General features: G+C 48.0%; 1 protein-coding gene across 1 annotated transcript; it reads right to left on the bottom strand.

Annotated features, from left to right (window-relative positions):
- Positions 1-36053: 36053 nt before the first annotated feature.
- On the bottom strand, positions 36054-71222 carry EHD3 (EH domain containing 3). The gene is made up of 6 exons (XM_010360097.2): positions 70371-71222; positions 59287-59463; positions 53859-53956; positions 42442-42854; positions 41628-41792; positions 36054-39329 (listed from the first exon to the last, which is right to left on the bottom strand). Exons 1-6 carry the CDS (start codon positions 70595-70597, stop codon positions 38802-38804), a joined length of 1608 nt encoding a protein of 535 aa, XP_010358399.1. The 5' UTR covers positions 70598-71222; the 3' UTR covers positions 36054-38801.
- Positions 71223-71540: the final 318 nt, after the last annotated feature.

Raw genomic sequence — 71540 nt, 5'->3', positions numbered from 1 at the left:
ACTTCTTGATTTCTGGCCCTTGGCACAAAAAACCCAAAGTGCCCTGGTGGCAGCTGCAACTTAGAATTCAATGGGACTCTCTGTGATCTCTGGGAGGATGTCCCCTTTAGAGAATTAGGACTTCTAAACACACAGAGCTCAGTGCTTCAGAAATGGAAGCAAGAGCTCCCCAAGAAGGTCACTGAGAGTGATGGTAAGTGGAGCTTTCTAGACACACATATTCTACCCACGGGGGATGCAGCCCCTTCAAAGGGGAACCTGCGATGCACAGATGAGATTCTGCACACATAATTCAAGACTGGCGCGGCAATGGTTTAACCAATGTCATTTCATGTGTATCACAACACTTTTGGGACAGGTTCCTCTGGGAGCACAATAGACTCTCCGAAGTAGGATTCTGAAGTCATCTTGTATTCTGAAAACGCGCAGGTGTGCTCCCTGCTCAGGTGACACTGAGCTGCAAGCTTCTCCATGGTTCACACCTTTTTCTACATACTTCTATGGCTTCCTATTGTACAGACTCACTCCCTCTCTCTCTTTCACACACACACAGGCACACACACATGCACATGCTCACGCATACACACTAGCAATGGAGTAGAATTTGACCCCAGCCTGCTACCTAGGGTTGAGACTTCCGTTTGAGTCCCAGCCCCTCTCCAGGGGTTGCTCTACCCTGAGCAAACCCAGGCCATTCCTTAGGGTGTTGAGAAAGCAAGGAAGGGGCTGGCCATTACAGTCTTGAGAAGGCCATTGGAGAAGAAAACACAACTCTCCCACGTGGTGGCAATAAGATTTTCAGCTTTCTATTTTATGAGATGTCTCAGCTACAAGGAAAAGCACAACAGGCCTTACTTGAGTCTCATTCAGAGTAGAATTAACAGGCCTCCTATGTAATTTTCTTCCAGGGCCTTACAGGCTCCAGCGATGCCTCTGCTTCTCTGCTTCCAGCTTTTTTTTTTTTTTTTTTTTTTTTTTTTTTTTTTTTTTTTTTTTTTTTTTTGCCAAAGCCCCATGGAGCAGAGGCCTCCCAGGCCCCAGAGGGAGATGACCTCAGCCTCGGCTTTCTCTTCTGAGAGGCTGCTCCTTCTGTCTCTGAGCTGTGGCCCTCTGCACTGGGCTCTGGTGGGGAAGGTGCACTTTTAAGGCTCCGGGTATTTTTACTCACTGTGTGTTTATGGGACCTGGAACAGGGCACGGGGCTCTGTGGTGAATGTTTTTCTTTTCCTGCATCATCTGCTGGGCAGGAGTTCCAGGTTGTATATATTTATGGGAGACCCTAGTGGATTTGGAGAGGACAGTGACACACTGAACTTCCCTGGGGGCCCAGAGGCTTTTCCTTTCTGCTCCTCCCAGACTGTTGCCCTGTACCCAGGACACCTTCTGGGGGGATCACTGAGCTGTGCAAAGAAGAGAGGACGCAGCGGCAGAGCCTCTCAAGCACTGGCTTCTAACCTGGGGGGGTCAGCCCACTCCTGCAAGTATGCCCAAAATGTCTCTTGTGGCACATCTATGCCTTCTTCAACCTGGGAAACTGCTAAGCCCGGGGCTACAGAAGGAGAGAACTGAGAGACAGAGGCGCCACCACAGCCCCTGCCACGTGGGATCACCCAGCAAATACCTATCCAGTAAACGATACTCCTGGCTGATGTGGATGGCCTGTGGCTGACTCTGCGTGTGTGTTTTTCTTTTCCTTCCAGCCCCACCTACAGCCCGGTGGCCCCCAAAGAAATGTCAGTGAGCAGCTGTGTGGGCCTTAGAAGCTGGCCTGCACGTGACTGACCTCCTCCTGCCCCGGGCCTGCGGGATGTTTTTGCAGGGTGCTTACCAGTCTGGGCACAGCCGAGAGCTGTGCCAGTAATCCTGCTGTTGGCAGACAGGTGTGAAAAGAACAGAAAGCAGACATGACTGTCTGCTGATTTAATTTTTGCTCTCAGAGCAGCCAGGATTGGATCTGGAAAGCTCCTAATGGCAGGCCTGTCCCTGGAACAAGAGCAGACGCTGCTGTGAGCTTTTCAAAGGAGGCTGACAGGCTGAGGCTGACAGGAACCAACCATTTGGGGCAGAATCCACTGGATTTGGCTTCCTTTTCTTTCCTTCCACAGGGGTTGGGGGTAGAACTCAGAAGAGCTCCACTGCTGGCCCTGAGGAGCCTGAAGCGATAATCAGAGTAGGACACAGCCGGGCATCCCTTCAGGGTCAGCTGAGCTGTGCATCGCAGTGGCCAAAAAGTGTGTGTCCTTTTTATTTATTCATGCAACCAACATTTATTATTAATTCACTCCACGAACATTTAGTAAGCACTTATTGTTTGCCTATTGTTTCTCCCCTGGGGACACAGGAAGAATTGGTCAAACGCCCACAGAACTTCACAGAACTTTTGTTCTCTGTTACCCTTCAGCAGGGCCTTGTGCCTGCCCCTGAGTTTATGGAGCAGAAGAAGACTTTATGGCCACTGTGTCTCCTTAAGCATTGTGTAGAATTTGAACCCAGGCCCAAGGTGGCTCCAGAGATGGCCCTGGAAGACCCCAGTGAAGAGGTATGGTCCTGCAAGCATCTTCTCGGCAATCTTGGCTGCCCCAGGTGGGATTTTCTGATGTCCTGTGTTTAGCCAGGGAAAGACAGACCATGCATCTTTAAGGACTGTCCATGACTTCAGACCCTCTCAGCGGCATGGGAGGAAAAGCATGGGATCATTTCCCAGAGAGTTTGGTGGTGAGGATGAGCTAACAAGAGTAACAACCTCTCTATGTGGATGTGAGCTGTTGTGTCTGCAGCCCAAGTCCAAGTTCTTTGCAGAGGCTCACCTGGCCCACCATGCTCCAGCTACACAGCTCTCCCACCTCCACCTTCCACCCAGCCAATGCACGCAGTCCCACCCAACATCCTTCAGGGCCATGGTGCTGCTTCTCTTTCCTCACAGAGGGCTCCTAAAGCCGTTCGTCTAGTTTGGCTGAGGCTAGACTAGACCAGACTGAAAAGACGACGCATTTTACAGCAAAAGGATTCAGACTGGGCGCTTGAATCCTGAAGGATCAGAGTTTCCATTCCTTTCCTCTTTGGTTATCTCAGTTTACTATACTGTTTTCCTTCATGACGTGCCTTTATTGAAAGCTAATATTGAAGGCTCACTCCATCAGGCACTGTGTTTATGTGAATTGTCTTATTTAATCTTCAAATCGTCTTGTGAAGAAGCATCAGGCAATCACATTTTACAGAAGAGGGGAATGAAGCCTGGCAAGGAAGGAAGTTTGCCTAGCATCCCCAGCTGATTTGACCCCTCATGGTCAGTGCTACTGCTCTTAGCCAAAGGCTTGGCTTCCCCACGTCCAAGGGTGGGATCCACCTAGTCCTATAGCTCAGAGGTCCCATCAGAGTCATTGGGGAATCACTAGCCTCTCCGGTCCACCATGTTATATGCCCCCAGAGGGGACCATGGAGATGAAAGAGGAAGTGAGGCTATAGAAGCCCATAGAATCTTGCTCTAGTGCTCACCTCCTGTGTGATCTTGAGCAACTTATTAACCTTCTTAAGCCTCAGTTCCTTATCTGTGAAATACAGGTAAAATGAGAGCCTTCGTTAGAGAGCTGTTAGTGAATTATATGAGGTAACTCACACTAGGCATTTATGAGAATGTCCGACACAAAATAAACACTCAGTAACTATTGTCTATTACAGGCCTACAGTCCACTACCTATAATGCTGAAGTCACAAAAAGCTCTGAAAATTGTGCAGTTGGAAGTAAAACCTGTCCTGAAGTGTCGTACAACTATATCTAGGTTTTATTTATCCCACTTAGTATAAATATGCATATGCTTCACTGCGGGAATACTAATAAGGTGCCACTCTGGACCCTACTCGGGTTGTTACATGATATACTGTATGTGTACCATATGACCTTTCTGAAATCTGAAGAACTCTGAATGCCAAAACACACCTGATTCCAAGAGTGAATGCCCAATAAGAGACTGTGAACCTGTGTTGCTTTTGAGAGTAGAGCCAGTAAGTCCCCTGATGGAGTTACAGTAGCAGTGACTGTCAACTTTGGAACTGCGAGAGCCAGAACCCTGGAAGGAATAGAATTAACTCCCTTCTCCCCTATAAGAAACTGCAGGCTGCTGCTTAAGGGCAGAAAGAACGAGAGGTAATAGAGTCAGCTGGAAAAATGTATCTCCTTGTTCACTTGCTCATGTGATCACTGAAGGGTTTCTGTAGGGGGACTGGACCTGGATGAAAAAATCTTTAAGGACCGTCTCAATTTCAAGATCTCAGGAGAGGTGGTGATCCTCTTACTTCTTGCTTGATTGGCATGTTGCTAGGCTGGGCCAGGGAAAAGGGAGCAGAGCAGTTGTCCTCCCTCAAGGAATATGGACTTTCATTAAGGATACAAGATATGCATGCTTGAAACAAGTAGTGATATGTTAGAAGATTAGATCAGATTAATTAAAATATATTAGAAGATTATGAAATTAATATTCGAGTGAGTAACCAAGCTGGTATGCACCATAGGAGTTCAGAAAAGGGAAACCAAATGTCAGGGAGCTAGTCTAAGGCCAGCTAATTCTTAGAGAGAAGAACCCAAGGAATGGATGAGGAAGGAGAAGAGAGAGGAAATTGAAGATGGAGTGGAGGGAGAAATAGGGACTTTGTGGTCTAAACTCCACATATACTATGAGGTATGGGCAATTTGGATAACCCTTCTGAGCCTCAGTGTTCCCATTTCAAACATAGAGACAGTTATAGCTCTCTCTAGCTATGATCATTGTAAATATTTTTTAAAATGTAAAGTGTTACCAGAACATTCATTCTCTTTTGGTAGCCGTAGACCCTGCAATTTGACTCTCAGAAACAGTTTTTGTTGATTCCATGATGCCTGTTGACCTTGAACTGGGCAGTTTACAGCCAAGCTCAAAGGTATATGTTTGACAAAGGCATAGAAATCAGGAGGAAAAACAATTAATTATTCAACTAGCCAGAACCCCAAACAAATAACCCTCTTCACCCACGGCAACACTTGACAACTCTTTCCATTCAGCCACTTTCATTATTCTAATTAAGCTGACCCTCCATCCACCTGCAAAGAGAGGAAGCCAGCCTGCCTGTGGGACCTTTACCCCCAAGTCAGAGATGTTTGTTCTTAGGAGATCTCATTTTATCTTCTTCTTAGGACCTCTTGGCCTGCTATAGCACACAGAACCACCCCATGGATGACTTCCTGATGGATGATGATTGTCCTGATATCTTGGCTCCGATGGCATTGTGCAGCCTCAACAGGTCACACAGATACTAAAACCATATAAATCCTACATGTCAATGAGGGGAGAGGTGAAGGGGAAATTGTAAAACAAAAGGGAGCAGAGGTTATCACTGGTAGAAATACAGAGTGAGAGAAGGCTGCATGCTATTTAATGCAAAGGAAAAGTGGAAGAAATAGTCACCGCAGCAGAGTTAACACCAGAGCTCACTCTCTAAGCAGAGTGCTCAGGAAAATCGTCTGAATTCTGATGGGAAACATCCTTACCTCAATATAAAACACCTAATAGAACTGAGACAAATAAGGTTCCTGACAAATAGAAGTTACTAGTAGTAGGAGCAGGGGTTTGGTAACATCGTCATCATCATCGTCATCCCCCATCACAGAGGACAAGCGTTCATGAACATCACCTCTTCTCTGAAGGCTGGGGTCAGGAAAAGCCTATCTGCTCCAGTGACAGTGACAGAGGAGCCTGGCCACAGCAGAGGCCAAGGCTGGCAGTTTCCATGTAGAAATTGAAAGAATTTGAACATCAAAACTGAGCCTTCATCTATAGTCATTGGGGTGACATTGGGCATTGTTGAGAGAACAAACATCGTGATTAAAAATGACACAAAGGGAGCCCTGTAGTGATAGGCGATTGTGAGTGTTTAAATGAGGAAGGGAAGGGGTCAAGAAGACTAATCCAGAAAAAAAATGAACGGCTACGTCCTGATGACAACTTTGTTTTGTTTTGTTCAAATTGCTTTTATTACTTATCAAATGTCAGTTTCTTATGAAATTTGAGATGACATTCACAATTCAGTGGCCTTTAATACATTCATAATGTTGTTCGACCACCACCTCTATCTAGTTCAAAACGTTGTCATCAGTCAGTAAAACCTCTATTCACTAAGCAGTCCCCTCCCCACCATCCCATCTCCCTCCAGCCCCCGAGACACCACCAATTTGTCCTCTGTCTGTATGGACTTATCTATTCTGGATATTGCATACAAAAGGAATCATATGACATGTGACCTTTTGTATCTGGCTTCTTTCACTTAGCATGGTGTTTTTGAGGTCCATCCACATTGTAGCAGGCATCTGTACTTCATTACTTTTTATGGCTGAATAATATTCCATTGTGTGGATGTATCACTTTTTGTTTATCTCTTGATGGATATTTGAACTGTTTTCACATTTTGGCTATTGCCCATAGTCAGTATGAACAAGTCTGTACATCATGGAGGAATTTCTTATGGTTCTCTGAGTGGGATGGTTATTTTTGCTATGGTTACACCCTGCAAAAGCAATTACCTTCCTAAACAGATAGATGCTTCTTCCAGGGGAAAGAATTCCTGGAGGCTGCCAGTATCCAGCTGAAGGTCCTGATGACCTCTTAAAGATGACTTTAAGTGGCTTTAAATGTCTTCATTCATCCTTTGCTTGGATGCCAGGGCCAACCAAACTTTCTGACATAACACTTAAAAAGTTAGAGTCTCAATTTTTGTTCCTGGTGACCCATAGACATCCATAGGCAAGAAGATAAAGATTGGATTACCTTCCTCCTGGGAAAGTAGCTCCAATTCAGCTCAAGTGACCTGTGAGAGGCAGTGTGGTCTGGTGGCAAACATCCGTGGTTGGAGTCAGAAGATAGACGGATGTTTAAGAGATGGCTCTGCCACTCCCAGGCTGTGTAGCAGCTGAGTAGCTCTGAACCCCAGCTTCCTCATTTTTCAAGAGGTGCTGTGATTGCTGCTTGCCTTTCTCATTGAGTTGTTAAAAGGCTGAAGGAGTTGTCATATGTGGGTGTGAATCTTAAACAGTCAAGGATCACACATTTGTGCTATGACTATTACTCCCCTGTTAGAAGACATGCAGGGTGACACTTGTGACTCACTATCAGTAGACTGCGTTAGTCACAGTGCATTACTTGAAAGTATTTAAAAAATGAAGACCCATCAGAAGGCTACTGTGTCACCCATAGAATTGAAGGAGAAATGAATAATCAGGCCCCAAAGGGCAGGAACCAGACAAGGTCTGGGCCTTCGGGGAGCAGGGGCTGACCGTTGGGGTGAATGAGGGGTGGCCATTTTTCTCTTTGCTTTGCTGCAATCGATGTTCAAAATCCCAGGAAAGGGTCTGATTGATGAACCGCTTGACTAGGGGAGGGCAAAAGTCCTTGACTGACAATTCCACCAGGCTGCACCATAGGGAAAGAAATGATTCTCCAATTAAAAATCAGGGAGCTATTAACAGGAGAAAGGGGGGAAAGATTCTGGGAGGCCCCCAAACTGTCCACCAAAAATGTACTCTTCTAGCTGCTCATGCAGAAGCAAGCACAGACTGGGACTCCCGAGCCAATGGCTCTGGGGCTACCCTAGAGCTGAGCACAACTTGGAATAACCAGGGATTTGGGGTGCAATTTGGAGACTGCTACCTGCATGTCTGTACAAGGTGCTTCCCTTAAACACTATGCACAATGTGTGCAGTCCAAGAGCTCAGGCTTGAGAAATCTGAACCAAACTGCATCTGGCTACTAAAAATATCCAGGCTCCAGGGAGGCAGCAGAGAGAGCTTTTCCAAAGCCAGCTGAGACCTTCAATGTATGTAGGAAATTATTAATCATGCCCTGTGATTCTTCTTGGTATGAGCTGGCTTTACGCTTTAAAAATAAATAAATATGAACTGAGGCCCATCCAACCCCTCCTTTCTTTAACTATCCATCTCGGAAATAGTTGGTAACCCCCGCTGCCCATGCCCCCTGGGTGTAGGCTGCCCTGCTCCCTGGAAAACAGGAATTTCTTATCAGATCAACAGGAAATTCTATTTTTACTTGATGTTAGAATTAAAAATATCACAGGGAGAGAGATTCTCTTGTATCCAAGCCTTGCACTAAATTTATCCCCCAACTGAGGAGTTCTCCTTCCAAATGGTTGCTCCCAGGGTTCTCTCCCTCCGAGACTGGCCCCAGATGGCAGGAGAGACAAAGAGCTTTGACATCCCAACTTGCTTTTTTTTTCTAAACCCAGGTCACAGTGTTGCTGTGGAGACCACTTAGGGTACTTGTAGAATGCTCCATGGCAAGTCATAGTTGAGCCTAGATGGTGGCTCCAGAGGCATTCACTAAGAAACAGACAGCTCAGGTTAGCAGCACTATAACACTTCACTAAAGGCCCTGGCTAAAAGTGGTGCTTAAGTTGAGTGACTCCATTTCAAAAGCAAGCAAGAGGAGTGAAGCAAAGTTTACTGAGGCCCGACTGTGTGCTAAGTACTTACTAGCATGGGCCAGGCCATTCAGTCTTTCCAGCAGCCCCCAAATAGAAGTAACAGCAGCAGCTGCTGCATCTTTCCAGTTTACAGAGGAGAAAGCACAGGCTGAGGAAGGTATCTGGGATTAGAATTAGAACTGGGTCAACTTGATTCCAGAGCTAATGCTCTTTTCTCTTTACCATCAGTATTTTTTTTTCAACATCTTGAGGCAGATTAGGAGCAAAGCTAATGAATCCAGCAGCCACTAGTGTAGGCACTACCAGCTGGATGACTGGCAGCCTCCAGGAATCCTTTCTCCTGTAAGATGCATCTATCCAGAAGGGCAGCTGCTTTCAGAGGGCTGTAACCATAGCACGAATAACTACCCTATTTAGAGAGCTATAAGAAATTCCTCAATGCCCAGTTTGCTTAACTTGCAAGTTGTATGACTCTTTCTTGTAACCCTGCTAATATACCCTTAGCTTCTTTTCTGAGATGTGCCTAAACCACTGAAATAGGAGAGTTATCTGATCTCCCTTGCAGGATGTGTGACAGGGGTGTGGCTCATCTGTCACCACCTCTGCTCAAACTCCTTATGGGTAGGGGAGCACACAGATGGACAGGTGCAGGAGCCAGGGTGCTAGGCTCTGGCCCCATGGCAGTGTCCAGGGATGGGAGCCTGTGACTCCCAGAGCCCAAGTGGGCATGTGTTACAGTGTGCTCTTTCAGCCTTCCCATCTGTGGATAGCTTAAGTGTTGACCAGCTCACTGGACCCTCCGTTTTTTCGCAAGGGCGGAGGGCCAGTGTGACAGCTTTCTGTATCCCAAGCTCTTGTCCAGCATCCCAGAATAATCAGGTTACACATGGACTTGAGGGATAGTGAATGCAGGGGCTTTATTGGGTGGTGGAGGTGGATGTCAGCAGGATGGATGGGGAGCTGAAAAGGGGATGGAGTGGGAAGATGATCTTCCCCTGGAGTTTAGCCATCCAGCAGCTGATTCTCCGACCATCCTTAGCGGAACTCCTCCTGACGTTCCTTCTCTTCTGTCCTTCTCTACTGCTCTTCTGCTGTTCTGTTCATCTGCTTGTTGGCTCATCTGCTTCTGGAGCCTGGGGTCTGGGGTTTATATGGGTACAGGATAGGGGCCTCTGCAGGCCAAAAGGCAACTTTTTGGGTGCAAAAACAGGAATGCCTATTTCCATTTAGGGCCATGGATATCCAGGCTTGAGGCTGGGGACTTTGACGTTCTTCTACCCAGTATTTCCCTGTCTCCTGTCCATATCACCAGCACCTTATTTACTTACTGAGTGTTTTGTATTGTTTGTTTTGTTTTAATGGTGCAACTAAAAGAGTATTGCAGGATATCTGGGCTTTAACCCTGGCTCTGAAGCTGAGACTTTATGAAATTAACTTCTCATCTCAGGGCCTCAGTTTTCTCATCTGTACTAATGACAAGCTGAGTTCTCATATGGCAAAAAGTAGGGCTAGAGATCTCTCTGGGTTCCCTTTTATAAGGGCATTAATCTCATTCATGAGGACTCTGCCCTCATGACCTAATTACCTCCCAAAGGCCCTACCTCCAAATACTATCATATTGGGGATTAGAATTTCAACATAAGATTTTTTTGGAGACACATTTAGTGCATAGCAGCACCTGTTATAAATGTCACAGATCCCTGACTTCTCTGCCACCCATGAAAGGAAGAGGGTGCCCACCTTCTGAGTCTCTTCCTGCTGTGGGGTTGATCATCCCTTTAAGGAAGCCAGGTATTTGGCTAATAGCTGAGAGGCAGCTTCAACCTTTGGCACCATGTCCAGGAGTGAGAGACGGCCTGTCACATTTTAAAACTTTGATGTATTTCTTAACTTCTGAAGAATTGGTCTATTCATGTGGAAGCAGTATAAAGAAAGGAGATCAAAAGACAAAAAGGAATTGAAACATGGCATAGACAGAAACCCAGTGACTCAGGTCGAAAGGCTGACAGCTCTCAGAATATTCAAGAATTGGGGCCAGATAAAAACCAAAAAGCAAACATACTCTCAAACAAGCTGACATCTCTCATTGTAGGGGTACTGTATTGCCAAAGGCAAGGTACTTGTGGAGCCAGTTAAGGACTCTGAATACTAATTGCCTGGATAACAGCTAAAGACAGGGCCTGAATAGATGAGTCAAGTGTGAACTCAGACGCCTAAGGGCAACAGAAGGAGGAACTTTGGAGGTATGAAAGTTGGTTCAAGCGTGGGTCAATGTACTCAATCTGGCCTTTACCTCCCCTGTAGAAGGCAGTATTAGTTATTCCCATGAGAAAGATGGGATATTGAAACTTCCTTTGCAAAAATTATAATAGAAAATTACGGCAGTAGGGGAGATCTGATCTAGCCAATCCTCTTCTTGCCTTTAGCCTTCCAGCTGCCAGCTGCCAAACTAGCTTTGGGAGACATTTAGGTTGTAGTTTAAATGATAATAGCCCTTCCACAAACCTCAACTGCCTTAGTAAAGCTAATGAGAGACCACTAGGCTAAGATGAAGAGAGGAGCCTGAATTTTGCTAAGGTATAGACATAAACAATTGCCAGCCATTATTTAACAGGTTATAAGATATGCCACTTTACAAATTACTCCTACAGATGACATCTCTATTGTGGAACCTAAGATTGGCCTTTCAAGATATGTTTTCAGGTGTTTTGCATGTCTTACATGCATTGCTCCACCTGGACCCACTGATCAATGGCTCCTGAGGCACCATGTAGAAGTGAATCAGCACACAAAAGGACCATTTTCCACACCCCTATGATTGCACCTCAACTGATCAGCAGCAAACACCATTCCCTAACCACCCCCAGCCCTTCCCCCAAACTGTCTTTGAAAAACCCCTAACCTAGGAGCCTTCAATGAGATTGATTTGAATAATAACTCCATCTCCTACATAACATGGCTGGCCTTGCATCAATTAAGCTCTTTCTCTACTGCAATACCATGGTCTATTTTGTGTAGCAGGAAGGAAGAACTCATTAGGTGGTTATGGTATGCCTATGAGACTGCTAGTTGATCATCACCACACCATAAGTGCCTGGTCAGCGCAAGGCATCGTAATGAGTACTGGGGGGGAAGATCATGCGCAGAAATGGGTACATAGCAAAACAGCCTAGAAGAGATTTTTGTTCCACATTCTCATTTTATAGAAGTGAGGAAACTGAGACCTGAGAGCAGGAATGACTTACTCAGGATCACATAGCTAAGCAGTGGTGGGCAGGGCCAGGATCCAGGGCTCTTGTGGTTAGGTTCTTGTCTCAACAATCTTACAAAATGGTGAAACCGCCTTTGCAAAATTATAACTAAGGAAATCATGACAGTGAAAGAAATCAGAACTAACTGACTCTATCTTACTTCTAATCTTTAAGCTGTCCTTGTTCATTCCTGGATGTAGGCTGAACAAACTTTGGGGAGGAATTCAGTTATTGGTTTGACTCTGAAATAGAATTGATAACAGCCCTTTCCCAAAAAGACCCCTTTCTTGTCTGGGGTCCACTCTGCCTTTGCTGGACTAACAAATTAGCTACAAGATTAGAAATTACAATTTAGGAGTCATGCAGCCTCTGGCTCCAAGAGTCTGAACCTCTCTAAGTTGCTTCTGGGGGTAACATCACTATTGTAAAACCTAAGATCAGTGCTTGAGATATTCTGCAGACCCTGCACTTGATGGATCAGCTGACACCACCCAGATCAGCTGACACCACCCAGACCAGTAACCTGGGTCAACCAGCTCTGTGATCCCACTCAGAAATCAGCTAGAAGAACTCACTTTGACCCCCTGTGATTTTATCTTAAGCCCGACCAATCAGCACTCCCTACTTTCCAAGATCATACCAACCAAATTATCCTTAAAAACTCTGGTCCCCAAATGCTCGGGGAGACTGATTTGAGTAATAACAAAAATCCAGTCTCCTGCACAGCTGGCTCTGCGTGAATTACTCTTTCGTCATTGTAATTCCCCTGTCTTGATAAATCAGCTCTATCTAGGCATCAGGCAAGGTGAACCCATTGGGCAGTTACAATGGTGTCATAAAAGAGGTGTGGGCCTGAATGTTAGGAGAACCTGATTCTAGAATTGGGTCAGCTACTTACTTGGGGACTTCATTTCACCTCCTTTAAGCCTCAGTTTTCCCATCTGTAAAACAGGGGATGGTACTGGATGGTCTCTTTGGTCTCATGTTTCAATAGTCAGGATAAGCTAGATTTTGCTGTGATAACAAAGAACCCCCAAATCTCAGTGGCTTAAGAGGCAAAGGCTTTTTTAAAATTTTTATTTTTGTAAATTATGTATTTTATGATGATTAAAAGGACTATCTTCGAATCAGTACAAATATTTCACAAATAATATCTGGCCATTTTCTAACCAGTTGAGGAATTTGTTGCACAATAAGCCGCCTTACATCTTTCAGCAAGAAAAGCATTAAATTTGAATAGTAAAGACATTATAAGGCTGAATGCGATGGCTCATGTCTGTAATGCCAACACTTTGAGAGGCCAAGGCGGGCAGATCACTTGAGATCAGGAGTTCGAGACCAACCTGGGCAAGATGGAGAGATCCCATCTCTACAGAAAAATAAAAATTTAGCCAGGCATGATGGTGCACACCTGTAGTCCCAGTAACTAGGGAGGCTGAGTAGGAGGATCACTTGAACCTGGGAGGTCAAGGCTGCAGTGAGCCATGATTGCACCACTGTACTCCAGCCAGGGTGACAGAGCAAGACCCTGTCTCAAAAAAATAAAAAAAAAAAAAATTACACAATGAATTAGGACACAATTAAAATTTGCTTTAAACATTTCTTTGGGGGAGGGGACACCATACTTCTACTCAATGAAGAGAAACATTTTTACAGTCCAGAGGGGTTTTATTTTTTTGCACCTATTATGCCATGAATCCATAAAGAAGAGGTTCTAGCAGTTCAGGCTCCTTCTCATTGGTTCTTACAAAGTGTGCTTCTCTGTTGGAGCAGGCTAGTGCTTCAGCTGAATTCCAGTAACTTTCTCTTTGGCTTCCTGGTTTTTCTGATCATTTTTCTTCAAGTGTGCTTCAAGAAGCTATCTTGGCTTTCAGAGTGCTTAATGTGCTCAATATGCACATTAGTTCTCTTGGCAAGAATCTTGGCCTTAACTTGTTTGTTTACAACAACGCCAACAACATGCTGGGTGGCATTGTAGACTCTTCCAGTATTGCCGTGGTAACACTTGTGGGGCCTTCCTTTCTGAACAGTGCCCATTTCCTTGATGTCTGCAGTTTGGCCTTTCTTATAGATTTGCACATACATGGCCAAAGGAACAACAACTCTTTTTGAAACGGAGTTTTCCTCTTGTTGCCCAGGCTGGAGTGCAATGGCGTGATCTCGGCTCACTGCAACCTCTGCCTCCCAGGTTCAAGCGATTTTCCTGCCTTAGCCTCCTGAGTAGCTGGGATCACAGGCATGCACTACCACGCCCAGCTAATTTTGTATTTTTAGTACAGACGGGGTTTCTCCATGTTGGTCAGGCTGGTCTCAAACTCTCCACCTCAGGTGATCCGCCCACCTCAGCCTCCCAAAGTGCTGGAATTACAGGCGTGAGCCACCACACCCAGCCAACAACTCTGTTTTCTAAAAGACCTAGAGAACATGTGTCAGGTACCTCTCCTCTTTCCCTTTGCGTTCATCATTTTGGCAAATTACTGGAAGAAGGTGGTTCCAGCCAACAGGGCAAAGGCCTCTTTTTCATTCACATCCTATGATCCTGGTGGGTTGGCAGGACCCAGGCTGATGGAAGCTCAGCTTCCATCACATGTTTCATGGGGAAGAAAATATAATAAAACGTATACTTGCCTTTAAAACTTTTGGCCAGAAATGACATGTGTCACTTCCACATATATTTTGTTGACCAAAGCAAGTCACAAGGTCATCTACCATGCACCCAGAAGAAGACCCTGGAAATAATTGACAACAATCCTGCCTCCCATATGGTGCAAAGAGCTATGTGGATCAGTGAGGGTGGGGGTGGGGGTCGGGGAGACACTTGCCCCAGTGGACTTCATGGAAAGACTTCATAAAGAGGCTCCACTCTGAGAGGTGGAGATTAGAAAGCACTGAATCTAGAAGGGGTGGCAGGAGCAGGAGCAGAAGCAGACGTGCTGCAAAGGTCGAGAATTCAAACTTAATGGGGAACTGCCTAGTGCCTAGATGCGCTGAAGCATAAGTGCACTAGGGGAGAATAAGAAGCGAGAAATCTGATACCAGGTCTTGCAGAGCCTTAAAGACAATCAAGGGCCTTGAAGGGATGTGTGCCTTATTTGCATTTGCTAGGCCCTGAATTTTTTTTTTTTTCTTTTTTTTGAGATGGAGTCTGCCTCTGTCACCCAGGCTGGAGTGCAATAACTGATCTCGGCTCACTGTAACCTCTGCCTCCCAGGTTCAAGTGATTCTCCTGCCTCGGCCTCCCAAGTAGCTGGAACTACAGATGTGCACCATCATGCTTGGCTAATTTTTGTACTTTTAGTAGAGATGGGGTTTCACCATGTCGCCCAGGCTTGTCTCAAATTTCTGAGCTCAAGTGATCCGCCTGCCTCAGCCCCCAAAAACGCTGGGATTACGAGCGTGAGCCACCGTGCCTGAGCAGGCCCTGAAATTTCTGAGCTGGTTTGTGAGCTTATCAAGCAGTGTGTGGGATGGCACCAGCAGCTCTAAAGAAGAGGTGAGAAGAGTACAAAGGAGTAGGCAGACCAGGAGGCCACTGCTATCCTTTGGGGAGAGGTGACAAGGCCTTAAGGCCTGATGCTTTATTTTAGGACAGGAGCAGCAGGGGAAATAGAACAAATGCAAGAGTAATTGCATGGGAAAGAACCTAGCACAGGTCTTGGCACCATTGACATGTGGCCTCAATTTGGTGACCAGTTGATGTTATCTAAAGAGGAAGAGGGAAGAATGAAGACAAGCTGGAAGATTTGAGCCCCCATGCCTGGAAAAAAGGAGTGTCATCTGCAGAAAGCAGGGAGTCAGGATGAGGGGTGTGGTGAGAAGTGCTGAGTTCTCAAGGTGACCAGTGAGTCTCTTCATTCCCTCCTCTCTTCATGGGAGTGTGGAGAAGAGGAGAACGGGTTGCTGGAGTGTGCAGTTGGGTTGAAGCAGTCCTTCTGGATATGAAATTCAAGCCAGTGTCCCCCAAACCACTAGGGAGACTGTGGCAGGCCAGGTCTCACTAAGGCAGGCCTCCATCACAACTGTTTCAGCACTGACTGAGTGGTGAAGTTAGATATTAAAATCTGGAAGAGTCAGTGCCCTATTACAAAGGCTAGAATGTAACAAAAGCCCATCAAGAATTTTGCCTAGGCCTTTCCTGGGCCTTGAAGGATGACAAGATAATGAAGGAATTCTTAACAGGACCCTCTTAGGATTAAACAAGTTTTATTGGGGGTCTGAAGAAACTCCCCAGGCCTCCACAAACACATTTATGGGGAGTCAGAAGGAACTCTCCAAACATGCATGATTTAGCAGGAGACAAGTCCTGGACCTATTTAGATTAAGTACATTTACTGAGGCTCCAGAGAAAGGTCTTCAAGACTCAGACCTCAGTTATATATTAAAAGAATTTAATCACTTATGTGTTTAGATGAATGCACACTTACATGTAGATATATAACTTAGAAGGTATATAAGCTCTGGAAAACTTTTAATTTTGAGTTGGTCTAAGGAGAATTTCCAGCCTTCTTCCTATAACCAGTTACAGAAATAAAAACTCCTTTTTCTCCCAGTTCATCTGTATCTCATTGTTATTAGAATAATAATGAATAAGCAGCTTATTAGAATAAGCAGCCAGCCTCTCAGTTTGGTCCAGGAACAAGACTATGAGAGGATCTTTGAGTTGTCCACCCTATGTTTTCTGAGCACACAAAGATACATGCAGTGGCCTTAGTATCCCAAAGGAGCAGGGGTGATTTTTTTGAGAGTTGCCTAGAACTGCCTTGACTTGCATTTTTCTAAGGGGGCTTTCTTGGGCAAGGAAAAGGTATCTCTGCCCCTCTAGTAGACGGAGAGCCTGTGGTGCTCGCTCCTGAACTCAAAGGCCATGACAAGAGGACACTCTGGCCTGGGATCATGGTGAAAGGCATGGGTAAAGTCCAGTGCCAAAGGAGACCTGGCTCATCAGCTGTTCATCTCTCTAAAGGGTCATTTTCAGGTCACCTGTTCTCCATGCTGAGGCTGATGGCTTCTGAGAGACGGGGAGAAGAGCCAAAAGGAGGTGATGGACTTATCAGCTCTGACTCCAAGTGCTTGCTGTGGGTGGGTGACTGAAGAAGCCCCTGTCTCCACTGGACAGGGATGGAAATCCCCGACCCTGAGGTTCAGGGTCTGTAGAATAATGAAGCTGACATCAACTGTTACTTCTGGAGAAGACTCAGTTTCCACCAGTCATTTTGTGTATTCTGACCAGGTCTCAACTAGCCATTTCCAAAGCCACTACTATCATCCTGAGTTTATCTAGAAAATATGTTGTCATGCCTTCCAGCCCCTGTTGCTCACCATCCTCCTTCAAGACTCTGAATGGGATTATTTAAAGTAATAATGAAAAGCAAAACAGGAAATTCTTATCTGTTTTGGCAGGAAATTCTTTAGCTATGTGGAAGGTTCTGCCCTGGGGGTTTGTGCCCTCCAGGAACTGTTTTGCAATGATTTATGGTCCAAGATGGCGCCAGCCCTTCCTTGGCCCACAGGGTGAGAGAGGGAGGTATATGCTGGACCCTGGGAAGCAGGATTTGCATTATCTTGAAATGTACATTTCTATTGATAACATATTCATTGTCTCCACTCATAAGTTATGGTCCTGTTTTTGTCTTGTCCTGGAATAGGGAGTAGCAAATTCAGGCGAAGTTAAGATGCTCCATTTCAGGTTTGAAAAGCTTCATTCTTTAGAATGCATTACTTTATGTGAAATCCTAGGTAACAGAACGTAGAGGAGAAGCTGTTGTGATAGACACTTTATGTAGGTCATGTTACGTTCTCTCACTACAGATATTATTTTCTCCATCTCACAAATGTGGAAACTGAAGTTCACTGATGTTAAGCAACCGGGTCAAAATCACATAAGGACTAAAGGGTGGAGCTGAGAGGAAATGTGTTTTTTTGTTTTTTGTTTTTTTTAAATTATACTTTATGTTCTAGGGTACATGTGCACAGCGTGCAGGTTTGTATTTAGGAAATGTGTTTTCAATAGACTCTGAGTGACCCTGAGGCCCAGGCCAGGCCAGCTTTGCTCCCCACTGTGTCCCCAACACCGGGCAGAGTGCATGGAATATAGCAGGCACTTGAGAAACAGACTCTGGATGAAAGGATGAAAGTGTGGGATCTGTTGGCTGCAGTGTCCTGTGGCTAGGCCTCCTTGCTCCTGTTCCCATGCGGTCTTCTGATTATTTCTAGTGTTCACCATACCGGAGATGACAAATTTCACAAAAATGCTGAGGGACTGACTGTTGGGTGTCACTGAGAGCTAGTCTCTCTCTTTCTCTCTGTCTCTCTCTTTCTAATTACCTATTGAGAGTTACATCCTTTTATTGGTTCCACAACTTCGGGCTTTCATCTCCCATTCCTTTTTATAATATTCCTAGCCGGGCGTGGTGGCTCACGTCTGTAATCTCAGCACTTTGGGAGGCCGAGGCAGGTGGATTGCCTGAGGTCAGGAGTTCGAGACCAGCCTGGCCAACATAGTGAAACCCCGTCTCTACTAAAAATACAAAAAAAAAAAAAAAAAAAAAAAAAAAAAAAGCTGTAATCCCAACTACTAGGGAGGCTGAGGCAGGAGAATCACTTGAACCCTGGAGATGGAGGTTGCAGTGAGCCGAGATAGCACCATTGCACTCCAGCCTGGGTAACAGGAGTGAAATTCCATCTCAAAAAAAAAAAAAAAAAATTCCTTCTTTTGGAATCTGCATTAGAACAAAGCTGGTTCTGAAAGTGCTCAGAAGCCCACCTGCAGCTGAGGCTCAAGGGCCGATCTGTGTTGGAGCTGGTTCCTCCACAAACCCTCCTTCCTCCCTCATTTTCTTGACAATGTCTTGCTTAGGAGTCAGAAGACCTAGGTTCCAATAACAGGGCTGTCATTAACTGGCAGGCACTTGTACTTCTGACCCGGTTTCTTCATTTTTATTTTGTTTGGCTGGCAAAAGATTTTGTCTGTAGCTGATTTTTGAATGCCTTTATCTACCAGGGCAAGCGATCTCCTGTTCACTACCAGTCCAGTGTGGCTTGTTGGCTTAGAGCCATCTACTTCACATGTTTCCATTTGAGTTTGAATCGTCAGACAAAATGGTTCAAGTGTCCTCTTCTGGTGCCAACAACCCCTGTGTATATGATTCTAGGATGCTTACCATGCCCCTTCACCCTGGCCTTTGCTTCCTATTCGAGAGGTTTTTCACTGGTGATGGTGTTTTCTCCATTGTCAAGCCTCCTTTATGGCTGGTGCTTCCTACCTGGTGACCTGACATGTTGCCTCTCTTCGTGTCCACTGACTGAGTCACTTCAAATTTCCACCACCATGGGCTCTTGAACTTGTGACTGCTTGGCCTGGTTTTTATAACTACATTGTTAGCACTGACTGATGTTAAGGTTCTCCAAGGGTCTGACTGATCTGAGCAATCCCGTATTCATTCATTCATTTATTCATCCATCCAACAAATATTTATGTTAACTCATTATTAACTTGCAGGGCCTCATGCTGTTGCCCAGGCTGGAGTGCAGTGGCATGACCACAGCATATTGTAACCTCAGTCTTCTGGGCTCAAACCATCCTCTCACCTCACCCTCCTGTGTAGCTGGAAATGCAGGTATTGCTATTTTTTAAAATTTTGTAAAGATAGGATCTTGCTATGTTGTCCAGGCTAGTCTCAAACTCCTGGCCTCAAGCTGTCCTCCCACCTTGGCCTCCCAAAGTGCTAGTTGTGAGCCACTTTACCCCACCTCATTGTTACTTTTGGTGCTGCTAACTTACTTACAGAATGGACATAAGAATTCTTAGAATGGGCCTGAGAATTGACAGTCTGTTTTTATTTAGCCCTTCTAATTTGATAAGTAGGCTAACACTTGGAGATACACATTATATATCTGTCATAATGTTACCAGTGGGTCTTTGTTCTTAGAGCTCCCAAGATGGCAGCAAGCCTTTTGTTCTCTGACCTGGGGTTCTTGGCCTCACGGGTTCCAAGGAATGGAACCTTGGGCCATGCAGTGAGTGTTATAGCTCTATTAGAAGCCGTGGGTCACGGAAGAGAACTGTGGAACCCCGAGACTGTGTTCAGCTCGATTAGGACAAACCTGGGCACTTAGCCGCACAGGAACAATGGCGAGTCTAGCCTGATCAGGAGCGGCAGTGGGTGCCCTACTGGATCAGAAGCACAGCGGACACCCTGCTGGATTTGGAGGGGTGGAAGTTAGCGGCGGGTCTGCGAGGGTGGCCATCTGCAGTGGTGGATGGCGAGCGAAAGCTCAGCTTGAGCCGGAACAAACACAGACCAGAATAGTGTGCAGCCGCAAGATTTAATAGAGTGAAAACAGAGTTCTCATACAACGGGAGGAGACCCAAAGGGGGTTGCCACCACCGGCTCGAATGCCTGGGTTTATACATCCTGATCATTGTCCCTCCCCCTGTGCTCTCAGGGGATAGATGATTGACTATTTCTTTACCTCCTGCTTTTAGCCTAACTGGTATTTTAGTGAGCTCTCTTTGCTACCTGATTGGCCGGGTGTGAGCTGAGTTACAAGCCCCGTATTTAAAGGTGGGTGTGGTCACCTTCCCCAGCTAAGCTTAGGAATTCTTAGTCGGCCTAGGAAAACCAGCTAGTCCTGTCTCTCAGTAGTCCATTTGGCTTGCTATAACAAAATACCATAGACTGGATGGCTTATAAATAACATAAATTTATTTCTCACATTTCTGGAGACTGGGTAGTCCAAGACAGTCCAAGACACTGGCATATTCAGTGCCTGGCGAAGGCTCCTTTCCTGGCTCATAGTCCTCACATGGTGGAAGGTGCCAGGCAGCTCTCCGGGCCTCTGTTACAAGAACACCAATCCCATTAGTGAGGGCTCCACCCTTACGGCCTAATCACCTCCCAAAGGCCCCACCTCCTAATACCATCACATTGGTGGTTAGGTTTCAACATATAAATCTGGGGGGACAGAAACATTCAGATCGCAACAATGCCCATTTTATAGATGAGGGAATGGAGATTCAGAGTTCTCCAGTTACCTACTCAGGGTCACGGGGCTAATAGCAGCAGTGCCAGGAGCCAACCACTGGTCCTCTGATTTTATCTTTTCAAGATGCCTGTTTGTTTCTACCTCCTTACTGAAAGGGGCGAGGCATTTTAGGTTTGGAGAATTTCCTAAACTCTGAGAAAAGATGTACTAAAAAGAAATTGTGTGCCTCAACACTTCTCCTGAGAAATCACTGTTACAAAAAGTGGCTCCAGAATGGGGGGAGGCTGGGTAGGATGAGGCGTCAAAGGGATTTGAGAATATGGGCTCTACTGGGAAGTGGCTGGGTGGGAGGGGATGTTATAAATAAAGTTTTGGTGCCACAAAAGAAATAGCACTCGAATACAAAATTCTCTTTTTAATTCTCAGCAAGGCAAGTTACTTCTATAGAAGGGTGCACCCTTACAGATGGCGCAATGGTGAGTGTACACTTGGACAAGGGAGGGGAAGGGGTTCTTATCCCTGACACACGTGGCCCCTGTTGCTGTGTCGTTCCCCTATTGGCTAGGGTTAGACCACACAGGCTAAACTAATTCTGATTGGCTAAAGACAGTGACAGGGTGAGTGGTTTGGCAGGAAAAATGGTTATGACAGAGCAGGTAATCAGAACAAGTCAGGGTGGAGCAGGTAATCGGAATGAGTCAGGGTGCAGCAGGTAATCGAAAAAGGTTGCTTTACAAGGAAGTTAAGTTTAAAAGTAGAAGGCAAAGAATTAAACATACTGACATATTGATTCTTTGAAAATAAATTTAGAACTCACATCTAACAGGGAGAAAGATGGGGCACACAATGGCACATACTGCAGACATGAGTGCTTCCTCCCAAGGCCTGGGGAGCCCTCTTGAGGTCTTGAGGTTTTAGAAAAGCGCATTGTCAGGAGCTGGCAGCCAACTGTGAATTGGTGGTAATGAATGTACTAACACTGTTACCTGTTAGGAAGAGTAAGAAACACAGTTAGTAGATGCTTGGGAGGACCTTGGAGGAGAGGCAAGTTCTGGGAATTTCTGTGAGTAGGCTCTAGGGGATTTTGTAGCATCTAGGAAAGTGTTTTGAGCCAAAGCAGAAGACCAGCCTGTGGCTTTGGCTTTACAAACTATTTGTCAGGGCTGAGGTCTAACAGAGTGACAGTCTGACCTAAGCTGGAGGACAGAGAGCTGAAGGTCAGTGATCAGAAGGCTCTACACAGCAGAGAGAGACCAAGAGTTTAATCTTGCACCAAGCTAATTGAGCTACTGAGAATGTATTTCTGTGATTTATAAACCTATCTGTCCTTTGCGTGCCAAGATATTACTTCTCAGTGTCATAAAAATTGGTGTATAAAAATATCTGTCTTCCTTTCCCAGGTTAACCTTTCTACCTTCTCCAGGATCCTGTAATTATTTCACTCCATCCTCTCCCTGTCCCCTTTGTGTTTTGTAGCGATGACTCACTCATTGCAGTTTGCCTGGGACTTTACCGGTTTAAGTGTCGCCGGAAAGGGGTTCCGATCCAGACCCCAAGAGAGGGTTCTTGGATCTCGTGCAAGAAAGAATTCAGGGCAAGTCCTCAGTGCAAAGTGAAAGCGAGTTTATTAAGAAATTAAAGGAATAAAATAATGACTACTCCATAGACAGAGCAGGCCCAAGGGCTGCTGGTTGCTCATTTTCACAGTTATTTTTTGATGATATGCTAAACAATGGGTGGACTATTCATGCTTCCCATTTTTAGACCACATAGGACAACTTACTGACGTCGCCATGGCATTTGTGAACTGTCATGACACTGGCAGGAGTGTAGCAGTGAGGACAACCAGAGGTCACTCTGATCACCATCTTGGTTTTGGTGGGTTTTGGCTGGCTCCTTTACCGCAAGCTGTTTTATCAGCAAGGTCTTTATGACCTGTATTTTGTGCTGACCTCCTATCTCATCCTGTGACTTAGAATGCCTTCACTGTCTGGGAATGTAGCCCAGTAGGTTTCAGCCTGATTTTACCCAGCTCCTATTTAACATGGAGTTGCTCTGGTTCACACACCTCTGACACAAGCACTGAAAGTCTCATGACCCAGGAAACCCCCAATATGAGCAAACTAGGACAGCTGGTCACCTTAAAGGTCTTTTCCTCCACCACTCCTTCTTAACCTGTGAACATTCCCATGTCACCTCTTTGTTAACCAATTCTGCTTCCCTTGAGCTCCTATTCATTCTTTTTCTTCTATGGACTCCTAAACTTCTTCCAAATATAGTCCATGCTCTCACTATGTCCTTCACCTTCTAGAGGACTCCTGAACCTTCTCCTGTCAAACTTCTCTTGCCCTCAATCTTGATAAGGGTTCCATTGCATTTAGCACCACTGGGTTCTGGGACCACATTTTCTTCTTCCATCTCTAAAGCTGCTATTTCTCTGTCTCAGATCTAGGGAGTAAACCTGCCTGTGCTATCTCTGTCCATTTGGGACACCCCTCAAGGTCCAGGTCTTGGGCCTGTGCTTTCACTGATTTTTTCCTGTAGCAAAAGCCTACAAGAGTCAGGTGGCAATGCATCCTGTTAGGCAGCTAGAATAGACATGGAGTGAACCAGATAGTATGTGCTCCAACTAAAGAGGTTTTACTTTAACAGGTTTTTAAAAGAGTTGGCCACCCTTGGTTTGAGTGCACAACTTTTGAGGTATAGCTGGGATCCGAAGTAAATTTTCAGGAGGACACATGATCTAACCTGGGAAAGGAGTATTTCCACTGAAGGGCACAGTGGTAAATCTGGCTATACCTTATGCAAGAATTCACTATTCAACTTTTGGAAATATCCAATTTTTGACTTGGGAGAAGTCTTCTTTGCCTTACGTTGGGTTGAGAAGGATCTTCTCCTCACCCGATTTTGTGCGACCTTTAGGTGATCAACAAGTTCCTAATCACATAGGTCATCACAGAGCAGTTATGACCTTGATGGGAACAAATAAGAACCAACTAGTAAAGTCCTGGCAACATCATTAATGTGGGGAAAAAAAAATCTTCTAGCTGATGAAAATCTTTTCACTCATCACAGATTCATTCATCTTTCCATTGCAATTAAGGGGCAGAGTGTGGCATGATAGTGAGCGCGTGATGACAAGCAACTAATGAACAGATAGATCACACATAATTTCAGACACAAACGAGGTCAACAGCTTGAATATTTAAGCTGTTTTTAGTATTCAGTGTCACATGTCTAGAAAGGACTGTGAAGAATAATTTGTTTATTCTTCTAGTCTCTGGTGGAGTTGCATGTAAGAAATCTCGTATTTTATATATTCAAAATTTTTATTATTTCCCTAAAGATTTTGTGCCCTTGGCTCCTTTTTTTAAAACAAGTTTCTTGGGTGGATAACCTGAGGTCGGGAGTTCAAGACCAGCTTGACCAATATGGAGAAGCCCTATCTCTACTAAAAATAGAAAATTAGCTAGGCCTGGTAGTGCATGCCTGTAATTCCAGCTATTTGGGAGGCCAAGGCAGGAGAATCACTTGAACCCGGGAGGCAGAGGTTGCAGTGAGCCAAGATTGCACCACTGCACTCCAGCCTGGGCAACAAGAGTGAAACTCCATCTCAAAAAAACAAAAACAAAAACAAAAACAAAAAAAAACAATTTCTTCCTTCCCTTCTTTAGCATTTTTTTGAGGCATGTTTTATAGGCTTTAGAGTTGAATATAAAGTCAGTAAAACATACATCCCTATCCTTAAAAAGTCTTCATTAGAGATGAAAGAACAAGATATACACAAGAGCAACAACTCTCGAAAAGACTTCTTATTGCTAATCCTAGACCTGCCATTTACTGGATGGCAACCTTGGGCAAGTAACTTCATCTCTTGCACCTCATCTCAGCTTTACCCTTTAAGTTTCTTTTCTGTAAAATGGGAGTTATAATAATAGTGCTGACTTTAGAGGGTTGTTCTGGTGTCCAAATGAAGTGCATGTGAAGGACTTCACCTGGTATATATTAAGTACTTAACACATGATAGCAATCATCAAATTCTGGTGATATTACCTTTATTTTATAGGTTAAAAAAATACCTGATATTTAATCAACCAAGGCTACTACATGGTAGATTTGGGCTTCCAAATTAGACCTTCTGACTTTTTTTTTTTTTTTTTTTTTTTTTTTTTTTTTTTTTTTTTGAGACGGAGTCTCGCTCTGTCGCCCAGGCTGGAATGCAGTGGCCGGATCTCAGCTCACTGCAAGCTCCGCCCCCCAGGTTTACGCCATTCTCCTGCCTCAGCCTCCCGAGTATCTGGGACTACAGGCGCCCGCCACCTCACCCGGCTAGCTTTTTGTATTTTTTAGTAGAGACGGGGTTTCACCGTGTTAGCCAGGATGGTCTCGATCTCCTGACCTCGTGATCCGCCTGTCTCGGCCTCCCAAAGTGCTGGGATTACAGGCTTGAGCCACCGCGCCCGGCCTAGACCTCCTGACTTTATAAAATAAGCATTTTCTTCTGGATGATTCTACCTCCTGGACACAAGAGGTTTCTCGCTGGTGATGGTGTTTTCTCCATTGTCAAGCCCCTCTATGGCTGGTGCTTCATACCTGGTGTCCCGACACTTTGCCTCTCTTCATGCCCACTGACTGAGTCACTTCAAATTTCCACCACCGTGGGCTCTTGATCTTGTGACTGCTTGGCCTGGTTTTATAACCACATTGTTAGCACTGACTGATGTTAAGGTTCTCCACAGGTCTGACTGATCTGAGCAATCCCACATTCATTCATTCATTCATTTATTCATCCATCCAACAAATATTTATGTTAACTCATTTTTAACTCGGAGGGCCTCACGCTGTTGCCCAGGCTGGGGTGCTGTGGCATGATCACAGCACACTGTAACCTCAGACTTCTGGGCTCAAACAGTCTCTCATCTCACCCTCCCGTGTAGCTGAAACTGGGCTCAAACAATCCTCTCACCTCACCCTCCCGGGTAGCTGGAATGTGTTGAAAGAAACCTCTCAAACTGATGGTGTAATGTTGTCCCAGTAATACCAAGAGTTCAGGAAAGCAAAATAGAAGGTTTCAGTATTCAAGGAGGTACATTTCACCATGCTCTGGAGTAAGTGATGGTAACAGAAGTTGAGGTTTTGTGAGGTCTCTGGGTGTCCATTAAGCATAGGGGAGCCCCATGTGAACTGTTGACATCAGGCACACTCTTGCCTTTCAAGGGTTGTCTTTGTTGCCATTTGCATGACTCAGCTTCAGCAGGCAGAGGGGACTTGGGGTGTTGGGAAGGTTGGAGGACTCTCCCGTGGTTGCAAGGCCAAATCTCAGACTCACCAGCTCTGGTGTGTGACCAGCACAGCTGGGCAAGGCTGGAGGCTTCTTAGGTTGCTGCCCTTAGGACTCCACTTGCTGGGCCTGTGCTGACACATCCAGCGCCAAACACTAGCAGATCGCCTATGATTAGTCTAGGCAGTTGGGAGGAAACGACAGGAATAGGAAACATAAGGTTGCCCTCTGTTAGCTTACAGCCTTGTTGGCAGACGAAAGAAAGACACTTGAACCCTTAATAAGCGCTCAGTTGCATGTTATTTGGTGTTGCATTGGTGGGTACTATCAAGTTCAGGAAAGGGAGAGGTCACTGTGGACTTGTGACAGGGCTGAAAAGAGGGGAATGTTCTACCAATCAGAGTGGGCTCGTGTCCTGCCTACCTTCTGCTGGAGGTTGTTGGCAGGCAGCATCAGGAGGAAAGGGGATAGTGCCATGCCTTCGCCCAAGCACTGCAAAGGGGTGAAAGGGAGGAAGGCAATCGTAATGTATTGAGCACTTCGTCTATGCTAGGTCCATTACAGACATTGTTTCACTTTATTCTCATGTGAACCCTGTGACAGTGGGTTTAACTGCCTGTATTTTACAGATGCGGTTCAAAGAAGGGTTCAATAACCTGCCCAGGTGATATGCTGCAGAGGCACTGGTAATGGGCTTGGTGGCCTTGAGAGAGGACTGTTTAATAATATGCAAACATTGTCCCAGAATCTTTGAATTGCTCCAATAGAGGCACTTTTCAATGTCTTCTTTCCAAAGCTGGAATTGCTCAATAGAAACAGGATAGGAAGGTTGTGGTAAGGTGTGATTTGCAAAGTTGTTCTCAGATGCTCTTTAAAACTGTTGCACTGCTAAAGAAATGGAACAAAAACAGTTAACACATAAGCAAGCACACACACAAAGGCACATAGCTTCTCTCTCTCTCTCTCTCTCTCACACACACACGCTTGTGGATGCTGAAGCCCTGTAGACACTGCAGTGTTCCCAATACTTTGGCCAAAAAAAAAAGCTGGATTAGGGCCAGAAACTACAATAACTGAAATAACTTTGTATGAAACCACTGCAGGCAGCGGGAAGAGTCAGAGGAAGGGCACTGGAGAGATTATTTTGCTTTTTATCCTTGCTTAATTAATGCTCACAGTGATGGGAGGGGGGACTGAAACTGATCATCTTTCCCTCATCACAAATATGCCCTTTTTATCTTAAAAAAAAGTGACTGTGGTTTGGGCCACATGAATGATACATTTGACTTTCAAGGGAAATTTTATTTTTGCATTGGAAGAAAATTAAGGTGTTCATTAAAAAAGCAAAAACAACAACAACGAAAAACTTATCTAAAGAGTTGCATTTCCTGAACTTCGAAGAAAAAAAAATCTTTCCCTTCTCGTGACTTATCTCCCTTTCTTTCCACAATAAGTCGTCCTGGGTTATTTTTTTCCATATATGGATTGAATGAGACCAACAACAAAGGGAAATGGTAGGACATCGTGATCTAAAAACTTACCCATGATGGAAGGTAGTCTCAACAAGAGAACTGACATGGGGTGCGAGAAGGGGCTCACAGGACAAGGAAACCAAGTGCTCCCCAGATGAGCAGATAATTAATCAAATAATCAGGCCCCAAACCCCAGGTCAAAACACAAAACTCTCACCATAATATCCAGCAGTCATTGATTTTGTTATTTTTTAATTTTATTTTGATGGGAAAGAAGGAGCCAGAGTACTCAACTCCAGTGACCCAGAGCTCATACCAGACCGTATTTCCTTTACTGCTACATATAGATATTGAAGTCCACCTGTACAGACAGAGAAGACCATGATGTCTTTCTTTTTTAAATTAATAAACATAATTTTAAAAAGTTTTTTTTTTTGAGACTGAGTCTTGCTGTTGTCAGCCTAGGCTGGAGTGCAATGGCACGATTTCAGCTCACTGCAACCTATGCCTTCAGCCATTCTCCTGCCCCAGCCTCCTGAGTAGCTGAGATTACAGCATGTCACCATGCCTGGCTAATTTTTTGCATTTTTAGTGGAGATGGAGTTTCACTATGTTGGCCAGGCTGGTCTGGAATTCCTGACCTCAGGTGATCCACCTGCCTCGGCCTCCCAAAGCGCTGGGATTACAGGCGTGAACCACCGTGCCTGGCCAAGAAACATTAATTTTTAAAGCAATTTTAGGTTCACAGCAAAGTTGAACAGAAAGCACAGGGAGTTCCCATATATCCCTTGTACCCCGCCCCACACAACTTTCCTCATTATCAACATCCCACTCCAGAAAGTACATTTGTTACAATAGAATCTACACTGACACATCATTGTCACCTGAAGCCATAGTTTACACTGGGGTTCACTCTTAGTGTTGTACATTCTATGGGTTTTGACAAATAATGATGACTCTAACTGCTTTTCAGGTGCAATTCTTTGTGCACGTTTCAAAGGCATAGTATTAGAGGGACTAGACAGTCACTGCTGGAAAATACTGCATCCAGAAGTAATTGGTCCAAACATGTGAGTGGCCAGGGATAGTCACAAGGAGACAGAACTTCATCAGTGAGTGTCTGAGATTTGGGGGCACATGTTCAGGCCCCAGATCCTGAGGTCTTGTAGCCTAGGCCATACACAATCAGGAACAGACTTGCAAAGGCATATTCTATGAGGGGTGTTGCTTACAAACTCCGACCACTAGGATCCTCACCACGAAGACCAATTGGAATTCACTATGGCCAGGTTGTTATTCGTTTAAAAGTATCTTCAGATAATTCTTTTTCCCAAGACCTTTCAAAGATGGTAAAGATGATTGAGAATACGGAATAAGATCTTCGTGGTTTACTAAACTATTAACAATTTATAGCACGTATTTATGTATATAACAAACTAGATATAAGACACAATATAGGCTTGATATTAAATTTGACTCCTCTTCACTGAGGAACTGGTGAAACCGTAATCTTAAGGTGAATGCGCCTCAGTTTCCGGGGTCTGTGCCAAGAAAGACACTGACAACTGGTCATGGAAACCGCACTGCTCTCCGACTCCTATCACCAGCAGTGTTCCAGGCCTGCTGCCAACCCGTGGTCGCTTTGATTTTGAAAGCAGCTGTGGGTATCCTGACCCCCTCAGGTCTGTTGTTGTCATCGTTCTTTGTCATCCACTGATCTTTGTGTCCTACAAGTCTCTAATTGAAAATATCTCATCCTTATCATTGGGGCTTTTAGATTGACTATTAGAAAGTCTCAGTTTTTATATGCAGTTGTTCTGGGCTGCTGCTTACGGGCAGTATCTTCATCAATTTCATTTCTAAGGAAGTCCCTCCCTTGAATGCTCACTTTATATAAAGCTGGGGCTGGAGCTGCACTCCAGGAAAGGATGCCTTCTGTCTCTCTGAGCTGTGGCATGTCCTATAACAGGAGAGATTTGCTTTTCTAAGAAAATAAGAAACTACAGATGGAACAGTCTGAGCAATGGTATCATTCTGCACAGACTGAGCCCTGTGGTCCTTCTCATCATTCTGTAAGAACGACCCTCTGGCTGGAGCTGTCGAAGGGGTAACTTTGGGGCCATGTTCACAGGAGAAGTCCTGCACATTCCATGGCTCCATCTCCTCCCAGTGATTCAAAGTGGCCTGCCAAGGATCTGGTGCCATGTGGTACGTATTTTCTAGCAAGGCCACTGCACCTATTCACATGGCCAGCTAAGTAATCCCCAGTAGGCCATCCTCTGATTGGATTCGTCATCAAGCAATTGATTGTTCATTAATGCCCACAAGTATTTATTGAGCATAGACACTGTTGTAGGTCATGTTCCCTGAGAAGCAGACTCTGAGATGGAGTTCATCATGCAAAACGTTTACTAGAGAGTGCCTTTGGTTTTATACTTGGAAAGGGGAAGGAAGAGAAGCAAGATTGGGCAGAGGGAACAGTTGGGCTCTAATGCAGTCACAAAGGCTCAGCTGACCCCATAAGGAGTTCTGAAGTTGGGATGTCCCTTCAGAACTGTTCCAGGTTGGGGCAAGGGGACCAGACCTTCATATGCCCTCATTGACCAGTCACTGGGTACAGCTGCCCCTGGGAAGGGCGTGTGACATAAGCAGTGGGGAGGCAGATCTTTGCAGGTGAGGGAAATTTCTGGAGATAGCTTGAAGTGGAGCAGCTGGATAAATAAGTCCTTTACTCCTGATAGGGGACCTGGGGAGGTAGTAAGGTATGTACTGCTCTGTGCAAAGCATATTCTGTGCCCATAACAAGCTAATTATCTAGATAGGTGGAATTAAACAAGTGTGCAAGTGACAGTGCTATAAGGTGGCATCAGGCAGGTGGCATTTCCAAAGCTCTAGGGGTTTGCAGATGGCAGGGATGGTGGGAGTGGGGTGTCACATTTGCTTGAAGGAGATATTTGCACTGGGTTTTGGAGAATCCTAGCTTGAGGATTTTTGTCATTTTCTAGTCATTAGCCTGATTGAAACCCTTGGTGCATAAAGAGGACTTCTTTTACACAGACCACTAAACCAGGATTCCAAACTAGACATTAAGTAAATCCCTGGGCTGAGGAGTAACATCTGGTCAAGAGCTGTATAGCTCAGAGTTAGTTTTCTTGTTTTCTCTTCATCTCAAGAAATTCCAGGAAATGTCGCTGAAGAGTTCAAGGCTATCATTATCTCAGGCCTCAGTTCCTGTGGCTCTTGGACGCACCAGGGTATCGAGAGGATAAGCTGCAGCTGCTTGAGGCTGGAATGGTTACCCTGCGCAGGGCAAGAAGCACCAGCTGAGTTCCTTTCAGTGAGTTATATCTTTTCATTCCATTGCATATTCCTGAAGACTAGGCTTTTCTAGAATGAGGGGAATTGCCTTGTATGGCCAAGAAAGCTGTGGAGACATTTAGGAAGCAGAGATGAATTCCGCATCTAAGCAGGTGCCCACATGGCGTCAGGTCCATACACCTGCCTGACACTCCTCTCTTGCTGCTTTCCTTGCCAGACTAACAGGAACTCCTCTCACTGGGCTTAGGAGGTTCCTGTTAGACTCATATCTGCAGCATCTGACCCCACGGTTACACATACAGCCTCTTGATTCCTCAGATCAGCCAGCTGTTCCATAGCAAAACTCAGCCCTGTAGGATGGAGCTGACATGGGTGATGGGAATGGAGAGAGTGTGTGTGAGAGAGGGAGAGACAGAGACAGAGACAGAAAGAGAGAGAAAGAGAGAGAGACTGTGTGTGTGTGTGTGCCTGCGCACACGCGCGCATGTGCACGTATGCATGCATTAGTGGCCTGGAGAGGACAGAATTGGCCAGTCAGGGGGAGGGGTGATCCTCTGGCATCCTGAGCTGGGCCTGGATGGGCAGGAGAACAGGAGGGGGTGGCCTGTGAGAAAAGAAACCTGGACTGAAGTCAGATTTCACCAATGTTATCATGATGCCACTAAGCTTGAGATCCTTTCAAAGGTGAACGAAATCCTAGTTCTGGCCTGTGATGGGACTGAGATGCAGTGATGGGTCCCCTCCTTTCCATAATGATCTTGCATTTGCCACTGCCTTAGCTCCTTGTCTTCAAGGAGGTTTAAGAAATGCTATAAAAAACCACTGGCTGTCAGAAAAGGAACTTTACAACTTAGTGCGATCCTGACACTTTGCAAATGAAGAGAAACATTTGCATTTAGAGTCATGCGTTCAACACACTGGAGGATCTGCTATCAGCCTTGGAGTTCTCAGGTGGTCTGCATTGTAACTAGACTGTCATGCCATGTTATACCTAAACCCACCCCAGTGAGTGCCCCTTGAGTGTCCATGGCCCCTGTCAGCACCAGATCATGATGGCTGGGAAGCCAGGCAGGGACTTTGGGATATGCATTTACCTAGGTGGCAGTGGCCACAGTAGGCTAGGGCTGCAGGTTCCCCACAGGTCATCTCCAGGTCCCTGGGCACCTTTCAGATATTCAACACTGTAAGCACTGCTGCACCCAGATCCTTGGCAGGATCCCCCAACTCCACATCTCTTCTAGTCTCTTTTTCCTTTGTGCTTTTACAGGGCTTCTTTCCTTCCTTCCCATGTATAGGATTCTCACCTCTTCCCTGAAGCATGCCTCTTCTAGCACATGGCAACAAAACTCTCTCATGTACAGTGTTTACATTGTTGGTGAACTTTCCCATCTCCTATTTGCCTCATATCTCCAAATGTCGGAAGTGACCCCACTTGGGGAGAGAATAAACAGAGGCACAGAGAGGCCCCATGGCTTGTTCTGATGGAGGAACTCAGTCACCAGATGCCCGTGCCCCTGCTGCACCGGTCTCTCTGTGTGGAGTTTTTCTGTGCTGACCTGCCCTCAGGTCATGGCTGCCACCACTACATTTCAGTGATGCGCCCTGGGGTGGGGAAGGGTACCCTACACTTCATGAAATTCTAAGGGAAGGACATAGAACTGCTGCTTCTGACATGTCCTTATTTTATAGCCTCAACTATCTTACTTGCACATATTCATCCCAATTAATTCTTAGGAAGGGATTCTTGCTTTGAAAATTCCCCTCTGCATTCTTTCTGAAACCTTGCCACGTCCTCTCCTATCTTCAATTATCTTGCAAAAATCACCTCTGTGTAGCATCCCAACCTGACCAAACACACATAGAGATGCACACACACACACACACACACACACACCCACACATACCCCACCCTCCATGAAGCCTCTCCTGCTGCAGCCCAGGTCCCCTCTGTGCAATCTGTACATAGCAGCAGTGCTCAGGCACCATACGTAGGTGAGCAAACACAAAGTGGTAGATGGTTGCTTATGGTGCTGTCTACCAGTGTTGCCATTGTTTCTCCGACCTCACAAGACTTCCAGTTTCGGCCGGGAGCAGTGGCTCAAGCCTGTAATCCCAGCACTTTGGGAGGCCGAGATGGGCGGATCACGAGGTCAGGAGATCGAGACCATCCTGGCTAACACGGTGAAACCCCGTCTCTACTAAAAAATACAAAAAACTAGCAGGGCGAGGTGGCGGGCGCCTGTAGTCCCAGCTACTCAGGAGGCTGAGGCAGGAGAATGGCGTAAACCCGGGAGGCGGAGCTTGCAGTGAGCTGAGATCCGGCCACTGCACGCCAGCCGGGGTGACAGAGTGAGACTCCGTCTCAAAAAAAAAAAAAAAAAAAAAAGACTTCCAGTTTCTTGAGCAAGTATAAGAAGCTGTGAAGCCAGGGAGCTGCTGTTACAGCTGTATCGCTGCTGGGTCCACCTCTGGCATGATCTGCTACAGCACATTCTCCCACAAGTATATCTGGTTGGCAGTACCTAAAATCACATCCTGAACCTGGCTGCAAGGGAGTCTGGGAATTGTAGTTTTCCTCTTTCCAACCTGGATACCTCCCTGTGTAACCCTAGGCAGACAAATACCCAGTCAATCCCCAGTACCTGCATTTCTGCAGAGAGGAGGCAAGTCCTATTAGCATTTGACAGTGTAAGTGGAAAGTTCTCCAACGTAAAAAGTCACATTGAAGGGTGGGGCTAGGATATGGCAGAATAAAACTCAGATACTGAAGGGGTTTATGTGAATCACCCACCCCTTCAGCTTCCAGTGACCTCAGTTTTTTTTTGTTTTGAGACTGAGTTTCGCTCTGTCGCCTGGGCTGGAGTGCAGTGGTGCAATCTTGGCTCACTGCAACCTCCGCCTCTCAGGTTCAAGCGATTCTTCTGCCTCAGCCTCCCGAGGAGCTGGGACTACAGGCATGCACCACCATGCCTGGCTAATTTTTGTATTTTTAGTAAAGATGGGGTTTCACCATATTGGCCAGACTGGTCTTGAGTTCCTGACTCATGGTCCGCCCACCTCGGCCTCTGAAAGTGCTGGGATTACAGGAGTGAGCCACCACACCTGGCCAACCTTGGTTCTTAAGAAGGCAGGAACTTGATTTCCAAAGAACTTTCTTTCCTTTTCACTTGCGCCATGGGCTAAACTATTGAAAGACTTACCAGGTCTGCTCGTATAGGCTATGTCAGGTAACAACTCTATGACTATCAATGGTTTAACAGTGAAATGATGGAGTTTATGTCTTATTCAAGGCATCTGTCCAGTGTAGGTTGGGAAGGGGTTTTAGCATGACCCAGGACTTAGGCTCCATTTTCACACTCACTCCCACACACATTCCTGGAGAGGCAGGAAAAGTAGAACGTGGCAAATTGCACATTTGTCTCTGCAAGGAAGAGACATGTTGCTCACATACCTACTTCATGAGCTAAAGCAAGTCACACAGCTTGCTTACTTCAAAGGGAGGAAAGCACAGTCCTCCCATGAGCCAGAGGACAGGAGAACCGACCTGTGGTAGACAGCACTAATTAGGAGTCTGTGCCCGTGACGTGCCCCCAGTGTCCTCCTCACTCGGCTGGGATAACTGACGTTCTTCCATCACCATTTTTCTTTCCCTCCAGGAACTTAACATTTCAACTTTAAAGATACTGATACAATTTTCACTTGAAAATGGCTTATGAAAAAACAGCATAGTCCCCAGAGGCAAAATTCTAATCGTGCTTTTCCACAAATACTTCAGTGGTTCTCAGTCTGTCTTGATTTAGTGGGCTGAGAATGCTCTGTGTTGTGTTTTATGTAAAAATTCTGCCTGTCTTCCTTAGATTAGGAAGGAAGAAAACAGGCCCAAGAGGTTGGCCCCAGATGGTTTCTCAGTTCCAGTGCCCACCCTGCCACAGGCTTTCTCTGACCACCTTCTCCCCAGTTTGAAGCCATTTTTGACTTTCTTGAGCACCCCCTTTCATGTTCCCTCACCGTATTATCAATGTTGGCGTAAATCCCTTTCCCCCTACTAGGCTCTGAGCTCTTTGATCCATATAGAATAGTCTCTACTCTCAGGTGGAATTGATTGAGTGTTTTTGAATGACTCAAGCAATGAATCTCTATATTCTCCCTCAGGATGTTTTCTGTAAGAGGTGCTCAGCATCTTTTGAGTGAAAGAAAGATGGACGGATGAATGGATGGACAAATTAAATAAAGGATTGAGGCTGTATAGACTCCAGTCAGCATCGCATAGGGAGAATAAACAAGCCTATTCTCTTCAAGTCATTCAGCAGATTCTGATGAGTTAACTCCTAAATACAGGTTTTAGAACCAAATGGAAGTGGGGATGACTCAGGGCAGCCTCTCATCACTCTGCAAACTAAGGCCCATGCCCTGCTATGGTTCAGTGGTGTCATCTGGAAATATTCATGTAAATGAGCACCCCATTTTCCTAAGAGGTGTTTTCTTTTTCCCCCTCTCTTCTTTTCTCCATTTCCTGGATTCCCAACTTCCTACGTAGCCCTTTAGAAATGCAAATATAGGCCTGGCGCAGTGGCTCTCGCCTATGCCTGTAATTCAAACGCTCTGGGAGCCTGAGGTGAGCAGATTACTTGAGGTCAGGAGTTCAAGACCAGCCTGGCCAACATGGTGAAACTCTGTTTTTACTAAAAGTAAACAAACAAACAAACAAAAAATTAGCCAGGCATGGCGGTGGGTACCTGTAGTCCCAGCTACTTGAGAGGGCGAGGCAGAATGGTGTGAACCTGGGGGGTAGAGGTGGCAGTGAGCCGAGATCGTACCACTGCACTCCAGCCTGTGCGACAGAGTGAGACTCTGTCTCAAAAAAAGGGAAATGCAAATATAACCTTTCATCTCCCCTTCATTAGACATTCCCTACAGGGCAAGTTCATCTCTCTGCTCCAAAATAGTCCTCCAGAATTGACTGCCAATTTGTAGACGAAAGCGTGCCCTCCTCGAGCTTTCACCTCCAGGGGTTACCTTGGAATTCCTACCCTCCAGGGGCTACCTCAGGACTTTCATTCGCCAGGAGGGTATGTCTAAAGTATGCCTACTTGGCCACTTTCACAATCTATTTTTGCCCAGGAAGGCCCGACTCAGCTGTCCAGTTGATAAGGCACCATGCTATCAGGCAGACCCTTGCTCACTTGCTCCCTTACCTTATAAAAGTGTCTGCTTTCTGCCCCAAAGGGGAAGCTGCACATTGAAAGGCAGGATGTTGTGTGCCCCTCCTCCAAGCTAGCTTCAGAATACATTCACTTTATTGGTATCAGACCTCACTCTTGTCCATGGAACTTTGTGTACATTCAGCAACTAACCCGCGTTTTGGTTACATTCGTGTCACACTTCGGTCATGATTTAGCTCTCTGGTACCAGGGGCAGGCTTTGCTTGGTCAGTAGCATAGGGTGTTGCTGTGTTTATTGGATGGATTCCATGGCCCAGACTGAGTAAGGTGGGGGCGAGGAACAACAGCACAAGTGCTCTAGAAATTCCTGTCTGCGGGGCTGACATGGCATGTCTCTGCTTTCCTATTAAATGTTTCCCGGGCTGAGGCATGAGATCTCCCAGGCCCCTGAAACCTGAAAGGGGTCCGGAAGCCAAGGCAGCAAGGCCAGAGGGCACTGCCCGGGAAAGTGACCCACATCTGTCCCCTGAAACATCAGTTCCTCTTTCCAGGGAGATGGGAGTTGTGCAAACATGGAATTCCCACACCTTGCAGATCTCTCTTGGGTGGAGACTTCAAGAAGAGAGGGAAGAGAGGCAGTGTATGGAGAAGGGCAGGAAAGTGACACGTGTGTCCAAGTGGCGGTGAAGAAAGGGGATAACAGACATCTCCCTTTCCTATAAAATAAAAAGATAGAAACTTCACCTACCTCTGCTATTTCCTTCCCATTTCTCCTTCAGCTCAAAGAAAGATGTGGAGCTGAGAAATGGTCCCTAACCTGCACTCGGCACTCAAGGGTTTTCTCCAGAGCAGGAGAGACCTCTTTGCTTGGCCTTTGTCTGTCCTTCATTTCATGTAAAAGAGAAATGTGTGCTTGCAGAAGGAAGCCCAGGGGCTAGGGGAACATCTTCACTCCAGAGGGTCAGGGAGCTGTGGCTCCACCAGCTTCGCCTGGGTTGGTCACTGGGCCTAGAGAAACTCCAGCCCACTAGGAAGCTGGTTGTAGATGCTGGCCGTTGGGTGGCACCAGTGAGCCCTTTCCAGCCCAAGATTCCACCAGGAACCCCAAGTAAGAACCCAGTCCCTCTCCCTCAGCCTCCATTGAATGATGCTCTGTGGCCAGGCAGGTACCAAAGAATAAATGTACTGTATTAACATGAAGACTAATGACAAATGCACTGCAGTAGTAAGCACATCATAGATACATAGAATATTCTCTATATAATCTGAATATGGATATAAAATAAGTTATACTCATTTAGTTTTCCATCACAGTAGGAACATAGCATACAAAGCGACTGGTTCAGTGGCCATGAAGCAAGCCAGGGGAGAGACCATAGAGGAGGATGTAGGGCATTGAGTACAGTGGGGATTTGCCAAGGACACTGCAGAGTCCCTGGCCACCCTCTAGGGAACAAGGCCCCAGACCTCTCAAGTTAGCCTTTTGGGAATGAGCATGGGGTCCCACTTGACAAGAGACAGTGGCTGCATCTGAGCTGGGATGATTCAGGCAACTGGGTGGGAGGCAGAGCAGGGACAGGCACAAACAGCATCCAGCAGGCCAGCCCACTCTCCTGCTGGTGCTGTTGGATGTCTGTGATGCTGGGAATATGGGGCGCAGAGCCAGAAGGCACGGTTTGCTTCTGTGACACGACAGATGGCCAGACTGATAGCCCACCAAGTGCTGGCCAGCCCTCCTCCCTTGCCAGTCTGTCCTGGGAGGCCTCCGGGGTCCTGCATGCTTTGTTGTTCTCCATAGTTTGTTACTGGGTATCAATGCTGGGATCCTGCACACATCATAGCACAGAGAAGCGTGTGAGGGTCTGAGGCCCTGGCTTTAAATCCTCTCTCCGTCACATGTGACTTCTGTAAGTTTCAGAAGGTCGTCTAAACCGTTCTGAGGCTACTCAGCCTCTTCATCTGCAAAATGGGAAGGCTAATGCATACTCACCTGGGACATCAGTGAGGGCCACATAGAATAATGTATATAAAGTGCCTAACATAGCTCCTGGCACGCAGGAGGGGCTGGGTAAATGTGAGTCAAGTATGAACATCTAAACATCACAGGCCAGGTGGAAAGAAAATCTAACAAAATCTATGGACTAAAACCACCTTGACTGGTTTCCAGGAGACTACAGGACAGTTTCCTCACTCTTTCTATCAATTGTTTTCTCTTTTCTCTCCCACTCTGGGATTCTTTAAAATGAAATACTGGCAGAGTTCAAAGCAAGGTTTGCCAAAGAAGGCAGAGGCTTAGATTAGGAAAGAACAGAGCTCCTGGGCCAATGTCTCTAGAAGAGGCTTCCTCTTTCACCTCTCCTCCCTGCAGCTGCCCCCATGCCCTCAGATCTCCTAGCTCCTGAATGGAGTTCTTATTAGGAAGCCAAAGCAGGTATGGGAAGCACAGAAAAAGAAGTGAATTGTCTACTAAAGGAAAGGTCTTTTCCATCTGCTCAGAGCCCACATGTGGAGGCACTGGGGAATCTGGAGGTGGGTGGGCCATCTGTGCAGGCAAGTGAATTGCCTCAGGTCTCATCCCTGGGGAGTGGCCGATGAGGGGGGAAGAGGGATGAAGACTCAGGCTTAGACTCTGGGGCCTGGGAGTGCTCTTGTCCTTCTACTAATCTCGAGAACTTGGAGGTGTGCCCAAACAAGTATCAGCTGCAAACGTGGGCATCATAGTCCTCTCTCACCTACAGATCTATGTCAAGATCTGCGCATGTGTGTGTGCATATGTGTTCGTGTGTGTGTATGTGTGTGTGTGGGTGTGTAGTCACTGCTCCCATCTCCTCCTCTAACACCTGCCCATCTGAATGTCCCCCCACCCCCATCACTCGGCAACTTTCCTCTTGGATGGGGGCAGGAGGTGGGCAGGCAGCTCGTTGGGCAGCTCGTGCCCCTCCAGCTTGACTTTGATGAGGTGGTTGGCCAGTGCAAACTCCTCATCATCCAGCATGCCATCCTTGTCAATGTCGGCCAGCTTCCAGATCTTTCCCAGCACACTGTTGGGCAGCTTGGAGCGCACCATCTCCTTCTTGGCATTAGCGCCTGTGATCTTGCCATCCACCGGCGACAGGGTGTAGAATATCTCGTCGTACATGGGCTTGTCCCTGGCCACCACCCACTCAGCATCATCGATACCTTCTCCAGCCCCCTCCCCATAGCCATGCCCAAAGGGGCCATGCAGGGTGCCCTCGAACGCTCCACCCTTCACCATCTGGATGGGCCGCTGTGACTCCTCCTGTCGCACTAGCACCATGAGCTGGGCAATGTCGTGGGCCAGCATGTCATCCACTACCTCCAGCAGCTTGGTCTTCAGCGGCTGGAACTTGCTAAAGTCCTGGGCCTGCAGCTGGTCCTGGAAAGAGGAGGAGAGAAGATGAAGATAGGATACAATGAAAGGAGAGCCCTCTACTTGTCACGTGCCTCCTATGAACACCAGAATGTTCACAGCCGATCCCTTTCTACAATGAAAGACATGTAACCTAGAGGCTCAGCTGCTGGACATCACGTGGTAATTGAAGGTATGAGAGAGGAGGGGAATAAAGGCCCACTGGGCTGATGATGGGATTTTTCAGGAGGGAGCAGAAGAGTTGTAGGGTCTGGGGAAGAAAGGGAAATTTAACAAGTATTGGCATGATCTATTTATTTCAATCCCCTTTAATGTCATTCCAGAGAGGAAATCATTATATTTCTCTTTAAGTCAGTTTTGGCTATTGAATCTGTCTCTTGAATGCTGTACCTCTGAGACTGGGTCATGTGGGCCTCTACTTTAATAAGGGTTACACTGTACTTGAAAATCACTGCAAACGCCTGCACTATATTAACTTGGTCACTCCCCCAGCGCCCTTCTGAGGTAGGAAAATCACATTCTATCCCCACTTAGTGAAAACAAAAACAAAAACAAAACAGGACACAGGCTACCAAAACCAAATCATAACAGAAGCCAAAGGTCATCCCCAAATTATGGTGCTTAATCAGGATGCTCATCGGAGTCACCTGAAGATAGTTTTCAAAATACAGTCATGCACTGCATTACGATGTTTCAGTCAATGAAGGACCACACATACGACGAGGGTCCCAGAAGATAATAAGGGAGCTGGGAAATTCCTGTTGCCTAGTGACATTGTAGCCACTGTACATAACACAACACATTATGTGTTTGTGGTGATGCTGGTGTAAACAAACCCACCACGCTGCCAGTGGTATAAAAATCTAGCACACACATTTACATAGAGTACATAATACCGGATAATGATAACGACTATGTTACCGGTTTATGTAAATATTTACTATACTGTACTTTGTACTGTTATTTTAGAGTGTATTCTTTCTACTTATTTAAAAAAATGGTAACAGTAAAACAACCCCAGGCAGGCCCTTCAGGAGGAATTCCAGAAGAAGGTATTGTTATTATAGAGATGACAGCTCCATGTGTGTTACTGTCTCTGAAGACCTTCCAGTGGGACAAGATGTGGAGGCGAACACAGCGAAACTGATGATGTTGACCCTGTGTAGGCCTAGGCTAGCGTGGGTGTTTGTCTTAGTCTTTAGCATACGCAAAAATAAAAAAGTAAAAAATATTTTTTTTAAATAGAAAAAACTTATGGAAGAAGGATATAAAGAAAATATTTGTGTATGTAATGTATGTTTCAAGCTAATTGTTACTACAAAAGTCAAAAAGTTTGTAGGCCGGGCACGGTGGCTCATGCCTGTAATCCCAGCACTTTGCAAACATTGTACAAACTTCCCAGAAGTTGCAAACATTGTACAGAGGGTAAGTGCTTTGTGCTCAGCACCCACCTCCCTCTGCCCACCTAATGATTGCTACTGTGTATTAAGGGCATATAGTCTGTCTGGCTTTGTGCTAAGGGCTTTGCAAATATTATCTCACTGATGCTCACAACACCTGTATAAGGTATGATTTTGTAGCTTCAGTTTACAGATGAGGAGATGGAGGCTCACAGAGGATCCAGTCAATGTGGTGGTGTGGTTTCCTGCTTGGACCTTTGGACACAGCTCCCAGCTTTTCTTCTTGTGGCCTATGTGAATGCTACACTCAGAAAATGCTGAGACCTCAGTTTCTTCTGTAAAAAGGTAGATGCAAAATGCCTCCCTCTGAGGAGTGCTTTGGGGAAAACCGTAAGAAACCACGTGTGATGGCCACTGGCCCAAGACAGGCACCTGCAATGTGACCCAAAGATGACGAGCTCCCGTGTGCACTTCTGCCTCCCTGAAGCTTGTGTCCCAAGTTGCTCATAAGGGGGACCTCGAATGTAAACTCAAGCACTTTAAAAGCCTGGAGAACCTTGGTCAGGTGACCCATCCCCCTGCACCAGAGATGGTGGGGATGTCAAGCCTGTGGTGGCCGTGACTAGAGAAGGTCATTAATTGGAGGTGTCAGCCCCCCAACATCACGTAACACACCTGCATCACTGGGGCGGTGGGCTCTGTGTTTCTCCCCAGGCCCAGACATGGCCCCTGTTGGGCCAGTGACAGTCCAGCAGGGAGAGAAGATCCAGGGCCACCGCCTTGCCTACAGATTCTGGGCTGGGTTCTCCTTGGGGGGCTCCAAGAGTGGCCTCCTCCATACTCAGACTGCTCAGCCAGCTCTCAGGACACTGTCCCTTGTCTTAGAGCCCCTGACCCTCGCTACCTGCATCCTCTTCAGGTTGGGGAAGTCCCCAGGTGAGATCTGGTGCTCCCGCTCGATCCGGCCATAGATTTCGGCCAGGTTGTTCACCAGCTCCTTCTTCTTGTTGTCCTTCCCGAACACTGAGGGCATCTCCTTCTTCAGAGAGCTGATGATGTAGGCGTGGACCTGACAAACAGGACCAGAGAGAAGCTTTCACGTCAAGACCCTGGATGGTCCCTTCCTTCTAGGATGGCTCTCACACCATTTCTTCCCCTGCATCCCTCCTGCCTCCTCCTGCTCTTACTTCTGAAATACTTTCTACCTCTACCCTCATGCCTCCACGTTGCTTGCAGGGCTGGGCTGTTTTTCCATGTTACTCGGGCAAGGTGAGGCTGTGGGGAGCTACAGTCAAGGCAGGGTGAGGTGGTCATGTTGCTGCTGCCGAAGACAATACCAAGAGCTGACATTTGCTGAGCCTCTCTGAAGGTGCCAGACATTATGATGAGGGCTTTGAGACTCTTTATTTCACTTTATCCTCCAACAACCCCTTCATTTTACAGATGCAGACAGAGGCACAGAGAGACTAAAGGCCTTGCCAAGGCTGGGAATCCCACAGACAGGAAACAATGGAGTCAGTTCCAATCTGGCCATCTGACCTCAGAGCCTGTAACCATGGCTCCCGCACTGTCCTGCCCCTTGGTGTCACACATATGATGCAGTGGCTGCAGGACACTCTCCAGCCCAGCTGCTGAAGGCAGCAACCCTCAACTCCTGCAGCTGACCCTGAACTCTCGGCCCCTGCCCAAGTTGCCCACCTCCCAGGGGGCTGCCTCACCTTGGCCAGCCTGGCCCTTTTGATGAGGTCATTGAGCTTGCGCAGGGCAGCATTTCGGGGCAGACTCTGGATGTCCCTGAATAGGTCCTGTTCCTCAGCCTCAAAGAGCTTCCGGTTGTCAGGGATGAGGAGGGGGTGGGACCAGAAGGAGCCGATGTAGACCCGGATCACCTCTGGGGTGTTCACGATCTTCCCCAAGGACCACATGAGGGCCCCGTACACCCGCATCAGCTGCTGCGTCTCGATCTGGTCAGCTTTGTTCAGCACCACTCGCATCTTGTCCTCATGGTTCTTGAGGGCTTTGATGACTTCTGAGAACTCATCAGAGATGTCCAGTTTGTGGGCATCGAAGAGCAGAATGATGCGGTCAACCCGCTCGGCAAACCACTCAAGGACAGCTGCAAAGTCATACCCTGCCGGCAGAAGGACAATCAGGGGCTGGGGCCTTTGGGGTATAGGGTAGGGGTTTGGAGAAGCAGTCGGGTGTGGTAGAAATAACACAGTCTTGGGAGTCAGATCTAAGTTTAAATCCTGGCCCCTCCACATTTTAACTGTTTGGACTCCAGCAAATTACCCAATGTCTCATAGAATTTTTTTCATCTAAAAATACTATTAAATCCTAAAATAATATAAATACCTAATTAATAGAACTATAAAGGTTAAATACTCTTAGAATCCAGCACTTAGTAGGTGCTCAGTAAATGCTAGTCACTTTTGTTTTTTTGAGACGGAGTCTTACTCTGTCACCCAGGCTGGAGTGCAGTGGCACCGTCTCTGCTCACTGCAACCTCTGCCTCGCGGGTTCAAGCTGTTTTTCTGCCTCAGCCTCCTGAGTAGCTGGGATTACAGGAATGCGCCACCATGCCCATCTAATGTTTATATTTTTAGTAGAGATGGGTTTAATCATGTTAGCCAGGCTGAGTCTTGAATTCCCGCCTGTCTTGGCCTCCCAAAGTGCTGGGATTACAGGTGTGAGCCGCCGCTCCCAGCCAGCTACTGTGCCTGGCCTAGTAACTCTTATTAACCTCATTATTTCCATAAGACACAGCCACTATCCAGCTCCCTTATCCATGCTTGCTGTATTTAGCAGCCTGCTGGAAAAGAAAGTCTGGACACAGAGACTCAGAAATTCTTTCTAAGGTCTGGAAACAATGAAACAGTAAAAAGTAGATACTGATGATGGTTCAGACCATGCCTATCACTGGTCTGGAAGAAATCTGCAATTCTGTCATAAAAATATCTTTTTCTCACTCAGGCTCTGTCCTTTGTAATCAGCTGCAGCACAAAATTCCCAACTCTTGAAACCACAAGGGGTTTCTTCCTTAGGATGTGACTGGAACTCTGGCCACCTGCACCTTGGTTATCTAGCACTAAGCTGCTTGAGGTCAGACTGGTTCCAGGAGCCCCAAAGAAGTTGTTCTGCTCAATCCGCAGTAACTGTGGATTCAGTAGCAGCTGAAGCAGGAGGGTAGACCAACAGTCTGTCCATTCCCTGACACCCAGAGCCCCAGTAGGTCTTACCTCTGTGTCTCAGGCTCCTCTCACATAAAATAGGAAGACAAGAGATAAGGAAGTGGGCTCAGAGAAGTCAGGTGATTTGTCCAAGGGCACACAGCCCATGAGCAGCAGCAGTGGCCTGAGGATGGAGGTGTCAGGCTTTCCCATTCTGAGTCTGAGCAGGGTTCTCCTTCTCTCCTCCTGCTACTCCCCCATGGCATACCTCTGGCACCAAGGTAGGAGCCCTTTCTTGGCCACTAAAGTGATCAACCACCTTGGCTCCCCATAGCACAAGGGTTCCAAGGCGACACACACTGGGGACCCAAAGCTCATTGTCACCATCCAATGAGAAACCAAATCATTAGGACAAAGCCTGTCCTGCCTTACAGAGGGAGGCTAGAGACCAGGCAAGATCATCAGGCAACTGCCTTGTGAGTGAGTCAGACTTAAGAAGCTCTGACTGTCTGTAACAGGGGTCCTAACTCAGCCTGCATCAGAATCCCCCATAGGGCTTCTTAAAACCCAGATGGTTGGACTCCATCCCCAAAGTTTCTGATTCAGTAGGTCGGGCGCAGAGCATTTCTAACAAGCTCCCAGGAGATTCTGATGCTATTGGTCCAAGGGCCACGCTTTGAATACCACTGGTCCATAAAAATAACAATAGCATTCAAAAGGTGTTCAGCACTGACCTAAGTACTTTATAATCATTAATTCCTTTAATCCTCACGATGACTCTATACAGGGTCATTAGATGCTAATATCAGCCCCACTTCTCTGAGGAGTAACCAGAGATACAAACGGATAAAGGAACTTGTCTAAGGTCACCCAGCTGGTAAGCAATGGGCTGGGGACTCAAGTCCAGGAAGGCGGCCCTGGAGTCAGTGCTATGAACCACTGCACTGAGTTGGTTTTCAAAGGCTATCATTTCAGACTAAGTAGCAGGCTTCTATGGGGTGGGGGATGAGAATGAATGGAGCCAACAGAGCTAGGTTTAAAAAGTCTTTCCCCCACCCTGTGGCATCTAGTGAACACCCCAGTGGGGTACATATTTAGGACATGTGGAGGCACTGCCACAGGGGGTAGGGGGATGGGATCAACATGGTGGGGAAAACTTGCTGCCCTAAAGCTTCCTGGAGGACCCCTGTAATGTTTTTCTGGGGTCTGTAAGAGAATTCCAACAAAGGAAGGTCAAACCCTCCTTTGGTTACCCGGATGCCGGCACTACTCCATGTTCAACTCCTCTGTCTTTGGTAAATGAAGTGCTTCTAAGCATTCCTGTTCCCATGTGATTTTCTCCAAGATCTGTCAGCTGCTCAATTAATATACATCTCAGCTAACACACAAGTCTTCTTCCCCTGCTCCTCTGGGGGTAGATGAGGCTACGAGGAGCTTAGCAATCAATGGTCCAACTCCCTGATTTACAGATAGGGAAACTGAGGCTCAGGAAGGGGCAGAGCTGGCCCAGTATCTCCAGGTACCACCCTGAGGACAGTCCCTGCTTGGTGCATCATTGAGGGCTTGGTGTGAACTAGATTTTGCCTTCTCTTTCGAAGACAGGTGCCCTGTCTCGGCTCAGAGACGAGGCCCAGGAAACTGCTTCAGAGGCTGCTCTGCCCAGTAGGCAGGGGCACCATCAACCCTCCCTCGGAGATGTTCACACAAACTCTCTGAGGTTAAGTGACTCAGCCAATACCACCCGTGAGACACGACCCCTAGCTCTCCAACTCCAAGTTCAGCGCTTGCTGAGGACAGCAAGATGTTCATGTCATTATCTCATTTCACCCTCATGACACACTCTGAGGCAGGCAGCGCAAGGAGTATGGTTCTCACTTTCAGGGGAGGAAACTGATGTTCAGAGAGGAGAGAGTCAAACAGCTGGCGAGTGGTGAGGCCAGATGACCCAGCTGTCAGCCATCCTGCCATTCCGCACCTGGCCGCTCCCTGCCTCCCTCTCTCCTTCCCTCCCTGGCACGAGGGCCCAGCCAGCTCCTCACTGGAGCCTGGGAGCCCTTAGCATTCCCACTCCAGGTGAAGCCTGTAGCCTGCACTGCACTATTCCCCTCTTTCCTACATTCCTCTGTCCCTCCTCCCCTCCCCAGGGGTGGCTCCAGCCTATTTTTATCTTCCCTTCAGCACAGCCCATGGCAAGGCTACTGTCACCTCCCAAAGGCAGTCCCTCAGAGCTGTGGGTGGGGAGGGGCAAGAGGGCTAAGAAAATCAGGGCAGCCTGAGCCCCCTGCCCCAACCCCCACCTCTGTAAACAGCTCACAGCAGGAGGGCAGCAGGGCCCCTCCACAACTCCCTGCCAGGCCTCTGGCCTTCTGCTGCTCCTTATTCCCCAATCTGGATTCCAGCTGTGGCAGTGCAGGCCGAAGGAGGGGCTGCTGGGAGGGCTAAGACTGAGCTGCAGCTCCATCTCACCTGTCCAGCAAATCTCAGCCCCAACACATTGGCTCAATGGCTCAGAACAGGCTAAGGCAGCCAGGGCAGCCAGTGTTGAGTCCTATGCTGACAAGGTAATGGAGGTTTATAGAGGGTGAGAGACAGGCCCAAGGGCATGCAATGCTGAGGGTCAGAGCCAAGACTTGAACTTCAAATTCAACTCTTGCACTGTAGTCATGCCTGCACTAGGCTGGGGTAAACAAAGGCACCAGAGAAGCTGCAGACAAGAGAAGAGGCTCTGTCCCTGCAACTTTGCTGCAATCCCTGGTGACACTGGCGATGTAAGAGAAGGCTGTGTCTGCAAAGGTTGAGGGGCAGCAACACGTCCATGCTGCCAGAACAGGATAGACCCCTGCTCACCCCTGTCCCTGCCCTTGGTCGTCTTGTAGCATCATGCATGCTCCTGTTCTGCTCTTCAGCTCACTGAAATCATCCTCACTGCACCAGGAGCTGGGCAGGGCAAGGGCAGCACCTCACCCTTCTGGGCTTCCCCTGCACCCAGCATGGTGTGTGGCACACAGCAGGTGCACTATCAGTATCTGCTGAACGGAACTGAAATGGGAGCCCTGTTCCACGTTTTGCATCTGGGAGACAGTAAATGAGTAATCTCTGGGCCTCAGTTTTATGCTCGAGGAACCAGTGACTCAGTCATAGGGTTATTGTGAGGATCTAAACAAATCAGAGGATGCAGGTGAAACTGCCGAGCTGTGACCTTGGCTGTTCTTACTGCCCTGCTGTTTTTTATAAAGCACTCCTTCTAAGCCCTAGTTTCTATGAGATGGGATGTGCTCTGCAGGGGACACCAGAGGAGCACTGGCCTGGGTGAGCCCACCTCTCGTTTCTGCTTAGCCACTGACTTACTGTGTGTCCTTGCGCAAGCAGTCTCCCCTCTCTAGCCCTCTGTCTCTTTGCCTGTCAAATCAGGGGATTGAGCTGGACAACCTCTGAGCTTCCTTTCTCGGTCCCCAATTCTCTGCATCTGAGACCAGAGGTGTGAGGGTGGGGAGTACAGTAGGATGGATGGAGATTAGATACAAGGAACCCTTTGCAGGCACAGCAAGAGAAAGAAGCTGCAGACTGCTGTCTTATAGTCCTCAGGCATGCCTGTGTGAAGTCTGCCTCTGCCCGAGGACAGGCCAAGGGCTTCTGGGAACTCTTTCTATGATTTTTATAAGCAGAGGCCTCCTACTTGCTCTGGCAAGCTGCTATCCAATTACAGACTCAGTAATGCCAGAAGCTTCCAGCCAGGTGCGGCGGTGAAGACCATGACCATCAAGCAATGAATGACTCCATGGGTTCCTCTGAAGCTCAACCTCCCTGCTCCTGGCTAACCCTGAGACTGTGTCACCTGTAGGGTGGATATTTAGTTGTTCACTTGGCCTGGACTTAGGAGAAGATCTAGGAATGGTGGTATCTCAAAGGTATGGACTGGACCCAGTAAGAAAAAGAGTACGGTAGAGGATTAGCTTTCTCATTTATTTGGCAAATCTGAACCTCAGTTTTCTCAGCTGCAAAATGGGGATAACAAATGACTGAATGAGGGGTCTGTGGTAGAGCTGAATCAGGGCTCTGTGGTAGAGCCGTGGCAACATGATCTGACAGCAGAGACTCTGCCTCAGCAGCTGTGGTGAGCACCATGGCCCGTGACAGGCCCCCTTCCCCTCTCTGATCCCAGCAATGGCTCTGAGCCCCACAACAGTAGCTCTTGAGCACCTGCAGCAGCCCAAGGGTTCATGAAATATGGACTAGTGAGTTGGGGGAGATTCAAGCGCTGAGAGACAGAGCAGAGAAGCTGCCCTTCCTGGACTTCATAGCACAAGTCTGCTGGCTCTAAGAGGTCTAGTCAGCCAGCTCTGGGCCTGGAGACTGGGCAGCCTGCAGGGATCTGTGGTCTCCTCCAACCCGAGGCTCCAGAGGACTGGAAAGAAAGCACTTTGAAGTAATGCCAGGCAGGAGGAAATCGATCAGACAAATGCAGTAAAGAAAGCCACCCCTTCATCACCCGCTGGCTTCCTTTGTGGTCTGACATGCAGTGCCGGGGCCCTCACAGGGCAGCACACTTCTTTGGGTTTCCAGCCAAATGACCTCATTTGCTCTTCGTAATTCTCTGTATTCCAGGAGGTAAGTAGGGCATACACATCTTACAGGACGGACAGGGAATCTGGACACAAAGAGATTAAGGGGCTTGCCCAAGCTCACACAGCCAGGTGGTGGCAAACTCAGGTCTGGAACCCAGCTCCTTGACTTGCAGCCCATGTTCTCTTTCTATAATAGCTCACAGCCATGTGAGCCTGAAGCTCAGAGGCCGGGCCCTCAAACCAGGCACGTACTTGTGGTGGGTACATACAAAAACCCCATCCTTCCCCCCAAAAACCTCTGTCAAGATTTAAAGACATTTGAGCAAAAGAGGAATAACAAGGCATCAATTTCCAAAATATGGGAAGAGTTTGGCTGACAATGGGGAAGAAATGCCACATTAGATGTTTCCCAGAAGCAACAGCAAAGAGCGGCCCGAGCAGATGGTCGGCAAGGCCGTTTGAAGGGCGTCAGGCTGCTCTGCCCAGGCATGGGAGTGCCCACACAGGTGTGCCTGCACCAGCACGTAGTCTGGGAAGATCCGGAGGCCTTTAAGAGCACGCTCTGCTCCAATGAGGGTGCCCTGGACGGGCTAGGAATGTGAGGCTGCAAGGATGAGCCCAGATCTGCCAAGGTCTGAGCCCTAAAGACCCCTAGAGGAAACTTGGAGATGAGAGGTTTGCCCTCATTCCTACCTGCTGTGCTCTTCCCGGGCAGGTGATGATAATGTGCTGAGAAGCCACTGGACCAGGAATAGGGAGACCAGAGTTCCCAATCTAGGTGTGTGATCTGGGCAAATTTTCAAGCTGCTCTGGCCCTACTGAGCTCACCTGTGCGGGAAGGGGCCTGTGAGGAGGAGGTTCAAGCTGTGCAGTCTGTGATGTGAGCACAAAGCCCTGCCCTGCTTTCCTAAGGTGGTGCCTGTGGGGATTTCTAGCTGGGAAGCAGCCAGGAAATGTGGTTCCTAAGCTGAAGACACTCAGCCTTCTGGAGCCCTCCCACTCCTCCTGCATCCTCACTTCTTCCCAGTAATGAGCCAGGGCCGGGGCACATCCTGCCACTTCCAGGAACCACCTCCCTGCCTGCCTCCCCTGCCCACCCCAACGCATCTGCATCCAGAGACAAGTGCTGGCCCAGGACCTCCTAGAATCAGCTTTCCGGGCACCCCACCCTTCTTCCTACAAGACACACCGCACCCCAGGCCCAGTAGAGGGTCCACACCCTCAGCAAGGATGACCCTTTGCCACCCTAGTCCAGCCTGGGGCCCGAATGCTCCTTCCTGTGAAGCCTGAGGTCTTGGAGCCCTCAGAAGCAGCTCACTTTGCAGAACAGGCAGTCTAATGTGGCCAGTCGGGGTCTCTGTGCTGACTTGATAACCATGTCCCTTTTTATCTGCTGAGACACAGCCCTGCGCCAGGTATGAGGCTCAGTGAGCAGAAGGTGGGCTGAATTTCAGGCTCTAGACACCTTCGTGCAGGACATAGTTGGCAGGACTATCCCAGGGAGCAAGGGTGTCTGGTCCTGGCTTGGGCTGGCTGGAGTAAGACGAGAAGCACCCAGTTTGCTCTGTGGCCAAACCCAGAGCTCTTGGAGCCCCAGGCAAGAAGCCATGAGAAAGCAACTTTGGTTCTATGCACATATTTGTGTGTGTGTGTGTGTGTGTGTGTGTGTGCGCGCGTTGGGGGGGGTGCTGTTGGGAAGACGGGAGTCGTGTATATGTGCGGGGTATGTGTGATGAGTGTGTGTGCATGTGTAAGTGTGGGTGTGTGTGTAAATGGAGGTATGGGTAGGGGAGGGTCTATGTGTGTCAGTTGAAACTGGAACCATGTGTTCTAAGGCCAATTGTGAGAAAGAAAGGGGTGGGGCTCTGCACCCTGGAAACTTTCCTCGTTTGGGGTACCACAGATAACTGAGGGTGTCTGACGCCCTTCCCCCAACTGTCCTGGTCTCCTCAGGGTGCTGAGGTCAGCACGGCCCCAGGCACCAGCAGCCCAGTTCCTAGTTCTTGTTTTTAACACAGGCTGCTTTTGCCAACAGCTGCATTGACAGTCTGGACTCAGGAAAGCAGAAAACAGACTGGCCTGCAAAGCCACTCCTGGGCCCATCACTTCTCCCAGAGGTAGGGGGACCTGGTGCTTAGTCAATGTGGGGTGGGAGGCATTAGGAAGTGCAGGCAAGAACACCAAGGACCTGATTTGCTTAAGGCAGTCACTGAGGTCCAAAGACAAAGGCAGGAGAGAGGTAGTGAAACCACGTCTCTACTAAAAATACAAAAATTAGCTGGGCGTGGTGGCGCACCTGTAGTCCCAGCTACTCGGGAGGCTGAGGCAGGAGAATCGCTTGAACTTGGGAGGTGGATGTTGCAGTGAGCCGATATCGCTACACTGCACTCCAGCCTGGAGACAGTCAAAAAAAAAAAAAAAAAAAACAGAAATAGGAAAAGAAGGGAATAGGATAGGAACTGAGGAAGGCAGGAGTCCCTGGGAACCAGCCTTCCACAAACAAGTGCACAGGCTGTGCACTGCACAACTACAAGGGAAACCATTCACACAGATTACTCTGGGATTGTATGATAGGTAGGGCCAACTGACAAGGAGGGAGGGAGGAAGGTAGCTCATGGTGATCCAGACCCAGGGCTATGGCCCGTGTTTTCATACGGTCTATGGACCTCACAAGAAGGCTGTGGGATGCATATCATTACCCCTTGTTACACATGGGGACACTGAAAATGTGACCTGTTGAGACACACAGAGGTTCTAAAGCCCAGAACTCTGAACTCCTAGTACAGTGTCCTTGGAAACCGCAGAGGCTGGAGTCCTCTCTGGACCTGCTGGTCAGGCTGCACCGACCTTGCAGGTATACATGTGCACATCCCCCAGGGAGTTCACCCTGGGAAGGGATGGCTTTCCTCAGCCTTCCTGGAGGAGTCCTGAGCTGCCTGAGTGAAACAGCAAATCCCTTTCAGTCCTAAACGCAGGGTGAACCCCAGATGAACCACTTGGAGATGGGAATAGGTGGGTTAGGAGCAGGGGGGTGCTCAGGGAAACAAACCAAAGCAAGACAGAGAAACCACCCGTGCTGTCGCTCCACAGGGCCCTGAACAGGGAGCCAGGTGCTTACAGTGTGTGTGCGGGCTGGAAGGAGGGAGGCTCAGACATCCCTATTTTCCCAGGCCAGGGGTTCCAGCTCACTATCATCTCTACAATACAGCCCAAAGATAGGGAGCCAGGGGATCAAGTCTTCCAAGACCCCCTTCCCAGGGTACACTGTGATATCCCAGAATTCACAGGCCACTAATTACAGGAACTGCTAATACAGTTTCCCAAGTACCTCCTGACTCAGCTGCTTCATTTCCCCTCTTCTTCCTAAGTCTCACCTTCTAAGCAAAGCAAGAGGTAGTGAGGAGGGAGGGCAGGGCTTTCCTGCTCAGGATGTTCAGCCTCCCCTCTCCCTCCCACCTGTGACAGGATGAGGACTCCAGGCTGTGTCTTCCCTGGAGGGCTGACTGGGGTTAACCTGGCCCTTGAGCAGACTGCTGACCTGGACAGCTTCTCTCACTGTCTTCCCTCTGCACTCCCAGCCAGGGCAGGCTTGGTAGCTCACACACAGCCATAGTGTAGCCCCAAAGAGCTGAGCCTGGCCCTGCATCACATGCCTGCCCTCATCAGAAAAGAGCTGCTCTCTGCAGAGAGGACACCAAGGCAGCTCACAAGGGCACTGGACAGAAGCCCAGGTCTGGCACTAGTGGCCTGCACCTGGGCCAAGGGCCTGCACCACTTGGGCCTGGTCAATACACAGCTGCAGGAGCACTGGCCTGTCACACCATGAGGCTGTGACCTCTCCTCTGAGGGGTCTGAGGTGAACAGTGCTGGCCTGGGCAGGCCATGCTCTTGCAGAAAGAGCAAAGGTTTCTGGGACCCACTATGGTGGCACAGACATGGCAGGGTGGATCTGTGTCCCAGCCGGAGCCACATAGCACAGAGGGTAAAGGCACATGCAGACAGTCACCTACCTAGGTCCATTCAGGCAAGAGTTCTAGCTGCTTCCCAGAGATCCCCAGTGGTTCAAAATCCTCCCTTACCCAGAGTCTGACTTCCGAGTGCTGATGTGGCTCCAGCCCTGGCAACTAGCTCCAATATTGGGGTGGATGTGGCATCATCTGATTTTCTTGTCGGAGATACAACACATGGCACAGAAAGGGTAGGGGGCTATGCAGGACACTCAGCAAACTGTGGCAGGACAGGCTGGGGGTGGGGGCCCAGAGCAGTTGTTTTTAGCTTTTGACAGCATCTGCCTAGCATTTCAGAGTTAGAAAAAAGAAAACAGGCTGGGTGCGGTGGTTCCCGACTGTAATCCCAGCACTTTGGGAGGCCAAGGTGGGCGGATCACAAGGTCAGATCGAGACCATTCTGGCCAACATGGTAAAATTCCATCTCTACTAAAAATACAAAAAATTAGCTGGTGTGTGGTGGTGCATGCCTGTAATCCCAGCTACTCGGGAGGCTGAGACAGGAGAATCGCTTGAACCCAGGAGGCAGAGGTTACGGTGAGCCGAGATTGTGCCACTGCACTCCAGCCTGACAACAGAGTGAGACTCTGTTTCAAAAAAAAAAAAGAAAACAACGATGATGATGATGATGATCTATAATACCTCATGGTTACTAGGTGCTTGCTATGTGCCAGCCAGAAGAGGCTTTTCATCTAAAGCATTTCTTTTAATCTTCAAACAACTCTATAAGATGGATAGTACTATTCCCACCCCACCTGCACCCGCCACCCCACACCATTTTTCTGATAAAGTAACTGAAATAAAGAAACCTGCTGAAGATCACTGTGCTGGAAGTGGCAGAGGCAGGCTTAGAACCCTGCCAGCCTGACTCCAGAGTTCTGTCTTCTAACCACCACACCAGGCGACCTCCTTTAATGAGCAATTACCCCGTGTTTTTCTGGAGTGAACAGTTTTCGAAGTGCTTTCACTACTTGATTCCCTCCTCTTATGACCCAGATCACTGACACCATTGAGCTGAATTTCTCTGTATGCCTTTGGCTGCCCTGCAGAGCTGCAAGCTCCCCAGGAACTTAAGAAGCAAGCCAGGGTCAGGGCCATAGAAGGTGCCTCTTGTAGCATGAATAAACCCAATGAGGTGAGGCTCATATTGATGTCTTCATTTTACAGATGAGAAGACTGAGGCCAGCTGTCTCCTGAGCTACAGCGGACCTGAATTCCTCTCCTGACCCCTGCCTAGGACTGCCCCAGGTAAAACGATCCCATACAGCACAGGAGAAGTGCTGGTTCGCCAAGGTACAGCATAGCCCTGGGTGCTTCTCTTCTGGTATGTAAGAGAGTGAACATGCCAGAACCATGGAGCCCATAGCCAACACCCCTCAGGCAGGCTGCTTACCACGGCTGATCCTCTGCTTCTCCCCGGAGAGGATCCCTGGTGTGTCGATGACGCTGATGCTCTCCAGCACAGGGTTGGGTAGCTGGGCACACACGAACCTGCATGGGCAGAGGAAACCTGAGTGAGTACTTGCCCGCCTTTTGTGACCCAGCCCCATGACTCCAACTACCTGTCTTGTCTCTCTCAGGTGAGCTGCAGGTGCATCCTGAAACGTTCAGTTCACCATAGGCTTGCCCAGTTCAGGGCGTGGCTGACAGCTGACCCAGGGCTGAACCCCAGTTCTCCTGCCTCTCCCCACATCCAGTGTTAGAGTGCCCTGCACCCGGGTGTGTTTGGTAAAATGCTTTGTGACCAGCAGGGCTATTCCATAGCAACATCCCATCTTCATGTGTCATCAAAGCCGGGGTCTAATTCTTATGGCCCCAAGTCCTTAGTTTGTCCTTGGTCAGCTATCTCCCTTCCTTGAGTAACTCCACTTAGCTTGGCCCTTTCTAGGAACCTCAGCATTTTTAGATAGTCAATGAGAAGACACCCTGCCTGGTCTTCATATGAGCCTCTAGGGACTAGCAGGGCAGGAGGGACTTCAAGGATCTGTCCCAAGCCATCACTGCACAGAGTCAGGATCTGAGGATCCTCCTTCTGATTTGATCCTCGTGGGCAAAGTGGCTGTGCTTCCCTGTAGATGTCCTCATTTGTACATAGAGTATCATTCAACAGTAACTGAAGCCCTACTCTGTGCAAGATAGCAGGCTGGGTGCCATGGCCAGAGGATTACAAGCCTGGCTGGCTTAAAATGCAGACTCCCAGGAGGCAGGCCAGAATCCCAGCCCCAAAAGTAGATCTCACTCAGGATCTATGCTTTGAGGAAGCTCCCTGGATGATTGTGAGGCAGCCATGGTTCATGCTTGCCAAATCCTGCTGTGGGGGACACTAAGATGTCCAGACCTCGATCCCTGTCTCCAAGGAGCACAGCCTGGTGCAGGACAGGAGGCCTACACATGGACAACCAGAATACACAGTGCAATGGGACCAGCACCCTGAGAGAAGTCAGATGAAGTGTTTGGAAAATTCAAAGCAGAAGAAATGGCTTCCAGGGAGGGCTTCCTGGAGGAGTAGGCACTGGAGCTGGCCTTGAAGAATGGGAGCCACCCAGGAACATTTATCTGGACATCTAAAGGCCAAACATCTTTATTAGGATACCAGTCAGGTGTTATTCAAGAGAAGCAAGGGAAGGGGAGCAAACAAGGGGTGTGAAATAAGACCAGTCAGCAGCGCAGAGACAAGAACCTGGAAATCTAAAAGGTGCAGCACCTTGTGCGGACTGCAGTGAAGCCGGTGGCACATGCAAGAGGGCTCCCATCATCCCTGTTGTCGTTTCAATGGACATGGCTGGCAGACCCCCAGCCAACCTAAACATCCACCACTTTAGCTGCTGCATGCTCCTGGAGAAAATCTCAGAACCTCATGATTTCATAGGTGCCTGCAGTAAGCCACGTTCTTTCCTCGTTCTTCTATGGCGATGCATCTTTTCTCTCTCTTTCTCTCTTCAGTGTTTTCTGCTGGGAATGTCCTCTTTTTTTACATTTTTGGTGTCACTTCACTCATTAACGTCAGGGCCAAATGGCAACTTTCCCACAAAGGCCTCGTCAGCCCTGCTCTTCCTCTTGCCTGGGTTTTCACTGGCTCTCTCCAAGCCTGTGTCCACTGGACTGGATCAGCCTTATACTCCCCCACAAAACAGAGCCCAAGGCCGCTAGGGGCCTGGTGTCTGTTGAAATAAAACATGAATTCTATCCCTTAGCAAGGCACCTGGGAGGGAGGCAGGAGACACAGGCCCTCCTGTGGCCACATTTCTTTCCTTGTCAATGTCTGCTCTCCAGGCCAGACACGAGGTCACTCTGGAAATGCAGGATCTTGCCTGGGTCACCTTCATTTTCTTCATTGAAATCACAAATATAGAGAGAGATTCCTGACCCCTTAATAGTATCACCTTTTGGCCGGGCGCGGTGGCTCAAGCCTGTAATCCCAGCACTTTGGGAGGCCAAGGCGGGCGGATCACGAGGTCAGGAGATCGAGACCATCCTGGCTAACACGGTGAAACCCCGTCTCTACTAAAAAATACAAAAAACTAGCCGGGCGAGGTAGCGGGCGCCTGTAGTCCCAGCTACTCGGGAGGCTGAGGCGGGAGAATGGCGTGAACCCGGGAGGCGGAGCTTGCAGTGAGCTGAGATCCGGCCACTGCACTCCAGCCCGGGTGACAGAGCGAGACTCCGTCTCAAAAAAAAAAAAAAAAAAAAAAAATAGTATCACCTTTTATGTGCATGTTACTTGTTTCACAACACCTTCCTACATATTTTCTACATACTTTTTTTTTGTAAAATACATGCACATGGTAACAAACAAACAAACAAACAAACAAAAAACAACCAAAACATGGTCCAGCAAGGCATAAAATGAAATAGGATGGTGTTCTTCTCCATCTTTCTGCCCTGCTCAATTCCACTCCCTAAATGGAACCACTGTAAGCCGGTTACAGGCTCACACCTGTAAACCCAGCACTTTGGGAGGCCAAGGTGGGTGGATCACTTGAGGCCAGGAGTTCGTGACCAGCCTGGCCAACATGGTGAAACCCTGTCTCTATTAAAAGTACAAAAATTAGCCGGGCGTGGTGGCACATGCCTGTAACCCCAGCTATTCAGGAGGCTGAGGTGGGCAAATTGCTTGAACCCAGGAGGCGGAGGCTACAGTGAGCTGAGATCACGCCACTGCACTTCAGTCTGGGCAACAGAGCAAGACCTCATCTCAAAAAAAAAAAAAAAAAAAAAAGTAACCACTCTAAAGAATTATATATTTTTTCCTTTCTCTCTCAAATTTTCTTCACACAACATTTGCAGGATTAGATTATGGCAATTTACATTTTATGACTTTCTAGATGAAGATAATAATATTCAAAGAGGCGTCTTTACTTAAAGTAAACCACCCCCACCCAACCTCACCCACACCTCCTGGTTTCAATAAATTTAACAATGGAGTTAATGAGACTTGCTGGGTTTGATTAATGACATAAGGGTGCTCAGCTTTCAGGAATACACCCAGCATCTGATGGCAATCTCTTAAATTCTGTTATCATAATAGGCTATACGCTATTACATATAATACAATACACGATATCATTATAAGCACAATTATCCCAAAACGGCATTATTCACTAAACCTGTACTCCTCTTTTGTGATGAGCCCAGTTTCCTCTTGTCTCTCCCCGGCTTTTCCCTCCTCTCCCCTGGGGTCTAGCTCCTCCTCTCTGCCTTCAGATAGGACAATGCTCCTCAGCTGACTCACCAGCATTGCAAACTCAACCTGTCCAAAATCAAATTCATTGCCTACCCCCTTGCTCAGATATCCCTGCTTCTCTTCAGCTCTGGCGATTCATTCTCCTGAATCATGCTCATCCCACCCCCTCCATTTCTGCATTTTAGCATTTTGGGCATCCAGGACCTCTTTACTCAGTTCCAGGTATGAGAGACACCCCTGGACTCCAGGATGCCTGCCCCACTGCACCTTACCACCATGACCTCCTCATTCTTCCTAAACTGACCTCGGCTTCATTCCCAGGTATGAGAGACACCCCTGGACTCCAGGACGCCTGCCCCACTGCACCTTACCACCACGACCTCCTCATTCTTCCTAAACGGACCTTAGCTTCATTCCTGACATAAACCAAACCCCATGCCTGGGCCTCTCTGCCAGGCCAAGTTCCTGAGATTTCTCAGCATGGCCCTTCCTTTGCTTCCTACTCTGGGTGCACACCTTGGCCACTCACAATTCCACATTTCATTCATGTGGTTGTTTCCCTGTCCCCGTCTCAGACTGTTATTGACTCCATGCCACTGTAAGAAAGGTCAGAAACAAGTTCATAGGTTTATAAAAAATATTATTTGGGGCTGGGCACGGTGGCTCACACCTGTAATCCCAGCACTTTGGGAGGCCAAGGCAGGTGGATCACCTGAGGTTGGGAGTTTGAGACCAGCCTGACCAATATGGAGAAACCCTGTCTCTATTAAAAAAAAAAAAAAAAATACAAAATTAGTCAGGCATGGTGGCACATGCCTGTAATCCCAGCTACTCGGGAGGCTGAGGCGGGAGAATTGCTTGAATCTGGGAGGCAGAGGTTGCAATGAGCCGAGATCACGCCATTGCACTCCAGCTTGGGCAACAAGAATGAAACTCCGTCTCACCAAAAAAAAAAAAAAATATATCTATATATATCTATATATACACATATATATATACATATATATATACATATACATATATATACACATATACATATATATATATGTATATATATTTGGAATAGGAGACATCAAGAATCCTTTGGGCAATGAGCCTCACCTTCCACAACTGAAAAATGGCCACAGCAGATGCCTATTCCATTCACTAAACAATTAAGGAATCAAATGAAACAAGACATAACACTATCACTAACTAACCTGGTGGCTACTATGTGCCAGGCACGAAGTGTTTTCTGTTCACTGTCCCACTTATTTCTCCTTTAACTCCTACTATCCTATTTTACAGATGGGAAAATTAAGAAACAAAGAAGTTTTGTAACTTGTTCAAGAGCCACAGTATTAGGCAGGATTTGAACCCAGGTCTATCTGAAGGCAAAGCCCGTATTCATTACCTCTACTCTAAACACCTCCAAGTAGAAAAAGTAGTTTTAAAATTATTTTCAAAGTATTTACCATGCACATATGAAACTGGATTTATAAGTGTAATAAGTGTGAGCAGAGGAACAGCCTGCATTCTGGTTAAACAGAATAATTAATGCGAAGGCCCAGATTAGTTTGCCAAGCATTCCTAGAGCTTTCTCCATTCAAATCATCATGATGATCTTGGTATCTGCAAGGCTGAACTTGTTCTGGGGGAAGAGAGGTGACCTGTGCAAGCTCATTTAATTTAGTAGAAGAGTCAGTGCTCAAATCCAAGGCTTTCCTCTGAAGTCTGGGTTCTTCCCACCAGGTAGAAAAAATATCCGTGAACAGAAAAGAACCTTCGTCTGCCTCCTTCCAGTTGGATGCAAATCCCAGCCACTGCACGTTTAGGCAAATGCTGGGAACTATATGGAGCATCCTCCTCCACTTTTACTAGGGGTAGGTGCAGGGTAGGGGAGTGTGACCTAAGTCAATGCTGTATCCTTCCTTCCTCCCTGATAAGGAGGAATCAGCCCAGCATTTGCAGCTGCTGCATCTCACAACTGACTCAGTTACATTCTCAGCAAGCAAGGGACAATCTAGGTATGGAAAGATTGACAGGAGACTCTAGGCACCAAGCCTCCCAAGACCTTGCCTATTGTTCTTTCACCCCCCATACTCCAAGAATAAGAAAAGAGAGCACCCGAAAGTGTTGTGTTCCCCTCCACGCTCACCTGTTCAAGAAGGCATTGCCAAAGGCGTTGAGTTTCCTGAAGGGTTTCTTGGGATCCACCACCAGGGCGTTCCCAGGGATGATCCCCTCCATGTCTCCCTGCATCACCGCAATGAAGGAGTCTGTGGTGGGCTCGGGCCCAATCCTCATGCCTGGGAAGTCCTGTTCCAGCAGGTACCTAGCAAGAAGGAGCACAGTCCTAATGCAGGCATTTTGCTCAAAGACCAACACGGCATGTCTACTATAAGGCAGACAACATGCGAGTCACAGGGGAGGGCAGAGCCACAGCAGCAGGATCTCATGGCCGGGAGAAATGCCTGTTAGATAATGAGTCCAAAGAACTTTGTAGAGGAGGTGAAATTTCAGCTGAACTTAAAATATTCTGTTTTTTGGTCCTTATCTTTTTCCCTTTCTCAATTAGTTGGGGGCTGGTGGGCGGGGGTGGAAGGAGCAAGGTTTAGGCTCAGAAACAAAGCATGGATTGAAACGATTCTTACACAGAGTATTACAGACTCCATAACTGAAGGTAATCTGCTGAAGCACCCACACAAAGGCATGGTTAGAACTAAACTTTCCATAGCCTCTGCTGGCTTTTCATAGGTCTTTGTTTAACTAGTTCTTTAATATAAAAATAGCTCATATGTGATACAAAATACAAACAATATAAAAGGTACACTATGAAAAATGAATCTCTGGCCGGGCACTGTGGCCCACGCCTGTAATCTCAGCACTTTGGGAGGCCGAGGCAGGCGGATCATAAGGTCAGGAGTTCAAGACCAGCCTGGCCAACATGGTGAAACCCCGTCCCTACTAAAAATACAAAAATTAGCTGGGCGTGGTGGCAGAAGCTTGTAATCCCAGCTACTAGGGAAGCTGAGGCAGGAGAATCATTTGAACCCAGGAGGCAGAGGTCGCAGTGAGCCAAGATCATGCTATTGCACTACAGCCTGGGCAACAAGAGCGAAACTCTATCTCAAAAAAAGGAAGGAAGGAAGGAAGGAAGGAAGGAAGGAAGGAAGGAAGGAAGGAAGGAAGGAAGGAAGGAAGGAAGGAAGGAAGGAAGGAAGGAAGGAAGGAAGGAAGGAAGGAAGGAAGGAAGGAAGGAAGGAAGGAAGGAAGGAAGGAAGGAAGGAAAAGAAAGAATAATGAATCTCCATCCTATCCTACACCTCTAGTATCTGTATTTTGTATCCTGTATCCTTCCAGAAATGTCCCATGCACACAAGTACTATGTTATTAAGTGTTCACACAGATCTACACATTTATGATCTTATTTATTTATTTTGTTGAGATGGAGTGTCACTCTGTTGCCCAGGCTGGAGTGCAGTGGTGTGTTCTCAGCTCACTACAACCTACACCTCCCAGGTTCAAATGAGTCACCTGCCTCAGCCTCCGGAGTAGCTAGAATTACAGGTGCCTGCCACCATGCTTGGCTAATTTTTTTGTATTTTTAGTAGAGATGGGGTTTCCCCATGTTGGCCAGGCTGGTCCTGAACTTCTGACCTCAGGTGATCCACCTGCTTTGGCCTATCCCAAAGTACTGGGATTATAGGCATGAGCCACTGCGCCCAGCCACCTGATCTTATTTTTTAGCATAGAAGCAACCTGCACACCTTTCATTCTAGCTTTCTTGTCATTATCCATTTAATTCCAACTATCAAAGAAGAGACTACATTCAAAATGCCTTGTATAGCACCTGGCAAAAACAGATATGTTCAACAAATGAGTCCTCCCTTGTGCCCTTGGGTATTAGGCAATTTCATTACAAATGTAATAGTATATGGTGGGATTCCCAGATAGAGATTATAATTGTGCTATGTATGTGTTTGGTTTTTTACCTGTACTACCTAAATAGGTGTCAAAAAGTTACCTTTTATGTGTCAATACCTTCCTTCCGCACCCAACACCCACACACACACACCCCTCCCCACAACGCGTGCATGCTTTGTAACCATGAAGGATGTTGTAATGTGCACAAGCAGGAATGTACAGATCCTGTGATGATTACATGGATATTATCAATGCACGTGTTTCTTTTTATGCTTAATATGTTTAGGACATAGCAGGACAGATCTATTCTATTCCTCCTAATGACAATGTAGAATTCCATTATATGGGTTATTACTGGCTAATTTAACGGCCACATTGCTGACCATTTACAATTTTACAAATAACTTTCAACTATTTCAATTCTTCCTAGATGGAAGACAAATGGCAGTAGGAGAGTTTACACATTATCCCAACCAGACAGGCGAAGAAGAGGAAGGGGGTTTGTTTATTTTTATGGAATGGTTTTTAACATGTTCTCTTTCTGTCCTTTAGTGTGGGCCAGGAGGGGGCCAGAGGTCCAAGATCTGGTCCTGTTCACTCACTGTGCAGCCTCAGGCAGGCCCCCTCCCCTCTCTGGGCCCCATCCTCCATTCCCTTTAAGGGGCTAGACAATGTGATAGAACAGGTGCCTCCTGTTCTAAAAGTCTGTTCCCTGATCTGCTGCCTGAAGGATGCACTTCTGGGTGGTGCCCATCTGTGTCACTCACACCCACACAGCTCTGTCCCTCATTGGTGGCCACTCCTGAAAGGACAGGGGGATGGTGAGCGGACTATTCCTCTGACCTTCTGGCTGTGGCCCGGGAAGGTAGGTGACTCTCTGCTCTTCTCCAGGTCTGCGCGGTGAAAGCCCAAGGTCCCCTCCCCCTCTCCATGGTCCTCTTTAGAAGCCAAGAGCAGAGGCACACGGAACGTCTAAGAACCAGCCAGCCAGCCCTCCAGGAGCTCAGAACAGCTTTGAGCCAAGCAGCATGAGACCAGCTGAAGAAAGGAGCTCAGAACTACCTTGGGTTGGGACCGGCCAGAGGAGAGCCCTGGGGCATCCTCCAAGACCTTGATGGACAGGAGCTAAGAGATGTTGCCCAACAAATACAGGCCCTTGGGGTGGGCTCTCCCCAAGCGCTGAGAATCCCCCTCCTGCTTTAAACCTTGGGGGCCTGTAGTTATGCACAGAGGGAAGAGCCAGGAGGCCCTCAGGAACAGAGATGTTAAAACAGAGACTGTTAAGTTGGGAAACTTGGAGATCTCCTCGTGGGTGGTCCTCAGCCTGCTGCACATCCCAGCCCCCTGTGGGGCTTTAGCTCTTGGTGTCTGGGCCCCACTCCCAGAGGTCCTCACTGCTCTATCAGGAATAGAGCCCTGGACACTGCTACTTCTCCAAGTTACCCAGCTGATTCTAGGTCCAGCCAGTGCTGGTAACCTGCTCTGGACCCAGCCTTTCATTTGACTGAAATAACTGCTGACATCCCATAGCCTTTCCACATGTCACACATTATGCTAAATGTTTTGACAACAGCATCTCCTTTGGTTCTCACAGGAGCCCTATAGATAGGCAGGCACTGAGGAAACTGAGGATTAGAGGGTTACATGGCTTCTCAAAGTTAAACAGCTAGTAACAGAGCTGGAATCCACACGCACATCAGTCTGACCAAATCCTTCATTCTTCAACTGTCTTCTACCCTGAGGAAACCACTGCCCAGCGAGCTGATAAGGCCCCACAGGCCGACAGGGCAGAGCTAGTACCAGAGGCCACATCTCCAGGGCCCATGCCCTCGCTCTCTGCCCATCCTGTGACTCCCTAAGGTGGGCCAGCGCAGGTGGACTGCAGCAGCAGGCCTGGTCTGCACAGAGGGGTGGTGGCCAGGGAGGCTCGCTAGGGCTTCCTCCCACTCATCAACATCCCATTTGTGCCTTTGAGCAGCGTTCTGAGCTGCGAATTTACTCTGCGGTTCCATGGTAGTTAAAGTCAGGTTGCTATGGGCTCCGTCCCCAAGGGGGAGCCTCGGCAGCCAGCCCTGGAGGAAGCTGCTGATCCGCTGAGAGTTGGAGTCCTCCTGTCCAAAGGCCACCCGCCACACAGGGCACAGATGGCTTTCAGGTTGTCTTGGGAAGCCCCTCATCCCTCCAGATCCCAGCTCAATGATTGGAGTGTGAGGGCAGGATTTCCCCTGGTCAGAGGATCCCTCTGAAAGCTGGCACCCGGGTTGTGATGAGAGTGAATCCTAACAGCTGTACCCTTGGCTAGCACTTCCTGCCTTCTCAGAATACCTTCTCCTTCAGGGCCTCCTGGGAGAAGCTGGGAATCTCAGTGGCCTGGGGCCAGTCAACCTGCTTCCGCTAACCTTGAGGGCTATGCTCTTCAGGGGGTACTTAGGGAACCTCAGTACCTCCCTCCATAACATGGTGGGTAATCATTCAAACTGACTGAGTACCTGCGATGTGCTGGATGTTATTCTAAATTTTCCATGGATTATCTCATTTCACCTTCCCATATACTATGATGTCCAGCACTATGCTCTTCCTCATCAAATGGACCTAATAAGAAAACCTATCTCACAGGGTGTTCCGAGGATTAAATTCATTGTAGAAGTTAACCATTTAACCAGTACCTTAAATTACCTAGATTATCATTCCATTTGAAGAAGGAGAAGATAAAGGTTAAACAATGTGCCCCAGGTGATGCACTCAGTAAATAGTAACAGGGCTAGGATTTGAACCTGGCACTTGGATTTGAGTTCATGCTCCTAACCACTACACTCACTCTCCTTTCCTGCCTTGACCAGGAAATGCAGCCATCTTTAGGGACAGGCCAAAAGGGTTGAGCTCCCTTTTAGAACAATGAATGGGACAAGAAGGCCACAAAGAAATATGGTTTGGCAGGAGGCAGGCAGGGCCAGGCCTTGGAGGGGAGGTGAGGCTTTGAGGCCCACAAACGCAGGAGTGTACTCATCTCTATAAATATCAGCCGTGGGGTTCCCTGCTTGGCCTCAGTGACTGGGGTGTGGCATCCCAAAGCTGCTGCTATCATGTGATCAGAGCAGGTCCCTGGCCAAGGGCTCTAAAAGGACACTTTTGGACTTACAAACAGTCGGGCAAGATTACCCTTCATGAGAAAGATTCCACCCTGATTGGGAAACCCCATTTATCTTTGCTTGCCCAGGCAGCTGATCTAGTGAGTGTGTGGATGAGAAGCCCTAAGCAGGGCTCTGCAAGGGAGCAGCAACAGTAGATTGTGGGAAGTAGGGATCAACAAAGGCTCCAGGGACAGCTGAAATAGAGAGGGCTGAAAAGACCCATTCTGAGGCAGCCTCAAAAATGCCCAGAATGAACAGGGCCAAACAGCAGTGATGAAGGATCATCCTCACACAGGCATCTCAAATTCCACCCCTGAGAGGGACGTGGTGTTCTCAGCAGATGAGCGAAGGCTTCCCAGCCTAACAGGGTGGCTTCCGGAGAAGTTACAGGACCGCAGCCTCAGGTGGTCAGGCAAGGGCCTGGGGTTTGTCCTGCTAAACCCACATGACCCAAAACTTGCTGGCCACACATGGGTCTGGGGAAACACTGAGTCTAATGAGGCCACCAGCAAGTCCAGGCAGCACAGTCGGGTGGGGTAAATTCTCAGGGACATTTGGGCATGGCTTACAGCAGCGGGTGCCCCTGTAACAAAGCCACCACTGTGTCCAGAAAGGAAAAGTCTATTGAGGAATCTCATGCACTGATTCTTTATGGGGAGCAATACAGATTGCCTCTGTTGCCAGGAGAAAACATTCCCACAGCAGTGTAAAAAAAGAAAAGTTAATTCAGGCCAGGGTGGGAACAGCAGAGACAGGGACACACGAGAATGAGGGGAGACAGGACAGATTGAGTCCAGGATGATAATACTCGCCCTGTCGGCCTCGTGGGTTTGAGGAAGACTGTAACGCACCCCATAGACACAAGCGAGGAAGTGGATGGGAGACTCCACAGCCAAGTTAACGCATGAGTCAGCTCTGTGTTCCCTGGAGCAGTTATAACTGGCCCTGTCGAAAGCACCCTCAGCCATGTGATAAAGGGATTCCAGCACGAAGGAGAATCTGATGGCCAAGGGATTCCAGCACGAAGGAGAATCTGATGGCCAAAGAGTCCAGTCTCCTTGCGACAGGCCGGCCCGCCCAGGGCACTACTCAGCACCATCCCCAGAGCTCAGCGACATGCCTCTTCTCCAGCCCTCCCCTTCGTGCTGGAGAAGGGCCTTCCCGCACCTTCCTGAGAGCCTGCCTCTAAGCTCCTATCAGAGTCAGCTCGAGAGAGGAGAGGAAATGATAAAGCCCCATGCGCGGGGCCTGGAGCACAGCTGGTGCTAAACTGGTTCTGCCTCCCCCTGAATCCGGTCAGTAATGCTGTGAGGCAGTTATTACTATTCACATCTTATGGATAAGGAAACTGCAGGTCAGAAAGGGGAGGTGGCCTGACCTCTGTCAGACCTTCCTAACCAGGTCTCTGGGCAGGAAGTGGTGGAGCTGGATTCTGCTGACTTGGACTGTGTTCCATGGCCTTCGTCCCACTGTCAATGGGAGTGGGAGGGAGACCTTTCCCCAAAGGTCTTTCCCCTCCCAGTAAATGTTTTTCCTGATGACTTCCAGGCACCTGACTTATAAGGCAGCCCCTAAGCCAGGCTGAGGCACGTAGACACAGTTCCTCTGGCTTAAGGCCTTCTGCTCCCTTGTGTAACACTTAGGCCTTGTAAGAAGCAGGTGGATTTTCACCCAGGTCCCTTTAGAGAGCCAGCAGATCAGAACCCTGACCGACTAAGGACATCCCCTGGCCTCGGTGGGTAGAAAGGGCTGAAGGCAATGCAGGGGCTGTGCCCGGCAGGATGGACTTTGCAGTGAGTGGGTCTACTGGGGGGGTGGTCCTCTTACTTTATCCCTTTAGCTTTCTGGAGAACCATCTTTCCCGGCACGGTGGCGCTGTAATGTCTGGGGTGGGGATGTCAGGGTGGTGATGAGAGCTGGTGCAGCCACAGCAAATGACAGGTCGCCTTTGGGGTGGGAGGTCGCAGTCTCCTGAAGTGGGAGAAGCTGAAAGGGTCAGCTCAGTAGCCCTCAGGGTGGACTCCCAGCAGCCCCACCGTGTGCTCATGCCTCAGAGTCCAAGTCACATGACAGAAGGTCCATGCAACCCTCGAGACCAACCCAGCCTCCCTGTGGAGCCCAGGGCAGCTTAGCTCTGCAGCCCCAGGCACCACAGCCAACCCGCTAGAGCTCCTGTCTCAGCTCTGCCAAGGTCCCGGGAAGCCTCCCTCATGGCCCATGGAAGTACTCAGGCCTTTCTCAGCCCCTGGGGCAGCCAGCTACTCACCTCCACTACCTGCAGAATAAGGGGCCACAGAAGTAGGCAGCGGGAAGGAGTGACCAGGGGCCAGAGGCTCTAAGGAAGGAGGGATTCGAGGCTGCATGCCAGGCAGAGAAATAGCAAAGGGAGAAGAATAGCGGAGGCAGGAGGAAAGGCTGCCAAGGCCCGACGGACACAGAGCTACTGTACTCCAAAGAGGCAGCCTGTGTTGGAGAGGGCAGCCGCCAAGCCAATTTACTGTTTATTTTATTACTCTGTGTTGCCGGGCCTTAGGCCAGGGAAGTTATTTCAGGCAAAGATCACAGCACATTAATTAGTTATTAGAAGAATGTCCTTTTCTGTGTGTTCTTCCTGAGACAAGAAATAGACCCTGTGGCAAGCACATATAACAGAAAGTAGATGGACTCTCAGGGGCAAAATGCCAAGAACTGGGGGAATGAAGAGGCAAGTCTTTGTTTCTGAGGAAAAGGCCCCTCACAGGTTCAGGCCTGGGATGGAGACAAGAATCAAGGCGAGAAGCAGGGATGGGAGAAGGGAGGGGAGGAGGCCTTCTGGGACCTAGGCATGGATGCACTTATCCACCCCAGAGCAGCCTCACTCGCTCTGGGGAAGGGATGCAGTGTCAACTCACCCTCTTGGAAAACAACTGCAAAATATGACTCTTAATACAAAAATTTTAAAGTTAAAAAATAATTTAAACAAAACTCTGCCCAACCTTTGGCCTAGCAATTCCACTTCTGGGAATCTCAAAAACAACAACAACAACAACAACAACAAAAACAACAACAAAAAAACCACACACACAATATAGGAAAAAATATTATACACAGAGATATTCAGAATTATTCTACAATAACCAAAAATTAGAAATAGCCTAAAATATCCAAGAGAAGTAGATTAAGTAAATGAAGACTCGTATATACACACAATGAAATAGTATGCAGCTGTTAAAAACAATGCTATTCATTAGTTATTACTCATTAGTTAAATGAATAATTGTATATACAAACAGTGAAATAGTATGCAGTTGTTAAAAATAATGCTTACAAATAATGCTTATAACATGGGAAATGTTCATGCTATAAGTAAGAAAAACTGGCCAGACGCAGTAGCTCACGTCTGTAATCCCCAGCACTTTGGGAGGCTGAGGTGGGTGGATACCCTGAGGTCAGGAGTTCGAGACTAGTCTGCCTAACATGGCGAAACCCCATCTCTACTTAAAATACCAAAATTAGCCAGGTGTGGTGGTGGGCGCCTGTAACCCCAGCTGCTTGGGAGGCTGAGGCAGGAGAGTCGCTTGAACACAGGAGGCGGAGGTTGCAGTGAGCCGAGATTGTGCCATTGTACCCCAGCCTGTGTGACACAGTGAGACTCCATCTCAAAAACAAAAACAAAAACAAACAACCCAGCATACAAAATTATATGTACAGCATGATCTCAACTGTGCTATAAAATAGCTACAAATACTGGAAATATATTTTATATATAAATTATATGCTTTATATATAAATGTTTTATATCTAAATTAAAGTAGCTTCTCCTAAGTCATGGGATTGTGGGTGACTTTCTTTCTTCTTTATTCTTTTCTATATTTTCCAATTAAAAACAACTGTTTATTGGATTTTATGAGAAAGAAGAAAAGTACACGATTTGGTTCTAGAGGGTTCCCTGTGGTACGACCCCTCCTACAGTGCTGGCTGACACTCCCCCAAGGGGAGACAGCTTTTGACACATGAGCTAAATTCAGTTGCTGACGTGAGTGGGGAGAGGGAACTATTGTACATGGAGGATAAGAAAGAAGAGAGATCTGTCTCTCCCGGTCTTGCTGTCTCCCTCAGATAAGGAATCATCTGTGGCAATTTGACTCTGCCACTTTCTTAGACCCAGTTAACAGCCAGTGATGACTCAGGCAAAGCCAGGAGAGTGTCTCAGACAAAAGGCAGTTAAACCTGTCTGCTGCTTGGGGATCCTCGCCTCTCCCCATCTTCCCTCCCATTCTGCAAAATGTCTGCTGGGAACCTCCTATAGCTGAGACCCCGGAGATGCTAAGGCATGGATGTTGTCTTGTCAGTGACCATACTCCAGGAAGGAGAAGCTACAAATAATGTAGGAAAGGTTATAAATACCATATGTGCAGAGAGCCAGGGAAAGCTGTGAGAGGGCAAGGGCCATCTGCAAATGGCCTGCATTTCCCTTGAGGCACGAATGGGCCAAGTGGAGGCCAGGACTCACAAAGGAAACCCTGCACACAACTCAAGCAGCTCTGAAGTGCCTTTGGCAGCAATGGGTGCTTAATAAAACAAGGGGCATGGCTTAGATCAGGGGTTCCCACCCTAAAGTCCAAAGATGGCCCTTGCACCCCCAACATTATATGCAAATTTGGGATGCATGTACATTTTTCTAAAGATAGAAAGTTAAGAAGCAATGGATTAGATTAATCTCAAAGGCCTCTTGCAGTTCTATCAATACAAAACATACAAGAGCCAACAGGCCCATCACCTCCCAAACACTTGGCCTCTCAAAGCTGCTGAGCCCTAGGCTGTGCACTCCACAAGGACAAACTCAATGTGGTGTTGTGTTTAGACATGACCTATTAGCATGGTGCTACTTCCAGAAGGCTTGCATTACAAGGTCGATGTTAGAGAAAATTAGTACCTAGAAAATTAGTAACTAGACTGTTAACTTTTCTGCTCTCCTCACCAAACAAAGCACAGCATTTCGCATGCTGTGGATGCTCAGACAGCCAAGGAATAGGAACATGGGTACCCTGCTTTCCAAACCCTCTGCAGGAGATGAGCATGCTTGACTTTGGGGGGCCACCAAACTCCATTCTCAGTCTGTGGGAGCCTGACTCTTAAGGCAGAGGGCCACAGCATTCTCAACAGTTTGGAATGGCCGTAAAAGAGGCCAAGAAAAATGGCTGGCCTTGAAGTTGGAAGGATTAACAACTGGAGAGAAGCCTGTTATCTAAAGATAGGAAGGGCCTCTGCTGGACTTCTCTGAATGCAGGGTGAACAAATTGACTTCTTGAGCTTCCTCCAGCCCAAGGATTCTGTAATTGAAGGGAATGGATGACTCACTCTCAGAGTTACAGGCGTTTAGCCAACCATCTCCTCACATGCATCTAGGACTTAGATCCCAGGTCTGCTGCCCACTCTTTAGATGGCTCTGCACAATTCATTTAACTTCTCTGCGCCTCAGTTATCTCACCTGCAAAGTCAGGAACTGGATGAGACAATGCCAATATCCCTTCCACCTCTAAGAGTCTTTAATATTATTATTGAGCCATTAAGATCAAATAAGAGAAAGGAAAAAAAAAAAGCATTCTGCTTCTGGATTCTGTCGAGTCTCCAAGATACATATATACACACACAGGAGCTCTGCTTTAGAGAAGGAAATGATAAAAGGAGGGCAAGTAGCATCCCCAGGCCACCTCCGTCCCCAGGCCTGCACCCATCAGAACTCAGCTGCAACTGTGAGGCCCCCACGTGAGTGCCAAGCCCCTTGAAAAGCAAGGGAAGAGATTTCGCCCGTGAATGATGTGTTTCTAAAAAGTGAAGATGCAAGACATCCCCACCAGCATAAGGTGCTCCAGAGACCAGGAGCTCTTCCATTGTGCCTCCTGGGGCTCGATTTCATAATCCATAAGATGGGGAGACCAGGAATGGCTTTACACTTGAATACTTCAGGTTGACCACTAGAGCCAAGGGCCAAGTAGAGTGTACAGGTATTGGGTAGGATGGGAAGGGGGACCAGCAAAAATTATGGGGTAAGATTTTGACGCCTGCACAAACACAGATATCTTCAGAGCCCTCAACTGAAGGCTTCCCATTGGTACCCTGTCAGGAGTGGAGCACCAGGAGTGACCGGAGGGACCAGGCGCTGGGCTCCGGGGTGGGCTGCCGGGACCCTGGGCCGGCTCACCTGATGAAGGTGGTCTTCCCAGTGGAGTACTGGCCCACCAGCAGAACCATGGGCTTGTTGTCGAAGTCGGCATCCTCCAGGGCGGGCGAGTGGAACTCGTGGAAGCGGTAATGCTCTTCCAAGGGCAGCAGCTTGCTCTTGTAGAGTTTCTTGAGCCCCTCACTCACCGTCTGGAAAACCTCGGGGTCCTTCCTCCGGCGGTCGTCCGTACCCAGCCAGCTGAACATCGCAGCCGCCGCTCGCCCCCGGCACGCAGCCCCAGGGGAAGACTCCTCCTCAGGGAAAGATGTCCCGTAGGACCGGTCCGCCGGGCTCAGAGCCGCGCCGCCGCCTCACCCAAGCGCGGAGCTCAGCCGCACCATGGCCCGGGCACGCGGCTAGGAGGGCCGGGAGCGCACTCTCCCTGCTCCTGGGACCAAGTCCAGCCGCTGCTGCATCCAGCAGCCCAGGCCGGAGGGAGGATAAATGATCTGGGCTAGAGGAGGAGGGGTGCAATCTTGGAAATTAAAGTCGAACCTGCAAGGAAACTGCCAGATACCGGGGTCCCCGATCGGCCCCCAGCCCTCGCCTGCTCTGCCCTGCGTGCAGCAAGGGATGCTTCGGCTCCGCTCCTGCCGGACCGAGGCGGCTCAGGGGAGGCGGCGACGCTGCCCAGCCGGCGGACAGCCCCGCATCCGCAGCAGCATCCTGCAGCCCCAGGCGCTGATTTAAATGCCAGCTGGGCAGGAAGCCGGCGCGCAGAGGAAGTCCCCGAGTACTGGCAAGGCAGAGCCGGCCCCACGGTCCCGGCGACAGGAAGCCGCGCAGGGCGCCGCCATGTTTGTGGGCAGGCGCTCAGCTTCAGACCTGCGGCCGCGCGGGGAGAGGGATGCTGACCCAGTCCCGGGGGAGAGCGCCGGTGTCTCAGTCCCCGCCTCTGGGGCTTCATTTTTGGAACAGCGCCCTCTCAGGGACGGCTGCGAGGACAGAGTTGACCTGTTCATCACCCTCCCTACATTGAATCGCCTCTCCTTCGGTTGCTGAGGTCAATTCCCTAGGAAAACAGGTACTCTACTGGGATTTTGGGATTTTTTTTTTTTTTTTTTTTCTTGGCATAGAAAGAAGGACCCACTATCCGGTTCCACAAAATAACCAAAACTGTCACTACTCAAACTTTTAGCTAGGCTTAGG

The sequence above is a fragment of the Rhinopithecus roxellana genome, chromosome 17 (genome assembly GCF_007565055.1).
Source record: "Rhinopithecus roxellana isolate Shanxi Qingling chromosome 17, ASM756505v1, whole genome shotgun sequence".
Classification (NCBI taxonomy): Eukaryota; Metazoa; Chordata; class Mammalia; order Primates; family Cercopithecidae; genus Rhinopithecus; species Rhinopithecus roxellana.
The sequence above is the reverse complement of the archived record's forward strand: the minus strand, read 5'-3'. Positions and strand labels throughout refer to the sequence as shown.

Excerpts from the sequence above, each read along its gene's own strand:
- EHD3 (XM_010360097.2), bottom strand. The coding sequence starts at position 70,597 with ATGTTCAGCTGGCTGGGTACGGACGACCGCCGGAGGAAGGACCCCGAG. Across the intron at positions 42,855-53,858 it reads GAAGCAGAGGATCAGCCGTG|GGTATGACTTTGCAGCTGTC; the intron begins GTAAGCAGCCTG and ends TTCTGCCGGCAG. Across the intron at positions 39,330-41,627 it reads CCAACCTGAAGAGGATGCAG|GACCAGCTGCAGGCCCAGGA; the intron begins GTAGCGAGGGTC and ends TCCTCTTTCCAG.